This window comes from Capra hircus, chromosome 26 (assembly GCF_001704415.2).
Source record: "Capra hircus breed San Clemente chromosome 26, ASM170441v1, whole genome shotgun sequence".
Lineage (NCBI taxonomy): Eukaryota > Metazoa > Chordata > Mammalia > Artiodactyla > Bovidae > Capra > Capra hircus.
In genome coordinates this window covers 2661507-2732510 of record NC_030833.1, presented here as the reverse complement: position 1 = coordinate 2732510, position 71004 = coordinate 2661507, and the positions used below count along the sequence as shown (strand labels likewise).

The 71004-nt window shown below is 51.8% G+C and overlaps 1 protein-coding gene across 8 annotated transcripts; it reads right to left on the bottom strand.

Moving 5' to 3' along the window:
- On the bottom strand, nt 40159-67709 carry LOC102183566. 8 transcript variants are annotated; one of them, XR_001917322.1, is made up of 6 exons: nt 67559-67709; nt 64797-64987; nt 64069-64340; nt 50594-50767; nt 50435-50497; nt 40159-40687 (listed from the first exon to the last, which is right to left on the bottom strand). XR_001917322.1 is itself a non-coding variant. In XM_018041539.1 (6 exons), exons 1-6 carry the CDS (start codon nt 55757-55759, stop codon nt 40658-40660), a joined length of 717 nt encoding a protein of 238 aa, XP_017897028.1. In that variant the 5' UTR covers nt 55760-56287; the 3' UTR covers nt 40159-40657. The 8 variants fall into 8 exon arrangements, 6 of the variants coding, with proteins under 6 accessions (XP_017897028.1, XP_017897029.1, XP_005698660.2 ...); XR_001917323.1 differs by lacking the exon at nt 67559-67709 and adding an exon at nt 67044-67391; XM_018041539.1 differs by lacking the exons at nt 64069-64340; nt 64797-64987; nt 67559-67709 and adding exons at nt 41120-41284; nt 55271-55388; nt 55593-56287.

The following is a 71004-nucleotide window of genomic DNA, read 5'->3' as shown; positions in this document are numbered from 1 at the left end:
TTGTTTCCTGTAAAAAATGTCTTCGCTTGTTCATGATTTAGCCTTATTCCCCTGGACTTTATAGAGGGTCCATGTGAAAAACGGCCATCCGAAGGGTCGGAAAGCCGCAGTGAGAGACATTCAGGTCCATTACGTCACCTGGCGTCCCTAAACGAGGATTCGTGCCCCACACCTCTCTAGAATGCCTCACCGGAAGAAAGTTTGTCTCAACTAGGGAAAAATATCTATGATAGATACAGAAGACCAAAGAGCTGGCATTTTTAATAAAGAGAAACGTTCTGAAGTTAATACGAAAAATTCCTAAATATCTCAATAGAAAAAAAGAGGATAAAGAATATAAAAAAAGCTTACCAAAGGAGAAATGAAAAACCATCGACTAAAACAGCAAACTAACTTTCTTACCCCTCGGCCAGGAGAACGAAAAAGGAGGAGGGACAAGAAGAGAAGGAGGAGGGAGAGGAGGGGAGACGGGGGAGGGGAGAAGGGGGAGGGGATGGGGGAGGGAGAAAGAGAGACAGGCAGTAATGGGGGGGGGTTGGGGATCTTGCACCATTTTCCGTGGGCCAACTGGAAGAAGTCCAGCAGTTTAACTTCTAAGAACTGAGGCTAAGGAAATACTTGGTTAAGCGTGCAAAACTGTGTATCAGTCCAGCGACAGGTGTTGGAGACTCTGCTGCCCGTGCAGTGTGTGGACAGAGGCAGAGACTGGAGTGATGGAGGAAGACCAGGGGCCGCTTAGAACCACCAGTGACTGGGGAGAGATGGGAAGGATGCTCCCCCAGAGCCTCCAGAGGGAGAATGGTCCTGCCCACACCTTGCTTTTGGACTCTGGCCTCCTGAGCTGTGGGGGGACACATTTCTGTTATTGGGAGCCACCAGCCTATGGCACCTGGTCACATATCCTGGAAGCTAAGTGTGATTCTCGACAGTGGAAGATGGGCCGACAGTCCTGGGCTGGACAAGGGAGCCCAGCGTAGCAGCCGCCTCCCATGGGGGTCCCCCAGCTCGGGTCCACGGCAGCTGCTGCCCATGTCACTGTGTCAGCTGGAGCTCACAGGGTTCTATGCCCAGAGGGAAGACGGACGAAGAACCTGGGGGGAGTCTGGGTCAGTGATTTCTCCCCTCCCCTGTGCAGTCAACAGTGTCCAGGAAGGTGTATCAGGTGAACCAGATGTGGCTTCAGGGGACCACCTGGTGAGTGTCCTCAAGGGATGGGGGGCTTCCCAGGGAGCTGGACCCATGGGACTCGGACAAGTGCGGCAGACAGAGCAATGTTCGAGTGTTCAGCGTATCTTAAACAGTGGGTCCTGCCTCTTTCCTCAAAAATAGGCCATAGAGACTGGGAGGAAACATTTGCAAATGACGCAGCTGAGAAGAGCCTAATTTCCAAAATATACAAAGAGCTCACACAAACCAACAACAACAACGAAAAGAACAACCATGAAAAGTGTACAAACAGCTCTTACACTCAACAGTCATGTAAAAAACCAACTGGAAAGTGGGCAGAAGACTTAAATACACGTCTGCAGAGAATTCACACAGAAAGTTAATAGGGACGTGAAAAGACGCTCAGCATCACTCATCATTAGAGAAATGCAAAGCGACACAATGAGGCAGCGCCTCACGCCAGTCAGAAGGGCTCTCCTCTCAAGAACAGCAAACTGAAAGCTGATTATCTGAAAGGATTACTTCAATAAGCAGACTTTGGACAAGACAGAAAACAGACAAAAGAGGATGTGCAAAGAAAACACAGACAAGGAGGAAATAACTACAGACACCACAAAGTTTAAAAAGCACTGCTATGAACAAGTATATATTAAAATATTTGAAAATAGAGATGAAGTAAATTCCCAGGAAAATATAAAATATTGTAACCGTTATAAGAAGAAATAAAGAGCCTGAATAAGTAATACAGAAATTGAAGTAATAGTCAAAGAGCACCCCTCTGAAAAAACCCCTCTGGGGTTATTTTAACCCCAGGACCAGAAGGCTATGCTGATAGCTTCAAACACTTTTTAAGACATATAGAACTTTATTTCATATAGTTGCATCCAGAAAATATAAAAAGAGCAAAGGCTACCCTCGTTATTTATGAAGCTAATTTTAGCTAACAAGATAAAAGCACACTGCAAAACACAATAGAGCTGCTTGATGAATTTAGTATGGAATAAAAGCAAAAATATGACCTCAAGAAAAAAAATCTTTACATAACAAATGCTGGAGAGGTTGTGGAGAAAAGGGAACAGTCCCACATTGCTGATAGGAAGGTAAGTTTTGCAGCCACTATGGAGAACAGTATGGAGGTTCCTCAGAAAACTAAAAATAGGGTTGCCATGTGGTCCTACAAGCCCATTCCTGGGTGTGTGTGAGTGCATGCTAAGTTGCTTCATCATGTCTGGCTCTGTGTGACCTGATGGACTATAGCCCACCAGGCTCCTCTGTCCGTGGGACTCTCCAGGCAGAGTAATGGAGTGGGTTTCCTTGCCCTCCTCCACGAGATCTTCCCAATCCATGTCTCATGCATTGGGAGGTGGGTTCTTTACCCCTGGTGCCACCCGGGAAGACCACTCCTAGGCATTATCCGGACACAAACTCTAATCTGAAAGGGTATATGTACCCCTATGTTCATAGCAGCACTGTTCATGAAAGCCGAGACGTGAAAACGGGCCACATGTCCATCGAGAGATGAATGGCCGGAGAAGGCACAGTGTGCACACACGGAACACTGTTCAGCGTCTCGAGATGAAGCAGCGCCACTGACGGCCACGTGGATGGACCTGGAGATTACCATATAAGTGAAGTCAGCCAAAGACAAGCATCACGTGGTATCACTGATGTTGCATCCAAAATGCGGCACGAATAGACTCATCTGTGAGACAGAAGCAGACTCGGAGAACAGGGTCGCGGTTGCCAAGGGGACGGGAGGCGGAGGAGGGTGGACTATGGCAGATGCAGGCTGTCACGTACAGAATCGCGCACGACAAGCTCTCACTGCAGAGCGCAGGGAGCTGCATTCAACGTCCTGCGATCAGCCGCAGCGGGAGAGGAGACGAAAGGCAGTGTGTGTGTGTGTGTGTGACTGCAGCATTTTGCTGCACGGCAGACAACCTTGTGAACCAGCTATACTTGGTAAGTACAGTGGGTAAGAAGGAGCTAAAAATACCACAAGCCACGGAATGAAACAAAAAAGAAGCAGGCTCACAGATCTAGAGAATAAACTAGTGGTTAGCAGCTTTATAAAAATAACAATAAGATAGCATTAATATAAGCTATAGGATATATTATACAACGTGGGGAACAACTAATATAAATAACTATATTATATAAATAACATTTGTATAAAAACTATAAATGGAGTATAACCTTTAAAAATGATGAAAGCAATATTGTACACCTGTAAGTTAGATACTATCGTCTAGCGACTATACTTCAATGAAAATGAAAAAGAAAGGCTAAACAGAACGAGCCTGGCTCTGTCTAACCAGCAGCACCAAGCACGCGGGAGCCAGGTGTCAGCTCTGGTTCCTGAGGGGTCCCGGGCACCACTTAGCCAGACTTCCAGGCTCAGATGTGGCACGCCCCTTTGACTCTTGCCGCGGCCCTGTGAAGGTAAGCCACGCATCACTTCCTGGCGGATGTTTCAAGGGCCAAAGTGCTAGCGTCAGTCACCATTCAATTCCCCTTCTGGGTGGCTATGAGCTAGTGTAGGAGGAGACAGGCCGGCCCGGGGCCCTCGCAGCTGTCTGGGTCACCTAGACCCGTACGTGAGCCAGAGATAACTTGGGTTACTTTAAGCTGTCACGGCTGGGGAGTCCTTTGTTATTACTTAGCTTATCCTAACAAACTACAGACACAACCTGAGCATCTATCAGGAGAAGAAGCTAAGTCAAGGCTGTAACCTGTGCAGAGCCCAGTGTCGCGTGGAGAGGGCACACAGAGCGGCCGCCCTCTTGACTGTCCCCAGAGAGCCAGGCTGGTCGCTGAGCGGCAGAGGCGAGGAATACACACAGGAGGGCCAAGCGTGGCGCACAGCCTCAGCTGGGACCTCCATGCCAAAGGCACAGAGGGGCAACACCACAAGGCCAGGAGAAAGCATGGCCCCCCAGGTGTGCTGGCAGCACGGAGCCCAGGGGTTGCAGGAACCTAGGGGCCCGGTGAAATGTACACACACAAGAAGAAATAAGGACATCTGGATAGTCAGAAATAGGCTCACAAAATGGGATACATCTATACAATGGGATATTATTCAGCCATAAAAAGGAATAAAATGAGTTACAAGCTGGAATCAAGATAGGTGGGAGAAACATCAACAACCTCAGACACCCGAATGATACCCCTCTAATGGCAGAAAGAAGAGGAACTAAAGAGCCTCTTGATGAGTGAGGGTGAAGGAGGAGAGTGAAAGAGCCGGCTTAAAACTAAATATTAAAAAAAACTAAGATCACGGCATCCCGCTCCATCACTTCACGGCAAATAGAAGGGGCAAAGGAGGAAGTAGAGACAGATTTCCTCCCCCTGGGCTCTAAGATCACTGCGGATGGTGACTGCAGCCGTGAAATCGGAAGACGATTGCCTCTTGGCAGGAAATTATGACAAACCTAGACAGTGTGTTGAAAAGCAGAGACTGTTGACAAAGGTCCATATAGTCAAGGTTGTGGTCTTCCCAGTGGTCACATACAGTTGTGAGAGCTGGACCGTAAAGAAGGCTGAGCGCCAACGAATTGATGCCTTCAAACTGTGATGCTGGAGAAGGCTCCTGAGAGTCCCTTGGACAGCAAGGAGATCAAACCAGTCAATCTTAAGGGAAATCAACCCTGAATACTCATCGGAAGGACTGATGCTGAAGCTGAAACTCCAGTATTTTGGTCATCGGATGTGAACAGCTGACTCATTGGAAAAGTCCCTGATGCTAGGAAAGATTGAGAGCAGGAGAAGGGGGCTTCAGAGGATGCAATGGCTGGATGGCATCACCAACGCAATGGACATGAATTTGGGCACGCTTCAGGAGATGGTGAGGGACAGGGAGGTCTGGTGTTCCGCAATTCACTGATATTCTCTTCCTGTTTTTAATAAAGCAGGCATCCACGTGGGCTTTGCTGCAGTGACCGTCCTCTGTGTGCCCATCAGGCTGGGAGAGCAAGGTCCCCAGAACCTCAGAAAGTGCTTGTGAGCTTCTAGAAAAATGCACATATGATTTGCTAAATAACCTTGGCCAGCTCATCCCAGTTTCTGGATGGCCTTGCAGTAGTTTATGATGAAGCTGAACTGGGCTCCTTATCAACTTACCAATCCTTTCTTTGTTGAAAGGTTCTGGGTATAAACCACGTCCTTGGAGGGGTAACTAAAAGATGGACTAGACAGGAAGGTCATCCCTTTTTCTTGGTGCAGATAACTCAGATGCAGGCCTGTGGCTGGTGAGAACTCACCCCATCGGTGGGCTGTGGTCCTCATTTCACGTGGGTCCAGGCTGGTGTCTTAGGTAAGAAGACTCATGAGGCTGGAGTGGAAAACAGCACGTGTACTCGTGCGCTGCCCTGGACAGCAGCACAGGGCACAGAGTGACGCCACTGTATACAGTCCCCAGCACGTGGCAGGCATTTTAGATGGGGCTCTTCAGGTTGTCAAAAAGAGATAAATCTACTCTCACTTCTTGGGCTCTAAAATCACTGCAGATGGTGACCGCAGCCATGAAATTAAAATACGCTCACTTCTTGGAAGAAAAGCTATGGACAACCTAGACAGCATATTTCACTTTTGACAAAACAGACTTGGAGTTCCAAAGGTGGCCTGGGTCTAGAATGGCTGTTGGATCCTTAGGTGAGTGAAAGTCAATCAGTCGTGTCTGACTCTTTGTGACCCCATGGGCTATACAGTCCATGGAATTCTCCAGGCCAGGATACTGGAGTGAGTAGCCTTTCCCTTCTCCTGGGGATCTTACCAACCGAGGGATTGAACCCAGGTCTCCCGCATTGAAGGTGGATTCTTCATCAGCTGAGCCACAAGGGAAAGCCAAGAAAACTAGAATCAGTTGCCTATCCCTTCTTCAGGGGATCTTCCTGACCCAGAAATCAAACCAGGGTCTCCTGCATTGCAGGCAGATTCTTTACCAGCTGAGCTATCAAGGATCCTTGGGAGTGGAACCTTATTTCCACGTGCTCACCCTTGACGTGGGCTTTGAGAGAAGTGTGCAGACAGTAGCCAAAGGGGCACCGTGAGCAACAGCAGGACCTCGTCCCTGAGCAGGACGAGCCTGACTCTGCCGCAGGGGTGGGCCCTGCATCTTGCGGGTCCTGCATGGAAGCCTGCCCCTCTGCTGGCAGCTGGTCAGCTCTCCGCTTCGTCGGCTCAGGGGGACGTGCAGCAGCCCTGGGGTCTGTGTTCCCACGTTTGGCTTTGTTCTTGCCATGAGGTTTTGGAGGAAAACGCCAGCCTGGCAGATTTAGCCCTGAATTCCAGCCAAAGTGTAGGCAGGATGTGTTCAGATCTACAGGTCCCGCTTTGTGGAGGCCTCGAGATGCCCATTGGGAAGGCTTGTGGGATGGCGGTGGGCACCCCAAGGACAAAAGCAGGCTGAGGAGAGGAAGACCCACGCTCTGACCTGTGACGTCTTCTCTTGGGCAGTGTCTGCATCTTCAGGACTCAGCGCCCAGGGCATGGGAGCTGGTGAGCGTGGTCAGGCTGCTATGAACGCCCAGTGCTGGGGGCAGGCCGGGGGGCTGGTGCTGCTCCAGGGCCAGGCCTTGTCACTGTCTGTGTCTGTTTGATGCGTCTCTCTCAACTGGGCAGCAGTACAGGCCACAGAGTGACGCCACTGTATACAGTTCCCAGCACATGGCAGGCATTGTAGGTGGGGCTCTTCAGGTTGCAAAAAAAAAAAAAAAAAAAAGATAAATTTACTCTTAACTTTTGGGGCTCCAAAATTACTGCAGATGGTGACTGCAGCCATGAAATTAAAACATGCTTGCTGCTTGGAAGAAAAGCTATGACCAACCTAGACAGCATATTAAAAAGCAGAAACATTACTTGGCTGACAAATGTCCATCTAGTCAAAGCTATGGTTTCTCCAGTGGTCATGTATGGATGTGAGAGTTGGACCATAAAGAAAGCTGAGCACCAAAGAATTGATGCTTCTGAAGTGTGGTATTGGAGAAGGCTCTTGAGAGTCCCTTGGACTGCAAAGAGATCCAAGCAGTCCGTTCTAAAGGAAATCAATCCTGAATGTTCATTGGAAGGACTGATGCCGAAACTGAAACTCCAATACTTTGGCCACCTGATGCGAAGAGCTGACTCATTGGAAAAGACCCTGATGCTGGGAAAGATTGAAGGCAGGAGGAAAAGGGATCGACAGAGGATGAGATGGCTGGATGGCATCACCGACTCAACGGACATGAATTTGAGTGAACCCCGGGAGTTGGTGATGGACAGGGAGGCCTGGTGTGCTGCAGTCCATGGGGTCACAAAGAGTCAGACACGCCTGAGCGCCTGAGCTGACCTGAGCGCCTGAGCTGCACTGACCTGCACTGAGCTCTGACTCAAACCCAGGCGGCACCAGCACTGCTCTCAGGTGAGGCTTGGTTGCAAGACTTTGACAGAGGCCGTTTACTGATGGGACATCAGGAGCTCCTGGAATTGGTGGCAGAAGGGGCACTGGGGATTCTCCAGACATCTCAGGGCAGGAGGCAGATGGTAGTTCAGGTGGCGAGGCCCGAGGGGTCTCCTATCCTGCACGGCTGGGTCCCAAGCGTCTCGGGTCCTGTGAGGGCGCCCCATCCCACACTGAGGATGCTGGGGGCACCACCTAGGCTAAGCGGTGGTCACTGCCCCAGGAGAACTGAAGGCTTGGTGGCCAGGCAAGAACTCCAGGCAGTTCAGGAAACCAGTTCAGCCCCCAGGAAACCAGGTCACAGAGCAGGAGGTGAGCAGCGGGCAAGTGAGTGAAGCTTTGTCTGTGTTACAGCCACTCCCCGTTGCTCACGTCACCACCTGAGCTCCGCCTCCATCAGCTCAGCCAAGGCATTAAATTCTCACAGGAGTGTGAATGCCAGCCCTAAAGTCAGGACACTATATCCTGAGATTGCCCCCAAACAGCAGGGAGGTGCCCTAGAGATGTAATTGCTTGAATCACCCCCAGTCCTGGGAAACTCGTCTTTCACGAAACTGGTCCCTGGTGCCAAAAATGGGGATGGCTGAGACAGATGTACGCAGAGCCTGAGGGCCGTGGTGGCGGCTCTCACAGGCTGTTGGGGCCCAGGGACAGGAATGGATCCCTGCTGCCCAGCGCAGAGGTGGGGCTCAGAGCCGGACGGATAGTGAGGACCGATGTCCCCGTGGTTTCACCCCTAGGCTGGAGGCACAGCCTCATGCAGGCTGAACAGCGGCCCCCGCCGTGGCTGACCAGGAGTCCGGGAGGTTCCCATCCACTCCTCGCCCTGAGGTCCCACCCTGGGCACAGTTTCCTGGGCTGGGACCTCACACAGCAAACAGCTGACCATCACTTTCTTTGGGAAAAGATGCCATCGAGGTTCCTGAGGGACTTCCTTGGTGGCCCTATGGTGAAGACTCCAGCTTCCAGCATAGGGATGCAGGTTCGACCCCTGGTTGGGGAGTTGAGACCCCCACATGTCGTGGGACAGCTAAGCCTGTGGGCCTCAACTAGAGAGCCTGTATGCTGCAGCGAAGACCCAGGGTGGCCAAAAAATTAACAACAGGTTCATGAGAGGAGAGGCTTATCCTGGACTGTCCGGGTGGCCCTAGCTGCCATCATGCCTCCTTCTGGAGGGACCCGGGGGGGTTTGGTTCAGATCACAGCACGGGGGCGAGGCATATGAGGACAGAGGCAGCGACAGGGGTGAAGTGGCCACACGCCAGGGACGCCAGGCACTGCCGGCCCCCCGGAAGCGGGAGGAGGTGGCAAGCACCGCCCCCTCCCCGGAGCCTGCGGAGGAGCATGGCCCTGCAGGACTCCCTGAGCTTGAGCTCCAGCCTCAAGGCTGTGAGACAGTTAAGTTTCTGTTGATTCGAAATACACTTCAGGGCTCCCTTGCTGGCTCGGTAGTGACGAATCCGCTTGCCCGCGCAGGAGGCTCAGGTTTGATCCCTGATCCGGGAAGACTCCACGGGCTGCAGAGCAACTCAGCCTGCACACCACAGCAAGAGAGCCTGAGCTCAGAGCCTGGAGCCCAGCTACCGAGTCCACAGGCTGCAGCGACTGAAGGCTGCGCCCCAGAGCCAGCGCTCAGCCACAGGAGAAGCCTCCGCAGCGAGAAGCCCGCGCGCCGCCGCTCGAGGGCAGCCCCGTTCTCTGCGACTCGAGAGGGCCCTGGCGCAGCAAGGAAGCCCGGCGCAGCAGTAGATACATACAGACATCTTTACAAAACCAAAAGAGCGCTGACAGACGGCGAACGTGCCAGGCAGAAGAGAGGCAGACGGCGCAGCGGGCCCACCCCCGAGAGGGCGTCCGGGCTCACGGCGCCCAGCTCCTTGCCGAGGCCGCGGGGCGGGCCACAGTGCGGGAAGCTCACGCGGGCCTTTCGGAAGCTTTTTGGCTCCAGAGTCGCTCCCGGGCCCCCGTCCAAGGGAGGGTCTCTCCGGCTCCCATCTCCCCTCCTGCGTCCTTCCTTAGACCCAGGGGCCCTCAGGCTTGAGGAAGAGATGGGACTCGGGGGCAGGCGGGAGGCGCTGCTGTGCAGTGACAGGCAAGTTTTTGTTCTCTTCTCGAGCTGCTCCTGGGCCCGTCTAGACGGCCTGACGGAACCCCAGAAACTCAGAGCCTCCAAAGCCCCTCCATCTGGGGGCGGCTTCAGTTGAGATCACCGTGTGAAGAGGGAGACTGGGCGCCCTGGGGCGATCAGACAGCGCCACCTCCTGCCCAGGACCTCAGGACGGGCCAGTGGGAGGCAGCCAACCTCGGGTCGCCAACCAGCCAGCAGTGAGAACCACGGCCGGAACTCACCGCCACACACCGACGGGGAGCCAGGCCCGGCCGCCTGCCCCACGGCCCCTGCGAGGGTGGGACTGTCCTCAATGCAGAGACAAGACCGCGCATGAGCCGGTGCAGGCTGGGGACGCAACACGTGCAGGCCAGGGACATGCCGAGCTCTCAGGGGAGCCAGAGCCGGCCTTAGCCCCGCTCCGCCCTGCCTCCCCGTGGAAAGCTGCTGCTTATCAAAATAAGCAGTTCCTGCAAAGGCTCACAATTTATACCCAGGTCCCTGTGTTCCAATGACGCGGTGAGCCCTTGGATATGGGTGAAGACATCCCTTCAGAGGGAAGCATTACAAGGACACCTTTTCCATTTCCCTGTTGAGTGAGTTGACCGCAGCTGCCGAGTGTGGGCTGCAGCCCTGAGGGCGGGGGGCCAGGGCGGGAAGGCCGCTGGGTCTGGGGGCCTCCTGCCTTTCCTCCCCTCCAGACCCCGCCCCTGTCCTGTCCCTCCACCTCCGGGCCTGCGGGAGTCCCTCTCCCCTCCGTCGGGGCGATTGTTCCCACGCTGGGAGCCACTGTCTCTCATGCTTGTTGACGATCAGACCAGCTGAAATTGAAAGGGCAGGCGGTTGCAGCTCTGATGGATCGGAGGCCCAGAGGGTGGACGTAGGCCTACAGCTGGGCGCTGGGTCCCCGGATGGTGTCACGCCGAGGACACGGGTTGGGAGAGCTCAGCCCCTTGGTGAGGAGGGGGCCCCTTGGAGCCATCTGCCCTCCACCTCATCTTTTCTCCTTTTGAGGGGGTTTCAAGTTGGAACCATGGCTGGTGTCTTGCAGGATTCATTTGGGCCTTCCTGGGGCAGTTTAGGAATGACAGACCAGGAGAGAATTTTGGAACCAGACAGTTCTCGTGAAACAAAATAATGGATTCCTCCCAAGTATGAGATATTGATTTAGCATCACCTAAGAAGTCATCCTAACACTCTGCGAAGAATATGTTTTCAGTTCTAAAATCTTCTAATGGATATGTCAATTTTAACGGATTTTCCCCGTTAGTTCTAAATCTTTCCTTTGGATCGTGCCACGCGGCTGTCATGAGCGCTGATAATATGACAAATGGGGTTAGGATACGCATTTCCATTTTCCAAATGAGCCTTTCCAGTGAGGCTGCAGCTGGCCTGCCTCCTTCCAGGCAAATGAGCCCAAAGGCTTAGGTGGTGACGGGAGTCGGGTGCCCAGTGCGGGCTGGGGCTCCATCTCCGGAGCCGAGACAGGGCGGGCCCACCTCCCCACGTGGTGTCAGCCACTGGTTGGCCTTGCCAGGCAGCTCACGCCTAAGTGTCTGCTGACAACGCTGGTATTATTATGATCACTCTTGTGCAGACGAGGACTCTGTGGCCCAGAGACGGAACGGCTGTCCCAGGACGAGGCTGGCAGCTTCCCCACGGGGTGCTCGGCCCGTGCAGGTGCCCCTCTGGGCGTGTCTCCATGATGAACCCCCTTAACCCTCCCCGCAGGGCGCTGCGGGTCATCTGAGCTTTATAGATGAGGACACCGAGGTGTGAAGGGCTTCAGACGTTCACCTGAGGCCATGCAGCAGGAAAGCGGGTTGCTGGCTCCAGGATCCAGAGATGAGAGGCGCAGAGGGACCCTTTCCAGGCAGAGGGTGGGTTCCAACCCCTCCTGCCCCCTCCCCATGGCAAGCTAGGCTGGTCGGCCGGGCTGGGCGAGGCTCTCTGCCCACCGCCTGACATAATCCCAGCTGAGGCCAGCGGGGAAGGTGGCATCAGTCCCCAGACGTGGCTGGGCCCTGGGCCGCCTTTGGTTTCCACGCGCTGCAGACGGGCATCGGGGGGCGTGGGGGGCGCTGGGGCTGTGCACGCCCCGAGCAGGCTCAGCGGCACGGCAGGGCAGCTCCTCGAGCCCTTCCTTGAGTGCGCTGCGTGTAGCTTCGCTTCTTTATTGATTTTGCTGCCTCGCTTTGCCAGGTTTTCCCCAGGACTTTACCATAATCATGTTTTCTAGCCAGGCTGATGATGTCTCCCTTAAGAGGTATTAATATCGGAATAAATTGTTCTTAAGGTGCATCTACTTATGAAATAAACCATAACAAGCTCACTGCAGTGTTCCACGGAGCACAGGACGCATCAGAATACCTAGGAGGCTCTCAGCGTTCACACTTAGTTTTGACTTCCCCCAGTCAGTCTGTGAGGGGCAGGATGCCTTTCTAGGACAGTCTCTGCCACTCAGAAAAACCCACTGACGCTCTGTCTGAATCAGGTAGGGTGCTCGGCAGGAGCAGCCTGGGTGGCCAGTTGGGCCCTCAGGAGCCCTCTGCACAGGAAGAAGGTGCAGAGCATCTTTGAGATCTTCATCCCCCCGGCCCATTGGAGAGTTCACTGCATAAACCCTGAAACCCCTGCTTCAGGAGGATGTCCCTGCGTGGGAAGCTCTCGTCTTTAATGGTAGGTGTCAAATGCATCGCCATATCTAAATATTCATCATTAAGTATTAAACATTTGTTCTAAATAGCACTGTGAAATGCAAACGAGAGCAGCTGTGTTATATCTTAATACAAAATTTATTGAATCCGTTGCCCCAAACTTTCCAACCTCTCTGCAAAGCTGTGTGCTCACCAACGATGCGTCAGAGCTGGGCCGCCTCTTCTGGAAGTCAAAATGTCGGGGCAGCGGGCACGCAGGAAGGATGGTGGCTGGGGTTGGGGGGACCAGCCACTGTCGCCCGGGATAATGGGAAATGAGGCTTTTCCTGCTTTGTGCCCCCTGCCTTAGAAAAACTATTGCCTCAGTTCAAAGAACCCTCAGGCTTCGCCATCACAGGAAACCCAGGTGCCTCCATGCCAGAGTTCCTGGGGCTCCTGCAGTGTGGGCAGGGCAGTGTGAGCGGCTGGCCAGACCTGCAAGGTCCACGGCTCTGTGCAGAGAGGGCCTGCAGGCAGCTGGGCCCCCACCATCCTGGGCCACTGGGAGAGGCACCGCAAAAGGACCCCAAAGGATGCACCCCAAAGGAAAGAGCACTCAGGGGCTGGTCAGAGCCTCGGAGGCCTTGATTCAGGTACATGGATACTCAGAGCTGTCTCCATGGGACCTCTGCCGACCACAGGGAGCTCGGGACTGGGTGGGTGGGGGGAGCCAGCATGCAGGGCTAGTTACCTGGTGGGTTGGTTGGTTAGCTGAGCCATCAGGTGCTCCCTGCTCCCTCCGCACAGCATTGTCCACACCCGGGCGTCCCCTGGAAAGGATGTCACCCGGCCACGGGGCATCTTAAGCGAGGTCGCCCGCCCCACCCCCATGCCTGCAGGATGTGCGGAAGCCGCCACTGCACCCGGGGCTCCTCCTCCCCCATCCCGATGCTGCTCTCTGCTCCTCGGGGCCCCCTGCACGTGGTGCCTGCTCCATAAGCTTCCTGGACCGCTGAAAGAAGAAGTGGATGTCACAGATGGCTCACGAGAGAACTCGCGAGTGTGGGCCCCACCCCCCCTTCAGCGTTAAACGGGAACACACTGCCGGACACATATCCAACATGATGCGCAGCAGGAAACGCGCTCTACGCTGGGCCAGTCCTCACGTCCTTATATTCCCGTGTGTGCTGTGCTTAGCCACTCAGTCGTGCCCGACTCCTTGCAACCCCATGGACTGTAGCCCGCCAGGCTCCTCTGTCTACAGGGATTCTCCAGGCAAGAATGCTGGAGTGGGTTGCCCTGCCCTCCTCCAGGGGATCTTCCCTAGTCAGGGATTGAACCCACGTCTCCTGCATTGCACTCGAACTCTTTACCATCTGAGCCACATGCTCTCCATTCTAAGACGCGCTTCTCACATTTTCCCATCTCTGACGTGCACTGTCTTACAATCAAAGGCACCGTCTCGCAGTGAAATGCTGCCTGGCACCCTCCTCACTCGAGTTGTCCCTCTTGGTGGCACCACATGGGGTGAATTTTCTTCTTCTTAATAGTGATTCAGCATTTGGATGAAAGGATTTTGAGTACGCAGAAAAGTACCCAAGTAGGGCAGCTGATTTGGATTTGGTACTGAACCCAAAATTCAGTATTAGCAAAGCAAATAGTCATCATTGGGAGAATGATGGGGAAATCCCATGTTTCTTTTGCAAAACAACTACCCAGCACTTTAGGAACCTGAAGGAGGGAAGAGGCCCACAAGGAGACGAGGCTGGGTTGGGTTTGGGGACCAGGACACGTGCTGAAGGATGGACCACACCCCTCCCAGCAATGCAGCCCGAGGCAAGAGGAGTGGCCGAGGCCTCGGAGGCGATGGGGAACTCAGAGCACCAGGAGGCTGTTGGGACTGACGCTGGGGTTTCAAACATCCGTCATTAATGCCTTTCATCACAGTTTAGTCCTGTTTTCTTTCTTGGTTGTTCATAAAATCATCGTAGAGTGGGCCCTCCATTTCCACGGGTTTGGGATCTGTAGATTGAATCAATCACAGGTAGAATTCCATTGTACGTAAGGGCTGTGAGCATCCTTGGATCAGGTACGTACAGGGGTCCTGGAGCCCACCCCCAGAAGATACCCACGTTGTACATCCTATGACTCCTAGCGCTTAGACTGATGAGCAGAAAGACGCTTAACTAACAAAGCTCTTGCAAACCAGTACCTTTAGTGTGTGACTCACTGCTGGACATTCTCTATTTCATCCGACTTCACTGTCTGAAGCTTCTGGCCGTGACCCACTACACTGACCTCCCGGCCCACTGCCGTCTGCAATTTGAGAAGACGACACGGGCAGCCCTCTCCTCCGCTACACGCTGGAAACCCCCCACTCTCTGAGAGGAGGGAGAGAGGTGTGGAGTCTGAACCAATGCCGTCTGTTAAAAACACAACCCGCACAACTGGGGCACAACCGGAGAAGGCACGTCCCTGGTGGCCCAGCAGCTGAGACCCCATGCTCCCAGTGCAGGGCCCCAGCTCGATCCCCGGTCAGGGAGCTGGATCCCACACATCACAGCTAAGAGCTCGAGCGCCACAACTAAAAGGTCCCCTGTGCCCCAACTCAGGTCTGGGGCAGCCAAAATGAGCAAACGGACATTAGGGGAAGGAACGCGACAAGAGCCACAGGCACAGCTGACCACACGAAAAGTGGAAAAGGAAGCAGGTGAAATTATTTTTGATACTATATTTCATTTAACCCAACATATTAAAATATGCCACCTTCGTATGCAAACATATGCAAAAATTCTCAGTGAGCTATTTTACACCCTTGTCTTCATACTGAGTGTGTGAATCTGGTGCGTGGCTGACGCTCACAGCCCGTCTTTGTTCAGACAAGCAGCTTCCAAGTGTCTCCCTATTGGAGGGCACAGCTCTGGAGCTGGGGTGAGCAAAGCTGTCAGGGAAAGGGCCGAGTGACACACGATTTAAATTCTGCCGGTCGACGGTCTTTGGCACAACTCCCCAGCCGGCCTCTATTGAGTGGAAGCAGAGAGCAGACACGGAGGACGCCTGCATGTCTTCATTCGTGCTCCGGTGACAACGCGTTTACAGGAGCAGACTTGTCCCAAGGGCCAGAGTTTGCCGACCGCTGATGTGAGGCACGTCTCACACTCTCCAGCTCGAGCCGAAGAGCCCTCGTTTACTGTTGGCCCACTGAGTGAAAATGAAAATCGATCCGTCATGTCGGACTCTTTGTGACCATACAGTCCATGGAATTCTCCAGGTCAGAATCCTGGAGTGGGTACCCTTTCACTTCTCCAGGGGATCTTCCCAACCCCGGAATCAAACCGGGGTCTCCTGCACTGCAGGCAGATTCTTTACCAGCTGAGCTACTAGGAAAGCCAGGTCATCAAAATTCCCTTTCAGGCTCCACGCACCGAGGCCCCGGGCGGCCCTCTTCTGGGGCAATTCCCTCCCCTTTCTGCTCACCCCTCAGCCTGCGCGGGCCTTGCCCCTTCCCCATCCACGTTCTTCCCGAGATCTCAGCATCACCTCTCCTCCCCTGCTCTCCTCATCTCCCCCTCTCTTCTGGGAGGTCAACAGCTGAGTTCTGCTGCCTTTGAAGAGAGTGTGGGGATGTGAGGTTGACTTCATGAAAGGGCATCGTCTCTGGTTGTCCAGGAACTCTCAGCCCAGGGAGCAGGGAGGGCTGTGGCACTGGCCGAGGGCAAGCTGGCCAGTCAGGTGGGAATGGCCCTCCGAGGGCACGGGCTTTCCGGGTCTACAGAACAGCTGTCACTGTGTCCCCCGTCCTGGACGCCTGCAGGGCCTGGGAGGACCTGCTGGACCCAGCACGGCAGCATCTCTCATGGCTCCACATTGGCCAAACGGCTCCAGCGGCTGGCTTTGGCTCCAGGCCAGGCACTCGCCCAGGCCTGCGCAGAAAGGATTTCCAAGTGACCAGCATCAGCCTGTGCTGTGCCTAGTCGCTCAGTCGTGTCCAACTCTGAGAGCTCCTCTGACCTGGGGATTCTCCAGGCAAGAATACTGGACTGGGTTGCCATGCTCTCCTCCAGGGGATCTTCCCAACCCAGGAATCGAACCCAAGTCTCCCACACTGCAGGCAGATCCTTTACCATCTGAGGCACCGGAGAAGCCCGATCATTAGCTGATGGCTTCTAGATGCCATCCCGGGGTGATGGAGGCAGGAAGCAGACCTTCCAGATTTACCTGCCAGTCCCTCACCTCTCCACGGGCAATTCCTTGTCCTCAACTGCCCTCCGATGACGGGGTTGGGGGTCATGGGAGACCTGGCTGATGAGTCTCTGCCCTGAGGTTTTGGACTTGGAGCGCTGTAGACCCACTCTGGGGCCGCTGGCAGTCACGTGGGGAAGGCTGATGTGACGCGAGGGTGGAGGAAGCCAAGCGCAGGGGGCAGAGCGGCAGCCGGAGGGACCAGAGGCACTGGTGGCCGGGGATGCCCCATCCAGGCCTGGCTCACTCTTGCTCTTCTAGGGCCAAGTGGCTCTGAGAGACGACTCCAGGTCCTAGCGATAAGCGCCTGGCTGCTTAGCCGGCTCCCATTTCGTTCCGCCACTTGCAGTCCTATTAAGCTGCAATTAAACAAGCGCGATCTAACCTGAGTGGTCGAAGACGCAGTAAATGTAGAGGCAAGACAGGGCCAGGAACGGCTGGGGCACCACAGCCTCAGGAGCCTCCCTTCTGATCTGCGGGCCCGCCATCCTGGGCTTGGTTTCGCCGCCCCTGCCCGGGGGAGAAAGCGCCTGCTTGCCTTCTGTCCCTAGGGAAAGAAGCAAGAAAAGAAACACCTTCAGAAAACATGGGACTTCTTATTATCACATGCTGGTTTGGGGTATTTCAGGGGTGAATGGCAGTGAGAAATAAGTGCCCCCCCAAGCTGGGGCAAAGGGGGCTGCTGTTCACAACAAACTTCCTGCACAGGTTGGACAGTGTCTCCCCAAACCTCTCACGTCTACCCAGGACCTTGGAGGTGATGATGTTCAGACATGGATCTCTGCAGGTGTAGTTGGTTAAGATGACGTTATTCTGGATGGGGGGGGGGGCACATCCAGTGACTTGTGTCTTTGTAAGAAGACAGGCACACAAAGGGACAGAACAGACAGGGGAGATGGCCACGTGACAAGGAGGCAGCTGTGATCCGCGGAACCCCGGCAAACACCATGAACCAGGGCCGGCGGGAAGGGCCAGAGCAGCGTCCAGAGGGCCCCGGCCCTGACCACAGCGGGACTTCTGCCCTCCAGACTGCGAGTGAACAGAGATTCTGTTGTTTTAAGGAAGGCGTCTTCCTCTGGATCCCCTTTGCCTTGTGCAGAGGCCACTTCAACGACAGCCTCAGAGGATGTCAGCGCCCGAGTCTACATCTGCGTCCCTTGCCCACTGAGCTCCTGGTGGTAACCCTGGCCCCCGCCACCTCCGCGCCTGGCTGGAGAGGCATCTCCTGAGTGGGTGGCCAAGTCCGCCCATGGGTGGAGCAAACCTCAGACACACTTAAGGAAACAGCAGGTGGGGCTTCGCTGGCAAAGCCGGGATCTGAATTGTTCCTGTTGATCACGTGCTTGACGAACGTCAGCCGTGCTGCAGACTCCTGTTGCCTGATGGATTCATCTCTTCTGCTCTGATCCCCATTTGCTGGGTCAGGTGAAGGAGGCCTGGCAAGTCCATGTGACTCTGGCATCCCTGCCAGGGGCCGGGACCTTCAAGTGGTGACTGAGGTTACAGGAGGTCATGAGGTCATCCGCCAGGATTGGCATCCTTATGCGAAGCGGCATGGGAACACAGAGAAGAGAACTGTGAGGACGCACATGTGAGGACGCAGGGGGAAGGCGGCGTCCACAGGCAGGGACAGAGGCCTCAGGGGAGGCCTTGACCTTCCGGCCGCTTAGACTGTGAGAAGATCCATTTCATGTTGCTTAAGGCTCCAGCCTGTGGCCCTTTGTTACAGCTGCTCTAGCAGACAAATACCCAAGCCTCCCTGATCTTATTTGTCCTTAACATTCAGTTTTTAAAATAGATTCATTGATTTTCTGCCATCTTCCAAGATGGATATAACTGTTTCAAAATCTATGTCGACAGGTCAAGGGACACTGTGGACGTTTTTGGAAGTCCCCCACCCCCACCCCCGGGTGTGAGAACGAGGCTGTCTCTCTCCATCACGTGTCTCTCTCCAGCATGTGTCTCTCCAGCACGTGTCTCTCTCCAGCATGTGTCTCTCTCCAGCATGTGTGTCTCCATCACGTGTCTCTCTCCAGCACATGTGTGTCTCCAGCACGTGTGTCTCCATCATGTGTGTCTCCAGCACGTGTCTCTCTCCAGCACGTGTCTCTCTCCAGCACGTGTCTCTCTCCAGCACATGTGTCTCCATCACGTGTCTCTCTCCAGCACATGTCTCTCTCCATCACGTGTCTCTCTCCATCACGTGTGTCTCCATCACATGTGTCTCCATCACATGTGTCTCCAGCACGTGTCTCTCTCCAGCATGTGGCTCGGGTGCTCAAGTTGTGCACAGCGGTCTCATGGAGAACAGTATCTGTTCGCAGCCTTGATGGTGGGTCACCGGGCAGAAAATGTCATGACCCCACGTGGACAGGTCATGGGTGTCGTGTCCAGGGTGTTGGGAGTGTTGCTTGGGCTTCACACTGCTTGCCTGGTTCACAGCAGAGGGTTCCGACCTCTGAGCGCTTCAAGTCCTTCACCCACAAAATCTAGGAGGCACCCTCATGCCCTTGCAGAGAATTCTCTGTCAGGCAATTCCAAGGGATGTTCGTGAGGGAGATTTTTCCTCTCTCTTTGGAAATGCACTTGGAAAGGGCTGTGTGGATGAGGCTGGGGATTCCAAATGCTCCCAATTACTGGAATATTCCCCTAATTTGAAATATTTTCCCCTCAAGCTCCCGAGGATTCGTGCAAACGTTCCCAGCATTCAGGTTTGGATGCTGGTGGGAAGCGGAGCAAGTAATTCAGTGTTCTATTAAGGTGATAAAGACTTCCCTGTGCACACAGAAATACAGAAATGGAGCAGAGACCCAGGAGTCAGCAGCTGAAACGTTGCCTTGTGGGCCTCTGCGAGAATAGGCCTGCTAGTCCCACAAATGCATGGAGGGGACTCCAGTGAGCCAGGACCACGTGATGGGGTCCTCTAGGCTCAACTCCTCCTCCTGAGCAGGGGGAGGGCTTCCCTGGGGACTTGTCCACACTTGACAGTCGCTGGCCATAAAGGAGGCCCCCGTGAAGCCCCAGACCGAGTGTGAACAAGTGCCTGTGGCAAGGACTCCAGGCCCAAGATGTGCCAGAGACCACTGCTGTCTGCCAGCAGGAGACAGGTTCCCGTGTGACATCAGCTGACCACACAGAACAGTCGGGCACAGTGACTCCCAGCGTCCTGACCACTCACAGGACTAAGCAGTCCTGAGTGCGGGGAGAGCCGCAGGCCCTCACCCCCAATTCCTTCGTACCATCCACCACGCTCACAGCCCTCGGGGCTGAGATGAACGTGGAATGGTGGTCTGGGGGACTGCAGGGTGACGGACAAAGGGGGACTTTATTCGTGGGAACAGTTTTCTTTTGCAAGATAAGCAGTTTTGGAGGCTGACTGCACAGTCATGTGAATACACTCAGGCCTGGTGAATTACACCGGAGACAGTGAGCTTAAGTGTGCCTGTGCGCATGCTCAGTCGTGTCCGACTCTTTGCAACCCCATGGACTGTAGCCCACCAGGCTCCTCTGTCCATGGGATTCTCCAGGCAAGAATACTGGAGTGGGTTGCCGTGCCCTCCTCCAGGATGTTAAGTGTATTTCCCCATAATTAAAAATAAATTTAAAATATCAAGACCCAGCTGTAACAGTCATCTTAAATAGGTTCCTTTAAATTAGTTACTTGAAATATGAAAACTTGGGCTGAGCATAAAGCTATGGAAAAAGACCTACCCTGAAACCAGGAAGCAGAGAGAGCTGGCGTGGTTACGCCAACATCACACAAAGTAGAACTCAAGAGAGCCGTACAAGAGAGAAGGAGGGGCATCCCCAGAACTCTGGGCTCTGGGCTCGTCAGGCACGTGGACTCTGAGCTGGCACCCCGATCACCATCTGTCCATAGGTAGCGTCTCTGCCTGCTTTCCTGCTCTGACCCCCACGCCCCAGGTCAGGCAGAGTGGTGGGCTGACCCCTGCGCCCTCGCAACCTAGGGGACAAGCTCTGGCCGTGTGTTGGGATGGATGCCCAGCGACATCACGAGAGCTGGCCCTGCTCCCAGGCTTACCCCCCAGCCGGCCTGCTTGGGCCCAGCACCCCAGACTCACAGACAGCACCTTAGGTGCAGCCCAGAGCAGAGAGCAGAGGGGCTGGCAGCAGTGGCCAGGCCTGCCCGGGCCCCGGAGCTCCTGGGGGCTGTGCCCAGGGATGCAGTGGGACGCAGGTGAAGGGGAGAGCCCCAGTCCTCAGTCTGGGGTTTTCCTTCCTGTCTTTAGTCAAGGCAGGTCATGGCGCGCGAGAAGCGGACTCAGCGTGACGCGTCTGCCCCTCGGGGCTCTGAGCAGGGTGGAGGGTTGTGCAGGCCCCTCACTCAGCACTCAGGGCTATAATGGAAACAGCATAAGGTCTTCAAGGTTTGTCTGTGTTGTAGGTTGTGTCAAGATTTCCTTTCTTTTTAAAGCTGAATAGTGTTTCCTTTGAAGAAGGCAATGGCACTCCACTCCAGTACTCTTGCCTGGAAAATCCCATGGACAGAGGAGCCTGGTGGGCTGCAGTCCGTGGGGTCGTGAGGAGTTGGACACAACTGAGTAACTTCACTTTCATTTTTCACTTTCCTGCATTGGAGAAGGAAATGGCAACCCACTCCAATGTTCTTGCCTGGAGAATCCCAGGGACGGCGGAGCTTGGTGGGCTGCCGTCTACGGGGTCGCACAGAGTCGGACACGACTGAAGCGACTCAGCAGCAGCAGCGGTGGCAGTGTTTCCCTACGTGTAATGTACCGTGTAATGTACCGTGTACATGTAAAACGCACCATGTCTTGTTTCTCCTTTCCTCCATTGATTGGCAGATGGGCTGCTACCCTCGTTTGGCTACGGTGAATAATGCTGCTACGAATATAGTGCAAGTATCTGTCCATGTCCTTGACTTCCATTCTTTTTGGTATATATGCAGAAGTGGAATTGCTGGATCATACAGTAACTCTATTTTTAAGTTTTGAGTAGTCACCACAGTGTTTTACATTGTAGACAGCTGCCCCCGAACGGTGCACAAGGATTCTAACTTCTTCACATCATTGCAACCTGTCCCTTTCTGGGTTTTTGACTGTAGCACCCTAGTGAGTATGAGGTGTCGGGTCTTGCTTTGAAAAGTCCATTCTGACATCTGGCTTTTAGTTGGCATGATTAGTTCACTAAAATTTAACGTGATTTTTGACATGGTTGGATTTAAGCCTGCTGGTTTATTATTTATTTTCTCTTTGTTGTCTTTGTTTTGTGCGCCTCTGTTCCTCATTTTCTGCCTTCTGGATTACTTGAATATTTTTTTAAAAAATCAATTTCAATTATCTGTGTTTTACCTGTATCTCCGTACCTTACCCTGGTGGCTCAGATAGTTAAAGACTCTGCCTGCAATGCAGGCAGATTTTATCCCTGGGTCAGGAAGATCCCCTGGAGACGGAAATGGCAGCCCACTTCAGTATTCTTGCCTGGAGAATCCCACGGACAGAGGAGCCTGGCAGGCTACAGTCCATGGGGTCACAAAGAGTCAGACAGGACTGAGCAACTAACACTGTACCTTAGACTATTAGTCGTTGCTTAGGGATCGAAATATACACAATACCTCCTTGACTTTCAGTCTAGGTAGAGTTAATACTGTGCCAGCCTACGTAAAATGTAGAGACCCCATAACTTTCTCGGTCCGTATGTACCGCATACCTTTAATCTATGGTTGTCGTGCGCATTACATCCATATACATAATAAACTGCAGAAGACAATGTTAAACAGAGCAAAGCGATTCTTTGCTTTCACATATTTTAAAGAAATGAAGATTTCAAAATTCATTTACATTTACCCACGTATTTCCCAGTTTTGACATTCTTCGTTACTGCCCTAAAATCCAAATTCCTAACTGGCATCATTTCCCTTAAAGAACTTCTTTTAGTATTTCTCATAAGGAGCAACAAATTCTCCAAGTGTTCTTTAATCCGAGAATGCTTTCCCTTGTGAAGGGACGCTGTCCCTGACTCTAGGTTAATGGGTGTGTCTGTCAGCAGCAGACACGTTGTTCCACTGCCTTCTGGCTTCCATAGTTTCCAGTGGGAAGTCTGCAGTCACTCAAATCCTATTTTCCCGAAGTAGGCTGCGGCTGCTGCTGCTAAGTCGCTTCAGTCGTGCCCGACTCTGTGCGACCCCATAGACGGCAGCCCGCCATAGTATACGTACAAACAAATCCCATAGTATATGTACACACACATATACAATGCGGGCAGTTCGGTCTTCCCTAGGGGCTCAGACGGTATCTGTGTATAGTTTTCCTTTGGCTGCTTCAGAGACCTGCTCTTTCTTTTGATTTTTCAGTTTAGACATGATTTTATTTCTGTTTATCCTGTTTGGGGTTCAATGAGCTTTTTGAAACTCAAATTTATGTCTTTCACCCAATTTAGGAAATTTCTTGGCCACTGTAACTTTTAATGTTTTCTCCTAATGTTTTCTCTCCCCTTGGGGCTCAAATTTCATGTGTTACACACTATGCTTTTGTCCTAGAGGTTTCCAGTAATAATTCCTTCATTATCTTCAATCTGTTTTCTCTCTTCTTCAGATTAGATCGCTGATACTCACCTATAGTGAAGCTCACTGACTCTTTAGTCTGTTATCTCCATTCTGGAAATAAGCTAATCTCCTCCATTTTTTATTTCAAATACTGTATTTTTTCATTTCTAGAATTTCTTGTGGTTCTTATTTTTACATTTCTATTCCTTAGTTGAGATTTCTTATCTCGTCTTTCACTGACAGCATATTTTTCTTTACTTAATTGAGTATAGCTGTGATATCTTCTTAAGAGTCATCTCCTAAATCCAACATCTTCGGATCATCTCAGGATTATTCTCAGTTGATTGACTTTATCTTGAGACTGGGTCACATTTTCCTGTGGGTGTGTTTTTTTTTTTTTTTCATATCTCAAGTGATTTTAGATTGTATCCTGAATGCCATGTGTTGGGACTGTTATGTTGCAGAAATCCTGGAGTCTATTCTAATTCTCCAGAGAATGTTGACTTTTTTGATTGTTTGGGTAGACAATTAACATGATTGGATTCAAACTGCAAACTTTGTGTCTTTAGCATCAGCTCAAATCACAGTGCAGATCTTTTATTTTAGCTAAACTGCCTTGAGTCTGCCTACAACCCTGTGTGGGTCAGGGATCAGTCAGAGATTTGGGTAGAGTTTTTTCTTATTTTGCAGAGTTTTTAGTTTTTATGTGCAAGAGGGTTAGGTCCAATAGGAGTTTACTTGGCTATACCTGTATGCTTGTTTCTAAAGCAGAGGTGTTTTGTACACCTGTCACAAAGCTGGGAGGCCTCTGAGCAGGTAACTTAATGATGGGTAGAAACACCTTCAGGAGAGATTAAGGAATAAAATGCCAGCTTTCTAGGCTGAGGGCAGAGCCAGCTGTGGGCAAACCTGCCTTTATTAGTCTGCTCAGGGTGCCAGCACTTTGTGGCTTAAACAACAGAAGATTATGTTCTCACGGTTCTAGAGGCTCAAAGTCCAAAAGTAAGGTGTCAACAGGTTTGTGTTTTTCTGAGGTCTCTCTTCCTTGGCATGTATTGGGTTAGCCAAAAAAGTTGATTGATTTGGGTTTTTCTGTAACACCTAACAGAAAAATCTAAAAGGTTTTTTCGGCCAGCCCAATGGATGGCCATCTTCTCCCTGTGTGTGTCTTTTCCCTCCGTGTATGTCTGTGTCCTAATCTCTTCTTATAAAGACAATGGTTGCATTGGATGGGGACCCACCCTAATAAACCTCATTTAATCCAAGATACTTTTAAAGACTCTTTCTCCAAATAGAGTCTCATTCTGAATTACTGGTAGTTAGGACTTCAGTGTATAAATTTTGAGAAGGAAGGAATTCATCCTGTTACACCGCCCTTCCAAGGCTAAGGACCACCCTCTCCTTAGACTGTAGTTAATTCAGCTGACCCACTCAGTGCTCCCATGCTGCCCCCGTAGCCTGGTAGGGAAGCAGGCTCTGGGAGATGCAGCCATGGCGCTGATGAGTGGCACGTCCGGTGCCCGCTTCCCACGCCAGCCTGTCTGACCAGGAGCCCAGTTTAGGTGTTGGGCTCTGGTCCTCCAAGCCCAGTACGTCACGAATACCACCTGATCTTATAACCTCCCATCACAGATCCAAAAGTACCAAGTGGGACAGTTTCCATGCAGGACAGAGGGGTCCAGATGGCTCTGCGGGCTCTGTCTGTAGCTCAGCACTGCTTCCTGGGAGCCCCAGGAGCCTGACTCAGAGGCAGGCAGCTCTCTCTGAAGCTCTCAGAACCAGGGCTGGAGCCTGTTTAAAAGTCCCGCCTGGCACCTCCCCTGAGAGGAGGGCTCCTTGCTCATCAGCAGCTATCTCCACCCACGTCTCAGTGGTCCATATTTGATGACAAGACAGAGAAGTAGCTGTGGCTCCATGTGGGTGTGAATCACTAGTGTCTGAGTCGCCAGAGCATGGCCCGGCTTCAAGATAGCTAAACAGCTCACTCCCGGGAACAGCCACGGAAATGAAAACTCTGAGAGCTCTGCCATCCATGGAAGGGGTTGGCTCTTCTGAGTTGCAGGTGGAAGGAAGAAGCAACACCTGGAATGAAAAGAACTGGAATGTTTTGGAAAACTTGGCTTCAATGTCGTTTCCTTCTCCAGGGGATCTTCCCCACCCAGGGATCAAACCTGGGTCTCCTGCATTGCAGGCAGATTCTTTAGCATCTGAGCCATTGGAGAGCTTTTAACGCGCAGACAATACTGAAGAGCACGGGCCAGCCCTGAGCCTCCAGAGAGTCCGGGTAGATGGGCGGGAGAGGATGGACAGGCAGAAAGTCTGCTGGCTGTTACAGTTCTCTGCAGCCATGCTGCTGGCTCATTTTAATGTCAAAGAACACTTTCAACCAGGCTTGATTCATGCAACCATATTGATGCAGCATATTTATGCAATTTGCCTCAGTTACACTGTCTAGGGACCAGCTTGACAACCCATTCATCCCCTGGTAAAATATCTGATAAACAAAATCAGAGATGGATCGCTTAAAATCCTGAATTTCAGCAGCTCCCATTTTCTGGAAAAGGAGTCAGAGTGCTTGACCTTCTGGGAGGAGGCGGTCGGCTTCATCCTGTGTCCCCAAAGCCTGGCCTCCCCACAGTCTGCCCGCTGCCAAGTCACCTCTCGCTGAGGAGGGGCCACCCCACGTACACGTGTGTCTTGCCACCAGGTAACTGTAGCCCAGCGTGTTGCCCAGTGTAGGTCACAACAGGAGGATGTGCAATTAAAGGGACAAAAATACCCGAAGGAAATCAACACAGGACTTATTAATATCAGACCCGTAGGTGACAACTGTCAGACAATCGGTCAACAAGGGGCCCGTGTCTGCATGATCCCGGCTAACCCGTCATGATCTTTATGAAGTGTCCTTCTGGGGGGTCTGGATCTGCAGATATGAGGGGGAGCCCCTTCCCTTTTATTAGCAGCTAAGCTCTTTATACTTGGACCATATTGCAGCAGGTTAGAAGTCTAAGCTTTATTGTCTTATGTTATTGAAAATCCAGATTCCGGCAGGCTTCTCCCTCAGGTCACGCTTTGTCTGCGAATACATTCTCATTTTTCCATGTACAGAGACCGTCTGGAGAGAGGCAGAAAAAGATTAGGACTGTAATATACTTAAATCCAATTTATTTGCCAGGCCAGAAACTTCCACCCTCCACAATTGCTTCCAACCCAAGATGCTGTCTTTAATTCTTTCATGACAGAGAGAAACATGGGTGCCAACTCTGCTGGGTCCAGGTGAAGAGGAAGGACCGGGTCCTAAGGTGTCCGGACCAGTGGGGGCTGGGGGGCCTGGAGGGGGTCCAGATTGAAGTTTCTGGTTCAGACCTTCTCATTTGTTTTTGAGAAACAAATCTTCAGTCGCATGTTGTTCATCGGAAGAGAAACTTGCTCACTAGAGAAGAAGGCAGGTCTGGAAAAGCCCGCTGGCCTGTGAGTCCTGTCCCGGCCACTCCTTCATGTCTGGTGGCATCAGGACCACCTGGCCCCTGGCCCCAGCTCCTGCCCAGGTGTCAGCCCAACCAGCAGGGTCCCTATGGCCGCTGCCAAGGTCCATCTTAGCTTGCAGTGACTTTCCCTCCAGACTTTGCCTCTGGCCACAGGCAGGAAGCCTGGGAGGGACACGATCTGTGTGGGTTGTTTTGTTAGCTAGTGTGCTCATTTCGGGGCTTTCCAGGCTTTCCCATGGCTCAGATGATAAAGAATCTGCCTGCAATGTGGGAGACGCAGGTTCAGTCCCCAGGCTGGGAAGGTCTCCTGGAGAAGGGGTTGGCTACCCACTCCAGTATTCTTACCTGGGGAATCCCATGGACAGAGGAGCCTGGCGGGCTACAGTGCTTGAGGTCAGAAAGAGTGGGACACGACTGAGCGACCAACACTTTCAGCTTTTTTGTTTGCTCAGTGTAAATGATAGGATACCAAGGCCCATAGGGCAAGTGGGGAGGGCGAGGGAGTGTCCTGGAGGGCACCCTTCCCACTCCCGCCGGGCTGAACAAAGTTGGGTCCCTGCCTTAGCCCTGGACAGCCCAGTTCGTGAATTTGGCCTGGGCGGCCCCTGATTACTGTCTACTAGCCCTGCCTCAGCAGTCCAGTGTGGCTCAGAGCACACTGACTGTGTGTGTCCTTCCATGCCAGGCTTTGACAAAGGGAGGACGCAGAGGTGGGAGCCCAGAAAGAAGTGATCCACTGGGGGCCTCTGAGCTCAGGGAGGGGGGCGTGGGGACAGTCCTGGCGGCAGGCAGCACCTGGGGAGGAGCTTGGGAACTGCTGCCTGGTGACCAGCTGGGGCCGGTTTGCCTGGAACATCCCTGTAAACTCTGAGAGTCACGGGTCCCAGGAAACCCTCGGTTGAAGACAGATCAGGGCAGTTGGCTGCCCTGGCAGCCAGAACCCAGCTCAGTGCTGCTGTGTCCCATCTGCCCGTCTGGGTGACCCTGGAAGTCAGCTCACGACCTGGGCCTGTTTCCTCATCCAGACACCTCGGACAATAAGGAGGCCTTTTACCTCAAGGAGACCTCTTGGCTTTTCACACACTGTTGTGTCTGGGTCCACGGCCTTCCCCAGTGCACTCTGGATGCCTTTAAGGAAGACAGTGGGCTACCACCAGTTTGCCATCCCCAGAGCGCCATGAGTGCGATTCATTCAGAAACGCAGCGAGCCACATAGCCTTGAGGGTACAGCGCTTGGGACAGACACCAGCCAGCCTGCGGAAGCAGTCCACGGTCAGTGGGAGACAGCCTGGAAGCTCCAGTCTCTTGACCACCCAGCCAGTCAGGGTGCCCAGGATGGCCTCCTCCTCTGCCTCTCTCCCTCTTCATGGGGTGAGGGTGAGAGTGGACATACAGATAAAGGCACGAGCAGCCTGAGCCTGGGTGCCTCCTTTTTTAGGGAATTCTAATATCCAGCAGCATACAAGGCCCGGGTCCCTGCACCTTCAGCCCCTAGTCCCTTTGGAGCTAAAGGGCCGCCCCTGCCAGCCAGCCTGTGCCGGCAGTCCTCAAGGAGCCTTTATGACTGTGTGGCAGCATCTGCTGGTCTCTGCAGTGCAAGGCACATGTGAACACTGGGGTTTCTCCAAGGTGAAGGTCATGACAAGGCTGCTTTTGCAAAACATCTCAGGCAGCGGGTCATTTGGTTCATGGACTTCAAATTCTGTACCAGCATCAAATTCTCCTTACTAGAAATGACAGCAATGGATTCCTCGGTGATTCTCCCTTGGCCTGGCCCACGCCGCCTGCATCCCATGGTAATGGGCCTTCTTCAAAAGAACAGAAGGAGAAAAGACCACGGGAGTGAGCTGGAGACCCGCAGAGAGGGGGCTCTGAGGGCTGTGGGGGACTGGGGCTCACTGCATGGTCTCCTGGTCCAGAGCACCATTCCTGGGCATGGGCTGACATGCAAAGGGATACTTGGGTCTTGGTCAGACCTCCATGGGGCCTCCTGGGGTGGGTGGGGGGTGCTGTGCCCTCCTACGTGCTCGCATCCCTTCCTGCCACCAAATGGCAGAGTTGGGAAAATCTGTTCCACTTGGAAGGAGACAGGCTTCCAGGCTGACATCCTGCCAGGAAGATGCTGTGTTTGAGACAGAGACAGGACATTTCGAGGGGAGGAGGCTTCACAAACTGAAACCTCCAGGGGCCTTGACAGGTGTCATTGTCCCCACGTAGGATATTTGACCCCAGAAGGGAAAGAAGACAGTGGTCCCTTCCAAAGGCTCACAATGCAGCTTTGGGCATAAACCTGCGCACAGAATCAATTTTTTAGGAGGGTGACAAATTGAGCCAAGAGTAGGGGCATTTTGCACATTAAAAGATTTTGCCAATTTGTCTTCCAAAATGAATGCAACTCTTCTGTGCTGTCAACAGGGACTGAATGCCTGTTTTCCAACATCTTCACCAGCACCGAGTGTTTTGCTTTTTAAAACTTCTTGCCAACTTGATAGTAAAGTATCTAATAGATCTGACTTTAATTTTTAAACTTAGAAGACATAGCTATAGCAAAAACCCAAGTGTCTATCAACAGGACACCAGCAACGTGAATTATTGCTCATATAATTGACGTAACATATGTGGGTCTTAAAATAACGAGCCAGATCTGTGCTGATGAGCTATGTTCACTGAAGGGACATCCAGGACATAGTGTTAAATGGAAATGAAAGTCGCAGGAGCTTTGTGTATAATTTTAAGTCTACACACATGTGCACACACACTCATGTGTGTACATAGGCACACTCATACACAAGCCCTAAGCGGAGGCATCAGTGGGCATCGGGTAGGGGGGAAAGATCAGACGGAGCTGGCCCAGCATGAGGGAGGCCATTGCCTCGGATGTCAGGGCTGGACTAGTGGCGGGGTTAAATCAGAGAAAGTGCTCGGAGTCAGCAGAAAGATGCCAAGGCCATTCTGCAGTCGTCAGCCAGGTAGGGCAGTTTGGAAGGAACCAAGGCAACTGACTGAGGAAATACACTAGAAAACGCAAAATCCACCAGTGGGATTGAACGTACATTCTTAGAAGAGTCTGTAAATTGGTAAGTGCCTTCCTCCTGTCACTGGCCGAGGCTCAGCGGGACATGCCGTGTCCCAGCGCCCGCCCCGCAGAGGGCTGGTCAGGCCTGCCGGCCAGACCCCCAAACTAGCATCCTCTGCCGCCTCTTCTCCATGGGCTCCAGGGGTCATTAGACCGTGGGCAGGGCAGGGGGCCTGTCTGGGTGAACAAAGCCCACTCCCTGGAAAAAGTGTCGGACCCCATTCAGAAGCTTTGGCTTTCCTGGAGGGCAGGGGCCAGCTCTGTCAGCCCAGGCCTGGCCCCTGGGGGCTCTGATGGCCTCCTCTGCAGGACAGGCCATGAGGGAGGCATCTTGCCTTGAACTTGCACTAAAGGCATGCCCCTTCCTACTTGTAAGGCTCAGCCCACGTTCCTCAGGAGACGGCCTTCCCAAACCATGACAGCCGGAACTGCTTCCCGTGGGCCAGGCCGTGCCGCCAGCACGTTTGAGAGCAGAAGGGGGGCTCAAGTGTGTCAGATGTCTGGCACTAGTCGGTAATTAAAACAGCACGCCCCCCCACCCCGGTGTGCTGACGACAGGGCCAGCCACAGCCCTCAGGCGCTCCAACACTGGACTTGGCATGTCCGCAGCACCCCGCCCGCCCCGAGCCGGCATCGTTCGCTTAGAATCCACTGCACAGCGCCGATGGGAGCTGCGTGAAGACCTTCATTCCAGAAACGTTTCTCTTTTGGGGAATCTTCATCTGAAGCAGAGGCTTCAAAAAAATGAATGCAGACAAGGAAGTGTGGGGAGGCGGCTCCAGTGTGCCCAGCCACACCCACACGATGGAGCTGAAGTCACGACTCAGAAAGATCTGTCCAAGAGAGGCGGGGGTCACGGATGCAAACACCGGTGTGTCTCGTGTGTGAGGCGACCGTCCGCTAACCCTATCAGATGCGCTCCCCTATTCCCAGGCAGACTGATAAAGTGGTTTGATACAAATCAGTTGCAGATTAGATTCTGCAAAGCACATTTTCCTAGGAAACCCAACTGCACCTGTTTTGGTTTCTGGGGCGGCATCCGTTATCTGGTGATAGTACAGGAATTGCGCTGCGGCTCTTTGAGTGGGAAGGACGCGATCCTTCATCCGACGGGGGTGGGATGAGACTGCTCGAGGGGGTTCGGCAGGGAAGGGGCTGCAGTGGGCGCCCTTGGGTCCCAGGCTGGCTGGGCAACCTTGCCAGGCCCCTCAGCTGGTGCCTCCCCCACCAAGACTAGCCCAAGGGGCCCAGCCTGCAGGCCATACATCTGAAGGCAGGCGTTCGGTGGAGCTCCCCGCAATTTATTTTAATTACGTGTGACATAAAAAGACCACCTACAGATGAGACAATGCTGCCGTAAGAGTCTCAAGGTTACTGTAGGGAATACTTCATAACTGAAGTGTGTTTTCCCCAAGGACTTATACTACCATTTGATTTAATTTTTAATTTTTACATTTTAATCAAAAATAGATCAAATGGTGGTGGTCTCTCCGGGGAAACATACTTCAGATAGGAAGCCGGCCATGCTCCTTTTAAATATGTAAAGCTTCCATCCTCCTATAAGTCATGGACGGTGCCGGCTGCCAGCCGCCCCTGCCACGCGCTGGGCGTGTTTCCCGAGCATCCAGGCCGCTGGCAGCTCCACCTGCTCCAACGCGGCGTGAGCGTTAGAGGACGAGAAGGTCGTTCAGTCCGTCCCCTCCACACCGCGTGGGGCCTCGGGTCTCCGGGGAGAGGCCAGTTAGGTCTCCCACGGGGAGGCCCCTTACCTTTCCAGGGCGGGGCGGTGGGCAGTGTGAATCGCATCTCAGGGGTGTGTGTGTGTGTGTGTGCACGTGCGCACACACTTGTGTTCTGAACGACAGGCAATAAAACTCTGCAACTGCAAGAAAGGCACACGGTCTTATCCAGGTGGGTCTTCCACCCACAAGGGCCACCCTGCTTGTCTCATCGCCACCTTGTGGGTGACCTGCACACCTGCTGATACGCGCCTGGACTCCAAGAGCAGCCACTGACCTACTGCGTGACCTCAGGTGACCCACATATGCACTCTGCAGCCTCTCTGGACTTGACCTTCTCACCTGTAAAGTGGGGACAAAGCTGGTGCGTGCATTGTCGTGCGGCTCTAGCGTCCATCAGGGAACAGGATCTTACCACCGCTGGGGTAATAAAGGTAGCCTGCTCTTTCTCTCTCCTCCTGAGTGTCCCCACAGGACCCTGGAGACTCTTCTCAAGGCTGCGTGCCTGGTGGGGACACAGCCAGGAAAACGGGGGAGACCAGGGCCCCCAGCAGCCCTATGCTTCCCAGGGGCTGCCTCAACCCTGGGCAGTGCCCACAGCTCTGTAAACTGCCTGGATCTCCCGTTTATAAGTAACCCAGACACAGCCTTCCAGGCTTCCAGGCTCCAGCTGCATTGCAAAGCAGACCCCAGGAAGCTGAGGGGACGCGGGGAGGGGAGCGCCCCGCCCACTTCCTCTAACTCCGGTTGCTGAGACTGGCGGCACCCTGGCCACGCTTCCGTGTGTGTGCATCTAACACAGCCCTCTGGTGCCCCAGGTGATGCAGCGGTCAAGAACCTGCCTGCCAATGCTGGAGACACAGGAGGCGTGGGTTCAATCCCTGCGTCAGGAAGATCCCCTGGAAGAGGATCTGGTGGGCTACAGAGAAGCCTGGTGGGCCATAGTCCACGGGGTCACAAAAGAGTCGGACACGACTTAGCGCCTGAGCACACAGGCGCTGGTGCCCCAGGTGGGGATGTTCCCCACCTCCCGTCAACGTCAGTTACATAAACATCCACTGGAGGCGTTTCTTCGGAATTAGCCCCAGGAAAATGACGCAGTTCTTCTGAAGAACGGGCGTGCTTCGCCTCTTCAGACCCTCAGGGCACACAGCAGACCACCTCTGTGCCCTAGAAGCCCAGGGGAAAAGTTCCCGCTCGCGTCAGTGGCCTGGCGCCCCGTCCCGGCTCCTCCGCTCTGGGGCCCGGTTTGTTGTCTGCCTTCATCTCGGAGCTCACCAAGACTGAGGGGGCAGCCTGCCTATCTGGGCACCCCACCCACTGGGCAGGCTGGCAGGTTGACTGGGGGCAGGCAGCCTCTTCCCCCGGCCCCGCCCAAGTCCAGCACCCCTGCACCCCCACCCCGTCACTGCCCTGGCTGGACGGGCTCAGTCTGCTGTGCCCGCTGCTGGGGCCACCGCAGCCTCTTGCATTTCCTCCGGCTGTGGCCCCGGGACAGCTCTCCGGGCCCCCGAATCGAGGTGCAGGGTGAGAGGGTTTGGCTGTTGCTCCAGGTGCGGGGGTCCGGCGAGGCTAAGGCTTGCAGGGAGCTCAGTCAGCTTCAGGCTCTGAGGACCACTGGGATCCACCTAGTCACACAGGTCCCTGAAGTCCACGGGATTTTCTCATGGACATACACAGCCCATGCGTCGTGGAGAGAGCTCACACGTGACACAGGGAGCTGGGACACGCGCTGTTACAGGACTGTGTTACTGACACAGAGGCCCCCGGCTGTACGCCCTGGAACTGGGGCTCCACCCTCATCACGGTCCCAGCTGAGTCCCTGGGGGCAGCCGGGGTGGGGAGGAGGCCCAGCCTGGGCCTGTGCTCTCCTCGCCTGTTTGATCCCAGCCCTCGGGGCAGTGAGGAGCAGGCGTCCGGTTCCCTGGCACGGCCTGGACTTCCGCCTCCAACCACCTGGCCCTGGTCCCCGTGTGCTCTGCTTCTGGCCTCCGCAGTGCGCACGCGCGGCTTTTCTCAGCAGGCCAGGGTCACCCCGGACAGAGGCAGGGAGGGTCTGGGGACGGGAAGCAAGTGGTGGGCTCAGCCGGGAGGTCGGAGCTGTGGAAATAGAACCAGGAGCTGGACCGGCCTCGGTGGGCCCCTCCCAGCAAGCCCCCAGCCCACGCTAGCCGAACACACGGCCGGCCTGGGCTCCTGACTTTCAGAAGCTCATTAGAAATCAGTTCCCAGGGCTCCCCGGCCGGATCAGTGGTAAAGAACCACCTGCCAATGCAGGACAATGAGGGATCAAGCTCTGATCCGCGAAGATCCCTTGGAGCCGCTCAGCCTGTGAGCCGCCGCCTTCGAGGCTGCGCTCTGGGGTCCGGGAGCCACAGCCCGAGAACCCGCAGCCTGTGCTCCGAGCTCTGCACCGGGACGAGGAGCCCCCGCTCGCTGCAACTAGAGAAAAGCCTGCCTGGCAGCGAAGACCCAGCACAGCCAAGAGTAAATTAATAATTTTTTTTAAAAGAAATTGGTGTCAGGTGACCTTGCGGATACTCACTGAAGCGGCCTGGGGCTGGGAGCCCTGCCCACACCATCCTTGCCTCCACTTGGCCCAAGCAAACCCCACCCCTGCCCTCCAAGGCTAGCCTCCCTCAGGGCTCTGCGAGGGGACCGGTAGATAGAGGTGAACAGGCGCCCTGGGACTGGATGGGGCGGGGGGCAAAGGCACCGTGACCTGGCCTCATCCATAACTTATAAACGTCACTGAGTCACAAAGGCCAAAGGAGAGGGGGCGGCAGGGGGTGAGATGGTTAGATAGCATCACCCACTCAACGGGCATGAGTCTGAGCAAACTCTGGGAGACAGTGGACAGGGAAACCTGGCGTCCATGGGGTCAACAACAAGGAGCCACAACATGCAGGCAAGGTGGAGGAGAAAACTCGGTGTCGTCACAGCAAGACGCCAACACACACGGTTTGTAAAAGGAATGGAGAACCCACGTGGTGGCTCCTGCCTCAAAGACGACAGAGCCTTGTGAACTTGCTTCACATAAGCAATCCAAGAAACACCGAGTCTGAGGGCCACGTGGACGGCACCCTGGACCTCTTACACATTTATACGAATTGTCTCAATACATCTTTTTTGTTAAGACCCAAGTTTCTTAAGACAGGCAGAGCTTGAGAGGATGTAAATGAGGCTCAGTGGCCTCGGGGCCTCTGGGAAGTGCTGGGCCTGTCACTATTGTTCACGTGGTCTTGGGGACACACTCAGGTCTTCCAGGGGGAGCCTCTGGCCTTTCCCAGAGCAGGGTTCAGACCGTGATGGCCCTCACTGGGATATGTGCATCTGTTCAGGTTCTGCTGTTGAATGTGAGGTCGGAGGCCCAGCTTGCTGGCCGTGGGACTCTCTGCTGGCTGGGCCGGCACAACGGCCAGCCAGGTGGCTCTGGAGCCTGGACTTGTGGACCAGGGGTCGTGAGCGCCTCTTTCAATTACCCCGGATGCCAGGGAAACCACAGCCTAAGTGGAACCATCTGGGGGGACAAAGAGGCTTTGTGGAAAGTCCCCTCCTGCTCCGGTCGAGGAGAAGCCACTGACCACGCGGAGAGGGTGGAGGGGGCCTTCGGCGGCCACCACGGAATGCAAGGCCCTGTGGGCAAGGGCAGCACCAGGGCTCAGAGCAAAGACCAACAGCGAGGGCAGCCTCCCCCCAAGGGCCCCACACTCTTTCTAATTTTATTGTGGTGAGAACACTTAACACGGGATCCAGCCTCTCCAGGGCGTTTTGTGTGCAACACACACAGCGTGGTGGACACAGACACTCTGTCGTGCAGCAGAGCCCCGGGGCTCGGCCACCTCACGCATCTGAAACTCTACCCGCCCGGCACCCACCGCCCTGCGTCCCTCCCCCAGCCCGGCACCCACCATTCTGTTCCTGGCTGCTATGAGCTTGGTCTCGTTTCCTTGTATCAGTGGGATCAGGCAACATTCATTCTGTGACTGGTGAATTTCCCTTAGGGTCATCCATGTGGTCACACAACGCAGGGTTTCCTTCTTTTTTAAGGCTGAGTAATATCCCACTGTGTGCATGTCCGACATTCTCTTTATCTGTTTATCAGCTGATGGCCATTTAACTGGGCTTCCCCGGAGGCTTAGGTGGTAAAGAAGCCGCCTGCAATGCAGGAGCCTCGGGAGACGTGGGTTTGATTCTTGGGTCTGGAAGATCTTCTGGAGGAGAGAATGGCAAGCCACTCCAGTATTCTTGCCTGGGGAATCTCATGGACAGAGGAGCCTGGAGGGCTGCAGTCCACGGGGTCGCAGAAAGAGTCACATGTGACTTAAGTGAGCGAGCACCTGTGCACGGCCATGCAGCTAGTTCCCAGGCCTCGCTGTTGTGAACAGGGCTGCAGTGATGAGGGGGTGCTCTCATTTCAAGGTCCTGACCTCCATTCCTTTGGCTGTATACCCAGGACTGGCATTGCTGATTCATCTGATGGTTCTATTTTTAATTCTTTTAATTTTGATTTTTTTTGTTCATCACGGATTGTTTTTGCATCAATTAAAAAAAATTTTACATTTATTTTTTTGGCCACACTGTGTGGCATGCATGATCCTAGTTCCCCAGCCAGGAATCAAACTCTTACTCCAGGAGTGGAAGTGTAGAGTCCCAATCACTGGGCTGCCAGAGAAGTCCCTCTATTTCTAACTTTTGGGTGAACCTCCATACTATTTCCACAGCAGCTGCACCATTTTGCACTCTTATCAGCGGTGCGCATTTCTAATTTCTCCACGTCTTTGTGAACACTTAGTATCTATTGCACCCACTCCAGTACTCTTGCCTGGAAAATCCCAGGGACAGAGGAGCCCGGTAGGCTGCAGTCCGTGGGGTCGCAAAGAGTTGGACACGACTGAGCGACTTCACTTTCACTTCTCACTTTCATGCATTGGAGAAGGAAATGGCAACCAATTCCAGTGTTCTTGCTTGGAGAATCCCAGGAATGGGGGAGCCTGGTGGGCTGCTGTCTATGGGGTTGCACAGTCGGACACAACTGACGTGACTTAGCAGCAGCAGCAGCAGCAGCAGCAGCAGCAGCTATTGCTCCATCCCAGCAGGAGCTCAATGCTGTCTCAGTGAGGTTCTGCTTCGCATCTCTGTGGTGATCAGTGATGTTAAGCATCTCTTCATAAGCATCTCTTCATCACACTTTCTGATTTCAAAATATATTACAAAGCTATGTAATCAAAAAAAAATGTACTGGTACTAGGGCAGACATATGTAGCAGAATAGAGAGCTCAGAAGTAAACCCATGCACGTAAAGGTCAAGTGATGTTTTTCACAGGTGCTAAAAATACACAGTGGGGAAAGGACCGTCTCTTTAACAGATGGTGCTGGAAAACTGGATATCCTCACACCAAATAATAAAGCTGGACTCATACCACACACAAATCAACTCAAAATGGATTAAAGATCCAAAACTGTAAAACTTCTAGAAGAAAACATGGGGCAAAAGCTTCATGATGTTGATCTTGGCAATGACATGGTGTGGCATGCAGTGACGTGAAAGCCGCTCAGTCACGTCTGACTCTTTGCGACCCCGTGGACCGTACAGTCCATGAATTCTCCAGGCCAGAATCCTGGAGTGGGTAGCCTTTCCCTTCTCCAGGGGATCTTCCCAACCCAGGGATCAAACCCAGGTCTCCCACATTGCAGGTGGATTCCTTACCAGCTGAGCCACAGGGAAGCCCCATAAGGCGTGTGATATGCCACCAAAAGCACGGGCGACAGGGGCAGAGCTAGGCGAGCTGGGCCAAAAAAAAAAAAAAAAGGAAAAGAAATAATAGCATTTGCAGCAACACGTGTGGACCGAGAGAGGATACAGAGTGAAGCCAATGACATCACCTATTACGTGGAATCTAAAAAAAGTGACGCAAATGGACTTCTGTATCTGTGAGAAAGACTTACAGATATAGAAAACAAATGTATGTCTACGGCAGAAAAAGAGGAAAGGTGGGGGGGAGGTAGGATAAATTGATAAGAGTTTGGGGCTAACATATACACACTGCTATACATAAAGTAAATAAACAAGGACCTACTATTCAGCACAGCAACGATCCTCTATATTCCGTCTGTTGCGTTGACACGGACTGTACGAAGGAACTAGCGTCTTGAAAATTCACTGCAGAGGAGAAAAGGCGGAGGAAGACCCTCGATGGAGACCCAGGACGGATCAGCCAGCCTGGGACAGGGACCCCGCATGCTCCCAACTCAAACACGTCGTGAAAAACCAAACAAAATCAAAACGATCATCTATGAAGTTGAAGAGGCAGAGGGATTTGATCGAAGACCAGAGACTTCATAAATAAGGAATTATCGTAAATTTTGTTTGAGGGCTGACTATTGTACTGTGGTTATGCTTTTTATGCCGCTTCTTTGGGAGGACAGATGGAAATAATTATAGCGGAACTAGCATTATGGCTAGAATCTGCTCCCAGGGCACAGGGAGGCGGAGGAGGTGGGCAGGACTGGCCACGGCGACCTTTGTTGCCGAAGGTCAAAGGCTACAGGGTCTTTTACTATTGGTTCTGCCTACTTTCCTCTGTGTTCAAGATGTTCCAAGTTAATAATAACAATAAAAAGAGTGGGTTCTATTTGGTGTTGGTGGATGGGAAGGGACATGGGACCACCTTTCCAGATGGCAGAAAATCTGAGTAGACTCATTGACCCAGCAGCACAACTTCCAGAATCTTCTTACGAATATAATTGAAAGACCTTATAAAACTGTATGTGTAAGACTATTTATCCCGCAATTTTTGTAACAGGTAGATGGAAAAAGGAACAAACGAATGAAAAGAACATAAACTCACATCAGGGAGCAAGTGGGGAAACACACCGCGCTTCCAGTCAGTGGGATTAACACCGTGCAGCGTCCTAACCCAACACTTTTTTCCTTTTTTGCCTCGATGCATGGCCTACAGGATCTCAGTTCCCTGACCAGGGACAGGCCACGGCAGTCAGAGCACCAAATCCTAACTCCAGAACCACCAGGGAAGTAAGTCCCTGTGCTGACCCGTAGAATGACAACTTAAACACGCACTGACTTGAGAAGACGTGCGTGACGGTAACATACCAAGGACAGGCTTGTAGATGTGTGCGCACACACAGAAGAAGTTTTGTGAAGATACACAATGAAATGTGAGCATGTTATCTTTGTGTCATAGGGTTATAAATTACTTCTATATTCATCTTTCATTTCTACTTACCTATGGACTAATTTGTGCCTTTTTTTTTTTTGGCTGAGCTGCATGGCATGTGGGATCTCAGTTCCTAGACCAGGAATCAAACCCACACCCCCTGCACCAGCAGTGCGGAATGTTAGCCTCTGGGCTGCCAGGTAAGTCCCATGGTAACATTTTTGGAAGATGTGTAAGAAACAAATTTGAAGATTAAACTACATTTTAATAGGAGGCAAAACATTTCAGGTGATGCTAATATGTCTGTGATAACCATTCGCCATGCTTCTGAATTTTCTGAGAGTTTTGTACGTTGTTTCAAGCTTTAGAAACCAATATAAACTTATTCTATGAAATGATAAAAAGGTATGTATTGATATTTTTGTCTCTGCACAAAAAGCAAGGACAGATCATGTTTAAAGAACGAGTGGAAAATTGAATGGGTATCAACTTATGTGCAAGTGTATTAAATACACACACAGAATGCCTTGGGGTGTTCCTCTTTTTGGCAAGAACACAGAGATGGAGCACTTCAAAGGTATAATCATAGTTCATGCTTGTCCCACGTGTGTCAAAACCCAGTTTCACAGAATCGGTGCAGGCTTTGCGTGTTGCCTAATCTGTTTCGGTTCCTGTGGGGCTGACAGATTGAGGTGCCGGGAGAGTGGGTCTGCCTCCTGCCTCTCGTAGCTCCTCACATCCAGGCAGGACAGAGTGGCTCCCCGACGCTTACCTGCATCCTTAGAGCCAGCCCTTCCTGACCGAAGGCAGTTAGTGTCAGAGCCGTGAGGATGACGGCCGCTTGTCCAGAGGTGGGGTGCCCCACCACTTTTTTAAATAACATTTTTTACAAGGTTTACTTATTTTTAAACATTTGTTGCCTGCACCCTTCAGCACGTGGAAACCTTGTTCCCCAACCAGGGACCAAATCCACACCCACTGCCTTGGAAGCGGGGAGACTTCACCACTGGACCACCAGGGAGGTTCCCCGTCACCTTTTAAAACGATGCTTTCCCACAAAGATGGGGGAGCCTGTTCGCTCGGTAACATTTGGCTGGTAATAAAGAAGCCTGTATCTGTGAGCTTATTTAGGGTTTGCTGTCTAGTGGCTTCAAAAATGCTGGGGGCAGAAAATGCTTTCCGTCCTGCAGCCTGGCAGCGCCCTCTGACTGCGGGTAATCCGTCCTACAGATGGTGCTTGCTCATCTCCTTTCTGCAGCCTGTCTTCTGGCCTTGTCTGTCCAGCCTCGTCTTGCCCATGACTGCACACCATGATCGCCTACAGATCAGGCTCTTCTGAACATGGGTGCTGCAGGCCGGCTGCTGGCAGAGGACACGGCCACGTGGATGGCCTAGGAAACAAGGAGAGCTGGCTGGGAGGGGAGAAGACCTGTGAACAAGCTGTCACCCAGGGTTTCACTGGGACCTCTCTCGAGGTGACAAGGGCAGCCTGGAGGAGCCTGCAGACGCTGGGGAGCACACCAGTCTCCACAGTCAGACCAGACACTGAAAACCCGAGGGAAGATGAGAAACTCCTATTTTAATATAAAAGTGGTCCCACACCTGGTAACTTCAGTTGGGGAAATCACACGGAACAGACTGGCTGCTAACATTTAGGAGAATTCAGTGTAAGATTACAGAGCATTTTCAATATAAAAATAAGACTTTTAATTAAAAAAGAGCACATAAGCAGCGCTGGATACACCCTTGAAACAACAGAAAAGTATGGAGCGGGGCTTTCCATCTGGACGCGGACTCCCAAACCGCATATGACGCTGGATGCCGGATACTTTCAACTCTCAGATAAAGCCGTGACCGTCCCCAGCAGGCTGTGCTGGAAAGGCAGCTTCGGGAGGAGTGAGGTCCGCAGGCTCTCTGGCTCTGGAGTGAGGAGGCGGGACCTCCCAACGGGAGCACGGCGGCTGCTGTGGGGACAAGAGGCGCCAGGTCCATCCAGGGGAGCACATCCGCCGCTGCACGAGGGCTCGAAACCATGGCTGTGACCTTCTTCTCCCGGCGCGGTCTCCTACCGACCCTCCGTGTGGTTAAAGTGCCCCTACAACGAGAAAGCAGTACGTCGTGGGAATGAACCTACCTTGGCTTCAGGTGCATAGCAGAGCTCTGCCTTTCAAACGGCTGGGCTAACACACACTCTGAGCTAAGCACGTATTTACAGAACATATATATAATATTATAATTGAGATATTTAAAATGCTTCCTACAGTGCTTGGCACATAGAATGTTCTCGATAAATGTTACTTCTCTTCTCTCCTATGGTTCTATGAGAGGGGAAAAAAGAGAATGAAAGTATCATTTATAAATTCATAGCTTTTTTTTAGTGATGTCTGAATACTGAATATGGGTTCAGCACGAGTGCACTGCAGCAGGCTCCTCGCAGGGGGGCCGGGGCTGGAAGTGACCCAGCTTCGCGAGGGTCCCACTCGGGCCTGGCCTCCCTGCCCCCGGAGCAGAGCTCCTGTCTCCTCACCTTCATGCAGAAGCGACTGAGATGTCTCGTCATGCCACCCCACGCTGCCTGGATGGGGTTTGTCTGGAGACACACCGGAGGCAGAACAAACAGGACAGGCAACAACTCGACACACGGACACGTCAAAAAGAGGACCTGAACCTCGAATCTTCCACACGACAGGACCTGCAGGAATCACTCCCTTCAACCTCTCACCCAGTCTCTACTCCCTGGTACGACGTCAGGTTCCCAATCATCGCGTTTTTCTCCCCAGGGTCCAGTTTGCCGATGTCCCTCTCAAAGCTTAGACCCCTGTCCCTGGTGCAGAAGTGAGGTCTCACGTCCTCAGACTCGGAGGCGGCCACTGGCAGGGACCAGCCCCTGGAGCCACGTCTGATGGGGGGTCTGGGCACTGAGCCTGATTTGATAAAGGCACGAGGGAAGAGGACAGATGTGCCTTAAACGTTAGTCTCACTGTTGACAATTCGTACGTCCACTGCCCGTCTGAGAAGGCTTGAAAAGTGGTATTAAAAGCAATAGTGGGAAACACAACACTTGATAAAACACAATTTCAGTATTTTTCCACCAGGCAAGAGAAGAGTGTTTTTTTTTTTTTTGAAGAGAGTTGTGTTTTGCTTCTAACACTGGGATCAAAAGAGAGTAAGGTCCAAAAAGACACCTAGGTTCTTCAGAATAACACTGTCAAAACCCAGTCTTGAAAGCAGAAAGAAAGAAATGCCACACCAAGTTGAAGGGATCCTCAGCAAGATTGACAGCTGATTTCTCAGCCCAATTCAGAGTGCTGAAGGTCAACCAAGAATTTTGTATCCAACAAAACTATCCTTCAAAAATGAGAAATTAAGACACTCCCAGATAAACAAAAACAAAAAATCTGTCGTTAGCAGACCTACCCTACAAGAAATACTGATGAGGCTCTTTCAGGTTAAAACTAAAGGACCTTAGACCGTAACTCAAGTCCACAAGAATCCATGAAAATGGCATTTGCTCCCTAATTACCACCTATGAGGCCCCCCTCCACTGAAGCGGTCTCATTTCAACAGCACTCTCTCTGCCTTGGGTCGAAGCTTCTGAAGGACCTCCTCTGGCTGCACCTCTCTATGGACGCCCCCAATAGGTCCTGTCCCCTCCGGAGCCTGTCCCCTGGCTGGGAGAGCCTCCCCACCAGAGGCCTTCTCCTGAGATCAGAGCCCGTCCCTGACATGCTTGCTGCAGGCTGAAAGGTCCACCATGGGGAGGTGGGAGTGGGAATGTGGATGGGAAAGGACGCGTCTGTGTGCTTAAGGCCTCCTGTCAGTCAGGACTGGGCCTGGGCTGGGAACAGGGGTGGGCCAGGGGCCAGCTTTCCCTCATTGCACCAGATCCCAGCATGGAGCTCCAAGAAGTCCACGATTCCCTATTTGAACCTCGCTTTCCACCTTGTTGTGAAGGCTTGTTTGTCAGTGTAAGTCCGCAGCAGTTGGAGGAGGGCAGAGCACACACCAGGGAAAAAGACGACCGATTCCTGAGGCCAGGTTCTGCCTCCGTCCCGGACTGTCCTGATGCTCCCAGGCACTGGAACCTGTCCCAGCCCAGTCCAGAGAGCCTTCTAGGGCAGAAGTGGATGGTGGGGACAAGGCTTAGTACTTATGGGTACCCAGCAGCAGCTTCTGGCAAGCAGCTCAGAACAGCAGCCAGCACGCTGTTCTGAGTCTCCTACCAAGTATGTCCAAAGCGATCAAGCCTGGGAAGCGACACATCTTGACCAGGGGAAGGACACGTGGGTGGCATGGGAATCAGGGGGAGGTGAGCTGGAGCAAGGGGACACCCCATGACCGTCTCTGCTCCTCGGAGGCTGAGTCAGGGGCTCAGGCTGGGAGGGAAAACGCAGGCATGAGCCCAGCCCTGGGCTTCTGAGGGGCCGGGCCCTCCTGCCACAGTGCTGTGATGGGCAACGCTCCTGCCTCAGACATGCAAGGATCAGGAGCTTCACGGAGGAGCTTGGGCAAACAGGTAGCTCTAAAAATAGGGTGTAAGGATGCATGTATTTTCCAGGAACAGCCTTGCGTTTAAAACTAAAAAAAAATTGTATGCACAGCTTTCCTGGACTTCCAAAGCAGGCATGGAGGACACTCTCCAAAATCCACTCAGGCTGTTCTCGTACATAAATTCGTGTTATCTCAAACTCACTATGGTGGGCTGGAAGGGAGGGACAGCCTGGCTCCTCACCAGAGACATTGACCCTTAAGAGGTCTGAGGAACCTGCTCTGCAAAGAGTCTGAGGAGCTTAAAGGGCCCATTTACCCGCTGCTGCTGCTGCTTTTAAAACAGATTCTTGTTGCTGTTTCATTTTAACCTTTTGACTCCCTCACCAATTTCTCCCACCCCTCATGCACCATCTCTGGCAATCACCAATCTGTTCTATGAGCTTTTTTTTGTTGCTGTTTTTGAGGTTCCATGTATAAGACAGAATCTGTCTTTCTCTGTCTGACTCATTTCATTTAGGACAATGCTCCCAGATGCCATCCACGTTGCTGGAAACGGCAGTATCTCCCTCTTTCAAGGCTGAGTAATATTCCACTGGATAAAGGGCACAATTTCTTTATCTCCTCCTCCATCCTATTTTTGCAAGCTCATCTTAGGGTCAACAATCCTGATGAATATTAGTTTTAATACTTTATCTGCAGATTTGCTTGGATTTTCTATGTAGATGATATCAGGAAATAACAACTTCGTTTTCTTCCTCTTCTAACTCTTACAGCCATTGTTTCTTCTTCCTTGTTTAACTGTCTGAGTTAGAAACCCTGCTAAGCAGAAGTGGTGATGGCAAACAAATTTGCTTCTCTCTTCATCCAAAGAAATGCTCCCTCTAAGTGCAGAGACCTTTCAACCTCACCAGGAGAAACCCCCTACTTCTGGTTTTATCTTGAGTGGGATTTGGAATAACTGGGCAGTTTCTGTCTCTATTAAGATGACAGTTTGATTTGTCTTTTTTCCTCCTTTGATCAAATAATGTACTTCCTTTTCTAAAGCAAGTCATCTGTTTGTTCCTTTATGTAGAATTTCTTTTAACCTATAAAACCATCTGGGATGGTAGCTTTTGAGAACTTTCCCAAATTATTCCATTGGGATTCTCTCTTCTGGAGTTAGTTCTGGCAACTGAATTACTGTGAGGGCAAGGGAATTCCCACTGCACTGGTCTCCCCAGCTCTGAGCATGTTACAGACACACGTTCACAGGACAGTCCCCTTAGCATTGCAGAGCGTTATTCCAAGGTCCTTGGTGTCTGTAACCAATGGGGGTCTGCTGTCACTCAAAGCACTGTTCCTTCACGGCTATCAGTTTCTCTGATAGCTGGTTTCTCTCCAGCAGCTCTCCAGAATTCTCTTTCACCATGATACATCAGACGTGCAGATATACCAGGTCCAAGACTCACCAGGACTTTTCAGGAATACAAAAAAGTATAGACAGCAACATAATGAACATACACGAACCATTATGTGGCTTACAAGATGAGATGCCGCAGGCAAAGTGTCATCCACCCTCACTGAAGTATGTGTTTACTGAATGAATACATGCCAGTCCACTTACGCTGGCTCAGCTGGGAAAGAATCTGCCTGCAATGCAGGAGACCCAGGTTTGATTGCTGGGTGGGGAAGAGCCCCTGGAGAAGGAAATGGCAACCCATTCCAGTATTCTTGCCTGGGGAATCCCATGGACAGAGGAGCCTGGTAGGCTGCAGTCCGTGGGGTCACAGAGTCAGACAGGACTGAGCAACTGAGCCACTTACCCATTCCCCTCCTGATGGGCGTGGATGTGATTTCTGGCTTTCTGCTAAGCAAACAGCGCCACAGGTGTTTTGTGCACATCTCTGCAGGCCCACTCCAGGACCAAACCCGACAGAAGCCAAGTCCTGATGACAGCCGCAGGGGAGTATGTCTGTATCTACTGCCCTGCTTCTCTCCTATGATTAACAACGCACTTAATGTCTTTATCCGTAGCATACGCTGGTTAGTCCAACATGCTTGTAGGAAATCTAAACTCCATTCTTTAAAAAACACGAGCTTTTCTGTGAAGATCCGTTTCACTGTCTCCTCACATATAACATTTTATCCCCAGAGAAAGAAGTTTTAGTTTTGTTCTTTAGTCACCTGAAGGTTCTCTATTCCTTCAGAACCTGAAATAATCTCAACCACCCAGTAAAAAAAATTTTTTTAACCAATTTTCTGGCATCCATATTCAAAGGAAACGTTTACTGTCAGAGATTCTATCTGAGGATTCTGTCAGCAAGTCTATGCAAACTCATCTATGGCTACACCAGCACAGCCAGACTCCTCCTTGGCCCGCTGCCTCTCCCACCGTCTGGGGGACTCAGCCCTGTCTTGGCCACAAAGCCCTCACGGGTCTGGGAAGGACGTCCATGAAGCCCTGTGGCCTCACGGCTGTGCTTCTGAGCATGTCAGAGCGGGCCACTGCCATGCCCGGTGCGGGGGTGATGGGGCCACAGACCAGCCAGGACAGCGGGCACAGGAGAGGCCTACCCTGCGGGCTTGGAGCCCGGCCTCCCCACTGACCACGGCGCAGGGCGGGCCGGTCACCTAGACCCACGGACTGCGTTCCTTATCGGCAACCTGACTGATGACCTCTGGGGTCCCTGCCGAACCCCGGGGAAGTGCACAGGGCAGCCTGATTCCTAACGACCAGTGAAATTCCAGTGACCCCTCTGTGACTGTTGTCTTCTCTCAGGACGCATGGATAAAGGGCCGATAAGATCTAGCTGCTGCTGAAACACAGAGAGTGACCCACTGCCCACGTGTCTGTGTTACTCCATGTCAGAGTCTGCTGTGCCCACCCCGGCCCTGGCTCTGGGCCTGACCCCCAGGCCAGGTGGCACTGCCCCCATCACCGCAGGCAGGGCACAGAGACTCCTGTCTGCACCGGCTTCCCCCCGGCCCTGGGTCAGGGCAGTATTTATAGATGCCGCAGATGCAGGGAGCAGTTGCTAATGAGACAGACAGGTAAATAAGACAGAGCAAATACTTTAAAGGTCACCTGTTTGGAGATAAGAAGCAGTACAGGGGAAACATGCATCCATCTAGAATCAGAATGACCATCCTGGGGCACCTCCCTCCGCCCTACAGGGAAAGCCAAACCCCGACAGCAGGCTGGGGACCCCTCCCCGGGACCACCCCTCCCGCCCCCCGCCCTCCACTTCTGTCCCCACATCGCCCACCTCTCTTCTCCCAGCCTCCCATGCTGTTGTCAGGCCATGGGTTTCAATGTCAAAAAGGGAATAACGTAGAAGCTTGTTAAGATGCTCCCCTAGTTTTTGCCCTCAACACTAATGAACAGGCTGTTAACCAAGTCAGTTTGTTGGGGATTGGGAGCAGTGGGGTCCCCAAAACCAAAAACACCATTCTGCATGTTGGCTCTTAAGTAGTAACTCACTATCAGCTTGGGTAAAAACTCAGTAACCTGAGATAAACCCCAGCAGAGGGGACTGGCTCCCAAATGCTGAGCCTGCTGGGCAACCAAGACTCCAGGCCTAGTTAAAGACTGCAGGCTTTCTGTTCTCAGGAGGATCTGTCCACTCCTTAGCTGGTTAGCCCAGGTGGGGTCCAGACAGAACAGAGACTCAGGTGAGGAATGTGGGCTTCACAAGAGGAATGTGGGCTTCAAGGTCACAGGTGACGGAAGAGAAGAACACCCACAGGAGGAAGGGAGGCACCTGTTCCCCAGGAGGGGCTCCCCCCTCAGGCGGGGGGCAGCTGGGAGGATAAAGGGAAGAGATGGGGTGACCGCAGAGCCCGAGGGCTGCCACCCAGCAGAAGCTGGGAGCGAGGGGGCCAAGTCCTCAGGAGCTAGGACCCTGGAAGTTGGGGGGGGAGGCCAGCTGGGGTGGGGGGAGACGAGGGGAGGGAACGGTGCCGAGGGGGACTGCCACGCTGACCCGTGGCGTCTGGAGGGCCCCTCCCTGAGGAGCTGCAGCACACCAGCAGCAGGTGCCACTCAGAACAAGGGGCGCTGACGAGGCAGCACCGCCCCCCCGGGCCAGCATCCTGAGCCCGCTCTTCCTGTGGCTTCCGGCCTGGTGATGCCCCCTTCATGCACCTTCATGTGGCTATCCTGGAGACCTCTCACAGCCTCGCGAGGGTCCATTTAATGGGAAGAGTTTCTAAGAAGAGCATGATTTCATGGCACACTTGGCTACCATGATCCCACACTGGACAAAGACAGCTGAGCTGAGTAAGGGAGGGAGCCGGCTGCATGGCAGGCCCAGCCTTGGGAGCACTCGAGGAAAGGAGCCTCCTGCAGGCGGAGACCATCGCCCTGGCCCTGCAGCCCGGGTGGTGCACAGCAGAGGGCCACCCACCCGGGGGCAGAGCAGACACCCTGAATGACAGAACACCACGGCCCAAGAATCAGGGATGGCTTCACCCCGGCTGTCAGTACCATGAGCGGGGTGGCGAGGAGCTGCTTCTTAATAATAACGTGTATTAGGAGCTGAACCTGAACACTGATCACCCTAAGACGTCATCAATGAGCTGCAATGGGCCAAAGGGGAGGCTCGGGTGTCAGCCTGGGGGGTGAGTTTGAGAAGGTCTACAGGGAAAGTCCTTGCGTGCATGAGCAGGACTCACGGTGACCATCAGGAAGAGCCTCGTGGGGGAGAGCCAACAGACCCAAGCGGTGAGCTGAGACAGCCACGTGAGAATTCCGAGCAGAACCAACCGGGTCAGCTGACACCTGCTGAGGTTAGAGACACGGCAGACACGGGGGACCCGAGGAGGTTCTCAGGGAAAAGCGTCCAGCTCGCTGAGGCACCAAGGCAAGCTTCCCGCCAGCGACTCCCCGTGCCTCTCCTAGGGGCGCCGTGGTGAAGACTCTGCCTGCCAATGCGGGAGGCGTGGGTTCAGTCTCTGGGTCGGGAAGACCCCCTGGAGAAGGAAACGGCAAGCCACTCCAGTATTTCTGCCTGGAGAATTCCATGGACAGGGGAGCCTGGTGGGCTACACTCGCTGGGGTCACAGAGGCGGATGTGACTGAGCACGCACGCACACGGGGCTCCCACCCAAGCCCCAGCGTGACCCCTGCTGCTCTCTGAGCCAAGCTCGCCACCGGGGGCAGCCTCGGGAACGGCGGGCCTGGACAGGCAGGTTTCCGTGCGAACCGGGCGCACCGTGAGCGGAGCCCCGCGTTTAATGAAGTCTTCTGAAATTTGGAATTGCTGCCCATAGGTGATTTACTGTTAAGCGCTTCTCCCTGGGATCTTGCATTTCTAAAAATACTATTTGCTTTTTATTTAACACTGAGCCTCTTGATGTTCTGGAATACAAAAATAGTGTCTTATTATTTTAAAAGCTTAAGAGAGAAACTAGCCATATTATTAGAAAAAGAAGATATATGCAGCTATAGTCTGTTCAAATATCAAGAGGTGTGACTTTTCAAATTCACATTTCAATCTTTATTTACATAAGACTTTTAGAAATAGTGGGTGTAAATATTAAATCACCCAAGCCTGGGTGAAATTTTATTGAGAATAACTACAAATAAAGGGAAACTGATTTTTTAAAGTCACTTTCTGAAAATTTAGATGGAAAGAATATCGAGCATTAGTGAAAAAAATGATATATTTACATATCAATATAGGCTTTCCACGCACAGACTCGTCTCCTAGGAAACACACAGAGGCAAGCTTGGGGAATCACAAGGGAAGGAAACCCTAATCAAACAGGTGCTGCTGTTCAAACAGAACATCAGCTTGAACGATCCAATCAGCTGTTCGAGCCAAATTTTTTTTTCCTTTAAGCTGTTCATGCCAGAAGACGACCTCTTGGAGCATTAAGAATCCGTACTACATTCCAACTGTCTGCCCAACAGATGGGGGATTAGAAAGGCACATTCCATGGAAATGGGACGAGAACAAGGAAGGTTTCGAGTTAGTCACCAGCAATAATGCACTCTACCCACAGTGCGGTCATAATATTAGTTATCAGAATCCAGGGCACATTTGGCAGTTACATGAATCAACCGAAATACAGGAAGTTGCTGGATCTCTAGTTTCAACATTATTCAGGATTACTGGAGGCAAAAGAATCACCTGCAATGTAGGAGACCTGGGTTCGATCCCTGGGTCGGGAAGATTCCCCTGGAGGAGGGCATGGCAACCCACTCCAGTCTTCTTGCCTGGAGAAGCCCATGGACAGAGAAGCCTGGTGGGCTACAGTCCACAGGGTCTCAAAGAGTCAGACACAACTTAGCAACTAAACCACCACCACCTCCACACCACAAAATGCAACACGACTACGGAGGTTTTCCTGATGATGGAGTACGAAAGCAGGCAGGCACATCTCCACGGGCAGGCCCACCTGGCCCTGGTCTTCCTACTTGTCTAAGGACTTCAGAGGCCCCCTGGTGACTGGCCTTTGTTTAAAACAAAATCACCGCCTCCTCCTACAAAACAGTTGCCCACAATGCACCACGTGAAGACTCTGCAATTTACTGACTCAAACATTTGCTGATCAAAAGCAGCACTGTGTTGCCTCTAAAGATCTTTAGGGGGAAATCCTGAAAACACTCACACACACACACATGCTCCTGGTTTCGATGTGGAAATTAAACACAATTCTGTTTTATTGCAATATGAAGACTGCAAGCTAAAAATTAAAAAAAAAATTATAGAGGCTTCAAAGCTTTTAGAACAAGCCCAAATTTAGGAACAAAGGTATCATGATGCTAACATGAATGAAGGACAGGGAAGCTTGGCGGGCTTGGGGTTCACGGGGTTGCAGAGTCGGACATGACTTAGCGACTGAACAGCAACAACGTACACTTCCTGATTTTCTGCCCAGCACAGGGGACCGAGAATCTGACTCTAGTGACACTAAGACGTCCCATTCCTTTGAATTAATGTTGTGAATGCTATTTCTCCTTCTGAAATTTGGGATTTATGTGAAGTGTATGCAAATAGGAAAAAGCTTAAGGAGGGAAAAGAAAAAGCAACACTGATTCCCATTTGGGTAAGTATATGAGTTAAGGACATTTCTCTAAGAGGTCCTCAAATTAGCTCTATTTTAACCATTTCCAGGACCTGTTCCCTTCTCTAAACCCTGTTTTTAGAAAGAATTTTAAATATATATTCAATTTGTAGTCTCAGTCTGAAGCTGGAAGCAAATTAGTTTGCAGCCGAGCAGAATGCTCAGAAAATCAACCTGCACCTTTTAATTTACCCCCCTCGTTCCTTAGGAGCGAAACGGCCGTCTCTACCGCCCTTGTTCTACGGATCCAGGGTTTAAGGTCAGGCCTTTCAGGTCACAGCGAGCAGGGGGATGTACTTACAGACTCTCCCGCGATGCACCGCGGGCAAGGCTGGGCCCGGCTCCTTCCGCCGTCCGGAGGACCCTGTCCAACAAACCACAGCCGCGGATGAGCCAGGGCAGCGCTTATTCACACTTTCACCGAACGGGTAAAGGCTGGTCTGCCGGAGCAGGAACCTACCCCCATGCCTGGTCGGCGCTGGCCGCTGTCGGGCCGTGGTGAGGGCAGGCGGCCTCTGCGCTGGGCATCCAGGGACTCGGGCTCCTCGCTGCCCCCGGACGCTGGGATGCGCACCCTCACCTGGGGGCAGTCCCGCTCTGGCGCCGCGGCGTCCAGCCTCCTGCACGCCCGCTTCTGCAACGACACAGTCTCACTTTAGATGGCCTCGGAAAGCACACGGCGCTCTGACTGAAGCTGCCTCTGAGAACCTGGCTGCAAACACAGATCCTCGAGGAGCTTGGAAAGTTTATAGGACGTTGGAGAGACAACTTCCAACTTTATCTTCCGAGAATAACCACCATCACTTAACCTCATTACTTCCAGCACAGTCTGATATTTATTTAGCTTTACAAGTTCAAAATAGTCATTTGAAACAATTTTGGTCAAAATTCTTATAATAAACTGTTGTGCCTGGTTTATCGATATCGAGAATGTACAAGACCTATAAATTTTTGTTCAAGAAACTAGTTTTGCGCTTCGATACTTTTGCCAGGTTGGCTGATTTTATTTCACGAGCTGCACACACAGCCCGCACGGGATAACCTTCGGGAAAGGCACTTGACTTTGGCATTCCCGTGAATTGAAGATGAATTACAAAAGCAGTCTTCCAAAGCTGAAGGAAACGGCTGACTCTCCAAGTTCCAAGTCTGTGCTCCGTGGGGTAAGGATGTGTTCAGCGACACAGAGCAGATGGGCAGGAGGCCTCTGCAGGGGACACAAGGTCCACCCTGTCCTGGGTCCCCGCTGCTGGACGGTGCCCGCCAGAGTCAGGAAACACCTCCGGTTCACAGGTGGTCCCACACTCTCCTCAGTCACCGGCAAACCATCGTCATGATTTGTGCCAAATCTGTTCACGATCCATTCTATTATTTATTCATTATTTTCTAAATGGACTTTTTATTTTATGGACTTATTTAATGTAGAAACCTGGTATCAAGTGCTAGTTTTACTCTTCCTTAACTAACATGTCTTAAAATAGATAGCTGAGGGGGAAAATGGCAAATGCTGGCCTCTGAGCCCCTAAACCAGAGAATAACGCCCTGCGGCAAATACAGCACAGGCTCCAGGAGCCTGAGGCAAGGACGGAGGTAGCCAGCCCCCCATCACCCACGCCACCGTCCTTCCTGAACACAAGTCCAGAAAGGTCAGTCACTGCTGCAGAACCACACCCGGGCACAACCTGAACCGGAGAAGGCAGACATCTGGGAATACGGCCCGGGGGACAGAAAAGCCACCAGACCCCAGCGCGGGTCCGCTCTGCTCCAGCCCACAGCCTCCAACGTGGCCCTGCCCTGACAAGGGCAGGAGGAGACGCCGTGAGCGGGACAGGACAGGGTCGCCAGCGAGGGCAAGGCGCCCGGACGCGCAGCGAGGAGGAGCCCGAGCCCCAGAGCCCAGAGGCGGGCAGGGGCTCAAGTCCGCACGGCGGCCACGGACACAGCACTCAGCTCCCGGGAGGGGCACGGCAGAGGGGCGGGCCGGCGCCCCCGGGGCCGGGTGGTGGCAAGGAGGAGGAGAGAGAGGGTGAGTCTGGGGTCCAGCAAGTGAGGATGCCCATCATACGAGGGGGCTCACCGCCACCCCGTCCACCAGCAGACAGACAGACACCTGCTCCACCTGCGCTCAGCCACACCAACAGCAGAGATGCCTAGCGGCAATCTTTAAAAAAAAACCCAGAACATAAGAATTCCTCCTGAAAAGACATGGGTCAAAAGGAGACTGTAAGTCTAACACTCTTAAAAACATAAACACTCAAACAAACAGTTGAGGATACGAAAACCCATCCTGAGTTAGCAATGTAAAAACAGAAAGGACAAAAATGGGGAGGAGCCAAGAGGGACTTGAATGAGTTCAGAAAAGTAGTGGAGGGAAGTGAGGGAAAAATTATACAATGCACCAAAGAGGATAAATTCAAGTGGAGATTAACAGAGGACACCAAAGAGGGGCAGGAGCATAATCAAGAGGAGAAAACGACGCAAAGAAGCACGGGCGGCTAGAAACGCACGGCAGCAGGGAGGGGAGACAAAGCCGCAAGGAACGGCGCTGAGCCAGAGTCCTGCAAAGAGGAGAGCAAAGTAACAGAGCAGAGCTGAGACTGAAAACTGCGGCCCGAGAAAACTTCACGGAAAGAGGAGACTGGCTGACGCTCAAAATGAGGAGGCTCACGGGGCACCTGGGAAAAGTAACCCAGAATGACCAACACGGAGACACCCTAAGAAAGCCGGGGGACTGCAAAGAAGAGACGAGACCCTCAGGGCCCCTGGGCGCGCGGGTCAGCGCCAGTGCAAAGGAACTGGCCAGGCACTGGGCTTCTCAAGGCCAACACGTGAGTGAGACAGCAGAGAAGCATGCTTTCAGAGCTCAGTGAAAGAAAACACAAGCCAAGAATTTAGAGTCGGCCACGCTGTCCCTCAAATGTCAAGATTACAGAAACAGAATTTCAGCATGCCTGAATTTAGAGACCACTACAGCCATGAGCCCTTCTAGAGGATTCTATGTGAGGGTAAGCTGCATCTAACTAACCAGTGACGACTGGGGAAATTCCAGCGTAAGGATTTTTCGTAAGCATCTGAAGGTATTAAAATGTACATCTCAGACTAAATTTAAAATAAAGGTGGAATCAGGCTGACAGACAAATGTGCAAATATTACATCCTCTGACATGGTGGAAATAATTCCACTAAAACACGAGAGATGAAGCGAGAGGGAAAGTGGAAAAATTCTGTAGTGCAGGTCAGTACTGTACCAGTGACAGTCGTGTATCAAAGGGACCAGGAAAAAGATTAGAAAGTGTTAAACGAATGAGGGAAACACAAAACCATCATGAAGGAAACACACAGCGGAAAATATTTTAGGCAAGATTTACTAACAGAGGCTAACTCAGAAGGCAAAGGCGTAAGAAGAAATATGCTTTCTCCCCCAAGGTATTTATTAATTTATAAAGTTTCCGTTTTGTACATAAAACTGTTTTACATATAGTTTCAACATATATTTTCATGTTTCAACATATCTCCCCCAAGGTATTTATTAATTATAATTATAATAGTTATAATTTAATTTATAAATTAAATATAATTTAAGTGCAGTTTCAACACATCTCCCCCAAGGTATTTATTAATTATAAAGAAAAGACTGGTAACTTCACAGTTGAAACCATCTTCATCCAGAGACAAGGTCAGCATCACGGTACTGAGACATCTTGACATCACAGTCCCCATAAGATGCACTAAGAAAGCATAACATCACCTTGTGATACTCGTGCCAGAAAGGGCGTGGTCTTAACCTCATCACAGAAGATGCTGGACAACCCACATGGACTGACAGTCTTCTGCCAGATAGCTGACCGCTGCTCCATAGACGTGCCAGGGTCAGGAAACCAAGGACACGTCAGTGACTAGAGGGGTGAGCAGGACTCGGCGCAGTGTGGGGTCCTGGAAGGACGTGTCAGTGACTAGAGGGGTGAGCAGGACTCAGCGCCAATGTGGGGTCCTGGAAGGACGTGTCAGTGACTAGAGGGGTGAGCAGGACTCAGCGCCAATGTGGGGTCCTGGAAGGACGTGTCAGTGACTAGAGGGATGAGAAGACTCAGCGCAGTGTGGGGTCCTGGAAGGATGCGTCAGTGACTAGAGGGATGAGAAGACTCAGCGCAGTGTGGGGTCCTGGAAGGATGCGTCAGTGACTAGAGGGATGAGAAGACTCAGCGCAGTGTGGGGTCCTGGAAGGATGCGTCAGTGACTAGAGGGGTGAGCAGGACTCAGCGCAGTGTGGGGTCCTGGAAGAGATCCAGGACAGAAAAAGGGTGCTAGCGGGGAATCAAGTGAGGCTGAAGTGAGGCTGGAGCCCGGGCGACGGCCGTGCATGGGGTGAGCCTGGCCATCTGCCGATCGTACTGTGCCCACGCGCATTGTCCAGGTGATTTCTCTATATTACAGTTGCTTTTCCCCAACCTTTCTGTAAATCTAAAACTGCTTGGAAATGGAAGTTTTAAAAATGAAGATAAAATCTCCTGCACCTGCTCTGGTGTATACCACACATCTAGAAATACAGATATAAGCCAAGTCACCTTCCCACGATCCTAATTTTTCCTCTTGAGCGACATAAAGAGTGACGTGTGTAAGTCCTTTCCCACGTGTGAAGACAGCTCTCGGACACCTCCGAGGCTGCTTCTCTCCAACCAAGCATTCCTGCTCTCTCTCACTCTCCCATATCTGAGAGGCTTTCCAGAATCTTCCTCTTCTAGACACCATGTCCTAGAGTTTCTAGATCGTCATTATTCCTCCTGAAATGCACCAAGTAAAATACTCCCAACATGCTGTCACCACTGCGGAGGAGAGCAGAGCTCCCCCGCCCCCACCTCCAAGATGTAGTCCCAAGTCCACAGGGAAAAAAGCCTGGCTGAGGGGCCCCAGTGACCTGCCACCCAGGTCCACACGAGGCCGGCAACCCCCCAGCTCACGGCTGTCTCCCCCACAGGACGCACAGCCCGTTCCTGGGGACTATTGAGGGTCCTTCTGCTTTAAATTTAACCCCAGGCTCTGCTACATAACCCTTAAGTTTAGTTTCCAAGTCTAATCTGATTTCCTTGCTATTTTCCAGTGTCTCAAAGTAGTGCCAAATACCGCCACCATCATACGATCACCTTCGTGACTGGAAGTGGTGCCGCCTTCCGTGTTCCGCCTGAGTCGGATGGAAGGGCTGAGGAAGAAAAGACCAAGGACCGCGATCTCCGGTTACGCAGGATCTGCTCAGCCTTCACACTGCAGAAAGAGGCATGCTGTGTAAAGGGGTTTCCTGCCAACCCCCAACTATCTGGGTGGGACTTGCCTGGTGGCCCAGCGCGTAAGCCCCTGTGTGACCACCGCAGGGGGCCTGAGTACCATCTTGGGTCGGGGAATAAAGATCGTGCATGCCAGGCAGTACGGCCAAAAAAAATCCAGGCAAAGAGAAGTGGGGATACTGACCGTGCCCCACGTCGTCCACACGCAGGATGTGACCTTCCTCCTGCAGCCACACCCCAGCCCCGTGCTCCTTTCTGAGGAACATCACTTGCCAAAAAGGAGAGCAGAGGGGCGTGGACGGGTGACTGTGAGCCGGAAGCGTGCTTCTCGATGAGGTCTACACACTCCATGTTTCTCGATGAGTTAGAAGGATTCTAATTTCTTCTCTGTGGGATCAAACAAGGCCTGGCACAGCGGGTCAGCAGACCTGTGGCCACCCACGGTGGACACTCCTCGAGAGGCTCCGCTGGCGGGGGCTGGGTCCCCAGTGGCGGGGGAAGGGGAGCCACGCTAACCCCAAGTCAGTCATCGAGGGCTGGGCTCCTCCAGGGAGCATGGTGGCCCTCGGCTAGCCGAGGGGATTAAATCATTCATGGTTTCTGCTTTAAACAGGGATTAGTGAAAGCTGGGTGTATATGACACTGGTCGCATATTTACTCGGCAAATATTCCAATTACCATGGATTATGAGGGCTGAGAGGCGCTGAAGTCCAGGATGCATGTGTCATGTGCCCCGCTCTCTCCACTCCCTTCTGGAGAGGCTTCAGTCAGCCTTCATCAGGGCACGTGAAGGTTTACCATTTAGCTGCAGACAACGACTGCAGCCATGAAATTAAAAGATGCTTGCTCCTTGGAAGAAAAGCTATTTAGACAGCGTATTAAAAAAGCATAGATATCACTTTGCCGACAAACACCCATCTAGTCAAAGCTATGATCTTTCCAGTGGTCATGCAAGGATGCGAGAGTTGGACCATAAAGAAGGCTGAGCGCCGAAAAATTGATGCTTTCGAACTGTGGTGCTGGAGAAGACTCTTGAGAGTCCCTTGGACTGCAAGGAGATCAAACCAGTCAATCCTAAAGGAAATCAACCCTGAATATTCATTGGAAGGACTGATGCTGAAGCTCCAATACTTTGGCCACCTGATGCGAAGAGGCAACTCACTGGAAAAGACCCTGATGCTGGGAAAGACTGAGGACAGGAGGAGAAGGGGACAACAGGATGAGATTGTTGGATGGTATTATCAACCCTATGGACATGAGTTTGCACAAACTCTGGGAGACGGTGAACGACAGGGAAGCCCAACCTGCTGCAGTCCGTGGGGTCGCAGAGTCAGACATGACTGAACAGCAACAACTGACTCTGGCACTGTGTAAACAAAATTCAAATCCTGAATAAACACAAAGACCCCGTTACTTAGTAACTACAGAAGACCTATCAAGCAGCAATCTCACCAGAGAAGAGTTGAAAAAGAAACACAGTTGAGTAAGAGAAGACACTTGATAGGATGCCCCCTCTGGAAACCCATTTCTCGACTCTGCACGCAAAGAGAATGTGGAGGGTAAAGAAAGAAGATGCCAACTTCCTTGAATGCTTTGACAGAAACACCTTGTGAATTATCTTCAATCAGCACAGCAAGAAAAGTGGCAGGTTTTTGAAAAGCCTCAAGTCAAGCACATGTAATATATATGCTAATATATGTTAAGCACATATACTCTAAGTTAGAATTCCAATGTAAATTGACAGAAGTTGGTAATGCAATTAAAGGTAACTCTCCAACTACACACATACATGCACAATAATCTCATCTTTCATTTGAAGGTATTTTAAGGATTTTTATTGACCAGTGGAATTTATTCTAAAGATCACTTGTATCATGAATGTGTGATGCTGACTGAGTCCCAGTTTTATCAGAAAGTTGCTGAGTGAGGTATTCTAGGCCCCAGTAAAGAAAGCTCACTTTGGCTGGAGCAGCTGACGCGGACATCCACCAGCTCTGAGACAGAACCGCTAGCGCCGGGGAGCAGGACTGCGGAGGTCTGCAGACTGTTGCTGAGAAAAGCGTGCAGAGATCCCCCCTTGGGGACAGTCACTTGGAAATGACCTTGCACTCCTGGGGGTGTTGCTTTCTGCAGCACAGACTCAACTACAGAAACCAGTGGAAGCAAGGATGCCTACTCTCAACCCCGTGTGGCCAGGTGCCCTGGGACTTCAGCCATGGGGACCATAACGTCGGGATGCTGCGCGTCATCAGCTGCCCTTTCCGGAAGACTCCTCCCCGTCCCGGGCACGGACTTGCGTCCACACCCCAGACCAAGTCCTGCTCAGGAAAGAGAAAGCAACCGATGAGGAGACAAGCGAGGTAAGCCACGGGCCCCACCGTGATTCCATGAAAGCTGGCTCCCCAGAGGAAGGTGGTGGAGGAGAGCAAAGAAAAACCACTCTTTTACTTCCAATGAAAATGAAAAGACGTAAACACACTCTACACTGAGCACTAATTTTGTTTGCATGATTTACCAAGGACAGTATAAACCTAAATTATAAAAAAATCTGCTTACCACAGGTGGGACCTAGTAACTGTCCTTGCAATGATTTAAAAAACAACTACAGCGCGCAGTGTTTCTATAGTTGTTATTTCAGTAGCAAACCAGAGCCCGTGCTGCCAGAAAAGCAGGGCATTTTACTTCTGTTCTGCACGTGAAGAAGATGAAGTCCACCAACCCCAGCTAACTTGCCTGAAGTCCAGTGACCGGAAATGCCAGACCTGGGGCTCAGCATGCGTTCAGACAAGACTGAGACATATACTAAAGCAGCACTAAAAACTGAACAATGTATGAAAAATGTATGAAAGCTTAACATAAGGCTGCAGGAATCAAGGCAGCGCAGTAACGGCACGGGATACACACAGAGATCACTGGGGCAGAACCCAGAGTCCAGGGGAAACCCTTCCCTTCACGGCAAACTAACTTTTGACAAGGGTGCGGAGACAACTCAGCGGAGAAAGAAGAGCCTTCATAAGAAGTGGTGCTGGCGGAACTCTCTATCCACATGCAGAAAGAGGAATTCAGGGCCCTAACACATACCACACACAGAGATGAACTTGGGATGATCAGAGAGCTAAATGTAAGGGCAGAGAACATTAAATTTTTAGAGGAGAACATAAGAGAAAATCTCTGTGATCTTGGGCTTGGCAAAGATTTTTTAGATACGACACCAAAAGCATGACTCGTAAAAAAAACAAATTCATAAACTGGATTTCATCAATATTCAAAACTGCTTACCATATGCAAGCTAATGGACTTGTCTCCAGAATATATAAAGAAGTCTTTCAACTCAACAAGATGGCACGATTTTTTAAACAGGCAAAGGATGTGAATAGGAATTCTGCTGACAAAGATATACATATGGTCAGTAAGTACATGAAAAGATGTTCAACATCATTAGTCATTACAAAAATGCAAATCAAAACCACAACGGGGTACCATGTCCCACCCACTGGAATGGTTATAATCCAAACAAGTGTTGGCAAGGATGTGGAGAAAACAGAACCCCCATTTGTTGCTGGTGGGAATTTAAATAGTGCAGCTGTTTTGCAGAAGAGTTTGGTGATTCCTCAAAATGCTAAGCACAGAGTTACCTAATAACTCAGCAATTCCACAGCGAGGCACCTACCCAAGGGAGATGAAAACACACGTCCACACAAAAAACCTGTACCTGAACGTTCACAGCAGCATTCCTCAGAAAATCCCCGAAGAGCAAACAACCCGAATGCCCATCCACGGAGAAATGCTTAAATAAAATGTGGCGTTATTCATATAATGTAATATTTAGCGGCAAGAATAAATAAAATACTGATATGTATTTCAATACGGATGAACCGCTTACAGTAAGTGAAAGAAGCCAGTCACAAGAGACCAAATATTCTGCGACTCCATTTATATGGAATGGCCAGGACAGCCAAGTCAGCAGAAGACAGGAAGCAGACTGGTGGCTGCTCAGAGGGCGGAGGGCCGCGGCACAGGGGACCAGGCTTCTTTCAGGGGGGATGAAAATGTCCTGAAATCAGGCTGTGACGGTGTTTACACAACTCCGCACTACACTGAAACCACTGACCTGTGCAGTTTCAGAGTGAACCTCACTAGGATACAAATCTGCAGAGCTCTCCTTTATCATAGATTTATTATTTATTTATATAGGTATATATGTCTAGTCAAGGCTATGGTTTTTCCTGTGGTCATGTATGGATGTGAGAGTTGGACTGTGAAGAAAGCTGAGCGCCGAAGAACTGATGGTTTTGAACTGTGGTGTTGGAGAAGACTCTTGAGGGTCCCTTGGACTGCAAGTCCATTCTAAAGGAGATCAGTCCTGGGCGTTCATTGGAAGGACTGATGCTGAAGCTGAAACTCCAGTACTTTGGCCACCTCATGCGAAGAATTGACTCATTGGAAAAGACTCTGATGCTGGGAGGGATTGGGGGCAGGAGGAGACGGGGACGACAGAGGATGAGATGGCTGGATGGCATCACCAACTCGATGGACATGAGTCTGAGTGAACTCCAGGAGCTGGTGATGGATAGGGAGGCCTGGCGTGCTGCAATTCACGGAGTCGCAAAGAGTCAGACATGACTGAGTGACTGAACTGAACTGAACTGATATGTATATAATAAATATATACGTTATACACAGACACACACACACATATATATAGTCATTCAGGTGACCAAAATGTATTTTTAAGATACATCTGGTTCCTGGACTACAGCTCCCAAAACCCCTGGAATTTCTAAGCGACCAGAGCAATGGGCGTATTTTCTGTCACAACACGTGGGCCCTAGTCCTCAGTTCCTGAGGTCACTTCAGAGCGAAAAAGGAGAAATGGGTGTCCTGTTACTCACGCGAACAAAGTGACTTTTGGAAGGCACCTGAGGGGCTTGGGGGGACTGGCTGCCTGAGGAACCAACCAAGAGGAGCTGCTTGGGACTTTCAGTCCCACCCTCTGATTTCTGGGGAGTGCGGAGGGGATAGAAGCTGCGTCACAGAGGCCGCCGTGCAACCCAAGAGGAAGGGTTCCTCGCGCTTTCAGGACGGGAGCCTCGAGCTGGTGTGGCATGCGGCCGGGGCCCCAGGGGGACAGAGCTCCTCTGGGCCGGGCCTTGTCTTCTGTGTGCTTCCTACGGCTGCGGACTCACGTCTTTCGATATCCTTTACAATCAGTCATCTGGTGAGTCAAGGGCTGCCGCAGTTCTATGAGCGGCTCCAGAGATCCCTGGATCTAAGGAGGGGGTGGTGGGGACCTCTGACTTACAGCCGGTGGTAACAACCTGAGCTTTGGTGTCTGGAGTGGAGGGTGGCCTTGGGGGCCTGGGCCCTCTACCCGTGGGCTCTGAGGCCGTCTCTGGGTAGTCAGTGTCAGGACTGAGTTGAAGTCTAAGACATCCTGCTAGGGTCCAAGAACTGCTGGGGGAAGCCTCCACCACACACTGGAACTAAGTTCAGAAACCCATTTAAAATTACACATAAATGAAGCTATTTTTTTATCTGGGAAAGATTAAAGGCAAGAGAAGGGGATGACAGAGGATGAGATGGGTGGATGGATGTGAGTTTGAGCAAACTCCGGGAGTTGGTGATGGACAGGGAAGCCTGGGGTGCGGCAGTCCATGAGGTCACACAGAGTCAGATATGACTGAGCGACTGAACTGAAAGCTATTTTTTTAATGAGCAAAAAAATCTGAATAGACAGTTCACCAAAAAGATGTGAATGATTAATAAGCACGTAAAAAGATGTTCAATATCAGATATTCATCATTAGGGAAATAAAAATTCAGATTGCTGTGAACACCTAACTTCACATCTACTAGAATGACTACAGTCAAAACAACACGTGTGAGGAAGATACGGACAAACCAGAACCATCTTAGGATGCCAGCAGGGGTGCAAACTTGGACCACAAAGAAGACTGAGCACCAAAGAACAGATGCTTTCAAATTGTGGTGCTGGAGAAGACTCTTATGGGTTCCTTGGAGAGCAAGGAGATCAAACCAGCCAATCCTAAAGGAAATCAACCCTGAATATTCACTGGAAGGACTGATGCTGAAGCTGAAGCTCCAGCTCTAATACTCTGGCCACCTAATGTGAAGAGCCAACTCATTGGAAAAGATCCTGATGTTGGGAAAGATTGAAGGCAGGAAGGAGACAACAGAGAATGAGATGGTTGGACATCATCACCAATTCATTAAATGTGAGTTTGAGCAAACTCTGGGAGATGGTGAACAACAGGGAAGCCTGGTGTGCTGCCGTCCACGGGGTCAAAGAGCCAGATGCTGATGAGCAACTGAACAAGGGGTGCAAAAAGCTGCCACCACTTTAAAAAACAGTTTGGCAGTTTTTAGGAAGTTAAACATAAATTTAACATTGGAACCAGTCATTCTAGCCTCGGGGACTATTTAGCAGGAAAGAAAACTTACGTCTACACAACGACCTCCATGCGATCCTTCCGAGTTTTTAGCACTATTTGTGACAGCCAGAAAGGAAAAAACAGCACCAATGCCCATCCACTGATGAATGAGTAAACAAAATGTGGTGCATCTATACAATGGAGTAATATTTAGCAGTAAAGAAACAAGCTACTAATATATGCTTCATTGTGGACGAACCTCAAAACCATTATAAAAGTGAGAGAGGTCAGCGGCAAAACCGTACATTCTATGATTCTGTTCGCATGAAACATCTAGAAAAGGCAAATCTAGAGAAACAGAAAGCAAATCAGTGACGGATGAGACCCGGGGCGTGAATGGGAGTGCAAATGGGCACAAGAGAGCTTCCTGAAGAAAGCAGTCTGATTATGGTGATGGCTGCACAGCTAAATTCACGAAAAATCACTTCACTGTACACTTAAAATTTTTAAAACTGTAATCCATGTGGTCTTGATGGTAAGCGTGAAAGGGAAATCTGAGAAGTCATAGCCACAGGACCATTCGGAAGGGGCACACTACACCAGGCGATTTATAATTTTCCCTAAATAAATGATACACATTTCGAAGATAACCACCACTTGATGCATCAGTGTAAGTCTCCCGTCATTTCTTTTCAGTTAAACATACACACACTCTTCGTGGGAAGCAATTACAAAGTGGGTGTGAATGCCCTCTGGTGTGCCTCGCTTGGTCTTGGTCCTCCACGTGTCACTGCTGAGCACAAGAGACACCCAAAAGGGCCCAAACCATCCAAAACTGCCTCCTGACTGACCCAACCTCATTTTGACTCTTCTGAGTTATGTATAAAGAAATCCGCTGAAAACCAAATGATTGAGGCTGCGTGTAGCTGGCAGCATGAGTATCTGATTCGAGGTACAACTGAAGATGAAATCACTGATAAATTTCCTTTTTCTAGATGGGAGGATTGTTGTTGTTCAGTCACTCAGTCACGTTTGACTCTTTGTGATCCCAAGGACTGTAGCACGCCAGGCCTCCCTGTCCATCACCATCTCCCAGAGCTTGCTCAAACTCAAGTCCATTGAGTTGGTGATGCCATCCAACCATCTCATCCTCTGTCGTCCCCTTTCTCCTCCTGACTTCAGTCTTTCCAGCATCAGGGTCTTTTCCAGTGAGTCCACTCTTCTCATCAGGTGGCCAAAACACTGGAGCTTCAGCTTCAGCATCAGTCCTTCCCATGAATATTCAGGACTGATTTCCTTTAGGATGGACTGGTTGGATCTCCTTGCAGTCCAAGGGATGCTCAAGATTCTTCTCCAATACCACAGTTCAAAAGCATCAATTCTTCGGTGCTCAGCTTTCTTTATAGTCCAACTCTCACATCCATACATGACTACTGGAAAAACCATAGCCTGGACTAGATGGGCCTTTGTTGGCAAAGTAATGACTCTGCTTTTGATAGCTGAGTACAATTAAACTGAGTAGACCAGACAATACAGAGTAGCTCAGTGGATAATTTCTAAAAAAAAACAAACAGGTGAGAGAAGTAGACAGTTTCTTGAGGAGTGGGCTGCAATTATTTAGAACGAAAAGAGTGGCCACTGAAAGGCAGAGCCAAACGGTTTTGTCAGGGATCCACACCATCAGCTACTATTCACTGGGTTTTCACAGTGGGGATCTCATTCAGCAGATGAGGAAGAAAACCTATGTCCTACGGAGCAGAACAAGCAAATTTAATTCTGAATTTCTCAGTTTGTAAGTTAGACCCCATAAGGTTACTTGGATGGAGGTAGAGACATCAATACATCTGAGTGGTTTTGCTGACAAGAACACCCAGCTTTACTGGACAACCTTTCAAGTGTTAGCAAAAGTAGATCTATCAAGTTATCCAGAGAAATATCATCAGCCCTCAAATTTAGGGGCAGCTATTCATAACATCCAGGACTGGTGAAAATGGCAGGAATTTTACAATTTACTCACGTCTAAATTTCAACAGCTGAATCAAAAACATTCCAGACCGCAACTCACTTACATGCCCTCCCACAAAGCTCAAGTGTGCTCACCCTGGGACTGAAGGCATGGCCTGTGTACAGGTGTACCCGGAAGGAAAAACATGTCTGCCGATAGGATGTGCACCTAACCGGTTCCAGACTTGCAGAAGAGCCTACAGAGCAGAGCTAAACAGAGCCACGCAAGGGCTGGCGAGTTAAAGCCTGTGTTGGAAACACTAACCTGTTAGTGGCTTTAGTCAGCAGTGACATTGCTGCTGCAGCGCAGAACCTACACGAACTCTGACAGTGTTAGCTGCTCACGCGTGTCTGACTCCGCAGTCCCATGAACTGTAGCCTGCCAGGCTCCTCCATCCAGGGAATTCTCCAGGCAAGAGTACTGGAGTGGGCTCTCATTCTCTTCTCCAGGGGAACTTCCCAACACAGGGATCAAACTCAGGTCTCCTGCACTGCAGGCAGGTCTGAGCCACCAGGGAACGTGTGTTAAAGGAATTCCTTCAGGAAGAAAACCCAAAATTAAACCAGATGGAAATAAAAATACACAAAAGACTGAGGCGCACTGGAAATGGGAACTCTGTGGGCAAACAGGAAGTTTTTGTTGTTGTTACTGAAACCTCTGTACTCTGCCCAGAGAGCCTGCTCTTCACAGAGCTTTTTTGGAAAAAGAGTCTTCAGGGAGATAAAAGGCTGAGGCGTAGACATGAATTTTTGGCATCTGGGTTGACACTTCCATTCTGAAAGGTGTGGTGAATGAGGTGGTTAGGGACTGCAAGGAGCAGGGCACTGGATGCCCAGCCACGGGCTCAACCTAACCAAGGCCTCCCTTCTCTTCTTCCAGAGCCTAGAACAGTGCTGGTACACAACAGGTGCACAGAAAAATAATTTTTAAAAAGTCTGTGCGACAGAAACGATGAGCACTACTGCTATTTAACCGCCACCGCATTCACTAACCTTGCCGTGATCGAGACACTCCCAAGAGGACAGGAGAGACTCCTGACCCTGGCTCATGAGGATCCTCATTCCAGAGACGGTCCTGGTGGCTGCAGCTCCTAATCTCTTCTGCTGGCTTTAACACACGGGGTGCAGAGCCACTGGCTATCACAGAGGTACAAAGGGACTCACGCTTCCCGAGTAACCAAACTCTGAATGGGTGTGTGTGAGAGAGACAAAGAACAAGAAAGTGGAAAACGGAAGGAAGAACTTGGCTACTTCATGAAGCTCAATCCAGATTATCAGATCAAAAACTAGGGCATGATACAACATAAACAAGAACTCTATCAGATCAGGAGACAGGACACCCCCCAGCACTACACACCCTCACCCTTGTCTGGCAACAGTCTGGATGTACTGGAGCCTCAGCCTGGGCACCTCATCCCACCAACTGTAACCTGAAAGACCACTCAAGGTTTCTTCTACTAAGCCTCTCCCGTTTCCTCTGATCAACAATGACCTACGGCTCCCCATCCCCGACAGTCCGGCGCATCACACTTTTCATCAGTTTATGGCCAACTTTGGACTTCGTCTTCAAGTCTCATGTTTTAGTTCCACAAGCCCCCCGGAGGAAGCTGTATAGCCCAGTGGTTAAGAACACAAGCCCTGGAGGGCGTTGGCAGGGTTTAGGACCTACGGCCACCACTTGCTAGTTGATTAATCCCTCTGTACCTCGGTCTCCTCGTTGGTCACATGGACATCCTAACAGGCCGCTGTGAAACTGATAACCCGCATGGCGGCCACCTGAGGACTGGCAGCATCGGCCACACCTCAGCTAAATGTCTCCGAGATGTCCTCTCCTGCGGTGCCAGCACTGCTGCACACCCAGGAGCTCAAGTCACAACCCTGGGGGTCATCTGGACTCCTCCCTTCACGCTCCCTTGCACGCCCACTCCACCAGCAAGACCTGCCAGCTCTTCCTCCAAAATCCACAGCCACGTCGGTGTGCTGCCATTACACGCCCCTCAGGCTGGGCCTCTGACACCTCTCACCATCTGTACATTGTGCCTCCCCCCGACCACCATCCCTTTCATTTCCCACAAAGCTGCTCTGGGGAAAGGGTGGCCCTTCAAATGTCAGGATGATTGTGCCACTTTCCTATTTACTTCCCACTGTCTGGACGATGGGGCTTCCCAGGTGGCTCAGTGGTAAAGAATCCACCAGCCAATGTAGGAGACACAGGAGACATGGGTTTAATCCCTGGGTCAGGAAGATCCCGTGAAGCCAACAACCTACTCCAGTGTTCTTGCCTGGGAAGTCCCATGGACAGAGGAGCCTGGCAGGCCACAGTGCACAGGGTTGCAAAGAATGAGACATGACTGAAAGGTTGGACACACACATGCCTGGAGGACAAGGGCTGCTGAAGCCACGGGCAGAATGAGACTGGGTGCATGGATGTCTTTGATCTGGGTACCACTAGAACGCATGAGGAGAAGGGGGTGACAGAGGATGAGATGACTGGCTGGCATCATCGACTCGATGGATATGAGTTTGAGTAAACTCCGGGAGTTGGTGATGGACAGGGTGGCCTGGCCTGTTGCAGTCCATGGGGTCGCAAAGTCGGACGCAACTGAGCAACTGAACTGGACTGAACTGTTCCACTGCCCTGGGCTCACCTCCATACTGCTATGCACAGAGCCAAACCTCCCTCAGGTTTGAGCCAGGATGGTCTGAAGTCTCCCTGTTACAGAAGCTTAGCCTATGCCCTGTGAGGTGGCACCAGGGAGAGGGGTGCTGCACCAAGAACATAAGCAACACTAGCTCATGGTCAGGCAGCGGGCAGAGAAGAAAGAGGCTTCAGGGGAGAAAGCGCCTCACTCCTGACAGGCTGTGCAAAACACTGGAGAAAAAGGCTGCCTGCACTAACTGGGAAGGCACAGGCCATGCTTATGGAGCCGGGAGTAGTCGAGGAAGCATGTAAATAATTCTGTCACTCCGTAAGGCGGTAGATGGCTGCTGCTCTTAGAGGGATCCATGAAGTAAACAAGATGAAATGAGAACCGGCGATTCGCAGGCAGAGGTGTTGGATAAGGGCGCAGCTCAGAGGCTCTGCCCTCCTTGTCACAATCCTACAGGGCTTCTGTCGATTCCCTGAAAGCCTACGCACTTCCTGCCCACACTAATTTTCCCTTCAAGCCTCGCATAGACTCGACGACGCACCCACCCCGAGCTGGATTAGGGACCCTGCCATTACCCATCACCTCTTACCCTGCTTTCTCGCAGCAAACGACTGGAGTGTCCGCTGGCCTGGCACCCATACCACACCCAGCCCAGCGCCTGCACGTGGCGGTTTGACTCAGGAACAGCTGCGCGCAGAAGGCGAGAGGGCCCTTGACTTTGGACACAGAACCTCCGAGGCCTCCGCAGCAACCCTGAGCACATGTAACCAGCCCTGGGTTTCCGGGACCCCGAGGTGCACGGGTCTGCATCTCTGCGCAGGCGCGGTCTGAGGGGCGACCCGCCCCACCCAGGCCCCGCCCGCTGTGCTCCACCCACGCGGGCGCACAACGCCCGCCCGGGCCCGCATCTCTGCGCAGGCGCGGTCTGAGGGGCGGTCTGCCCCACTGAGGCCGCGCCCACTACGCTCCGCCCAAGCGGGAGCGCACCGCCCGCCTGCGCCCGGCCTCTTCCCGCTGCTGGCGCCAGGAGTCGCCAGACCCGGTGGGCGTTCGCCCAGCGATCCCGCCTTCCCCTTCGCAAGGCCCGGGCCCCGGGGGACTCACCGCGTCCCCCGGGACCTGCAGATCCTCGGGCCTTCGTCGTCGCCATCGGCCCAGCGCCAGGGTGTCCATGCGACCCCAGGCCCCAAGCGGCCGGGCCTGTCAGCCCCCGATAGCGGCCAGGTGCCGCCCTCCTGGCCCAGCCCCGGCTGCCGAGGCCACGCCCTCTGCGCTCACGTGCCCCAAGGGAGCCAATAAGGTGCTGGGGGCGGGGTGCCGCCAGGAACTCGCGAGCTCTGGCTGGCGCGGCGACAGGCTGGAGTAGCGGAGGCCAGAACCTGAGGAAATGAGGGAATTTCCTCCCTAGGTCGTTGGTTCTGTCACTTCTCTAGTCACTGTCACTCCCCAAGGTCACTGATTCTGTCACTTCGCCGGTCACCGTCACTGCCCTAGGTCGTTGATTCTGTCACTTCGGTCACAGTGTCGGCCTTGGGGCTCTAGAGAACCTGTTTAGGGTTTCTCCATGATTCGACTTGGGGCCTGTGGTTGAGGGGAGCGCCCGCCTCCCCTCTTGTGATAGGTCGCTGAGCCCCGTCTGCCGTCGCTGGTTGGCTGATAGGTGGCGCAGCGGGCCTATCAGAGGGGAGGAGCGCTGGCGTCTCTGGGAGTTGTAGTCCTTGGGAGTCCATCTCGCTTCCGGGCGGGATCCACGCTCCGGGGCGTAGTGTCCTCCAGTCAGGTATTGCCCGGTGCACTGTGGCTTCTCGTCCAGAGGCGATGGGAACACCCCCGGTTCTCTGAAGCCGCAGTTCTGAGCTGCCTGGGCCCTCGGGCCGTGCGGAAAGGGCATGCGAGGTTGTGCTGCCAGCGGCCGTCGTGTGGTGTGGGATTCGGGTCGTGTGCAGTCCCACCCGCGGAACCCTGGGCCTAGCTGCGCCTCCCGCTTCTCAGGGAGCAGAGGCTCAGGAGTCCGCCAGTCTATCCAGGCTGGACAGTGCACCCCGCCGCGGAGCCCCCGCTCAGTTCTGCAGCAAACCGTCGAGCCCGAGATCCTTTCTGCTTAATTAAAGTTGGTGTAAGCTAATCCTTTGACAGTGATGGGCTGATGGGTTTGTTGGGGCACGTCTGTCTCTGGGACAGATGTTCTTTCCTGTTTAAAGAGGGATGTGCCCCCAAGGTGCCCCACAGTCGTATGTACTGAGCTCTAACTGACTTTTACTGTTCTGTTAGTTTACTGTGTACAATGCAATGATCTGATATATGTATATACTGCAGAATGATCACTAGAATGAGGTGCAGTTAACATATCCAACCCCTCACATAGTTACATTGTGTGTGTGCGCGTGTGCGTGTGTGTGTGTGTGTGTGTGGTATGAATGGTTTAGAACCTACTTTCAAGCGTCTTTCAAATACACACTACAGCAATGTTAACTATAATCACCTACTGTATATTACAAGGCCAGAACTTAATCACCTTGTAAGGACTGTCAGCTGAGTGTGGCACAGATCATGAACTCCTTATTGCCAAATTCAGACTCAAATTGACGAAAGTAGGGAAAACTGCTAGACCATTCAGGTGTGACTTTAAAAAATCCCTTACAATTATACAGTGGAAGTGAGAAATAGATTCAAGGGATTAGATCTGATAGACAGAGTGCCTGAAGAACTATGGACAGAGGTTTGTGACATTGTATAGGAGGCAGGGATCAAGACCATCCCCAAGAAAAAGAAATGCAAAAAGGCAAAATGGTTGTCTCTTACACATAGCTGTGAAGAGAAGCGAAAGGCAAAGGAGTAAAGGAAAGATATACCCGTATGAATGCAGAGTTCCAAAGAATAGCAAAGAGAGATAAGAAAGCCTTCTGTGATCAATGCAAAGAAAGAGAGGAAAACAATGGAATGGGAAAGACTAGAGATCTCTTCAAGAAAATCAGAGATACCAAGGGAACATTTCATGCAAAGATGGGCACAATAAAGGACAGAAAAGGCATGGACCTAACAGAAGCAGAAGATATTAAGGAGAGGTGGCAAGAATACACAAAAGAACACACAGAAGAACTGTACAAAAATGATCTTCACGACCCAGATAATCACAATGGTGTGATCACTCACTAGACATTCTGGAATGTGAAGTCAAGTGGGCCTTAGGAAGCATCACTATGAACAAAGCTAGTGGAGGTGATGGAATTCCAGTTGAGCTATTTCAAATCCTGAAAGATGATGTGAAAGTGCTGCACTCAATATGTCAGCAAATTTGGAAAACTTAGCAGTGGCCACAGGACTGGAAAAGGTCAGTTTTCATTCCAATCCCAAAGAAAGGCAATGCCAAAGAATGCTCAAACTACCGCACAATTGGTTTCATCTCACACACTAGCAAAGTAATGCCCCAAATTCTCCAAGCAAGGCTTCAACAGTACGTGGATCGTGAACTTCCAGATGTTTAAGCTGGATTTAGAAAAGGAAGAGGAATCAGAGATCAAATAGCCAGCATCCATTGGATCATCAAAAAAGCAAAAGAGTTCTAGAAAAACATCTACTTCTGCCTTATTGACTATGCCAAAGCCTTTGACTGTGTGGGTCACAATGAAGTGTGGAGAATTCTGAAAGAGATGGGAATACAAGACCACCTGACTTGCCTCTCGAGAAACCTATATGCAGGTCAGGAAGCAACAGTTAGAACTGGACATGGAACAACAGACTGGTTCCAAATCGGGAAATGAGTACGTCAAGGCTGTGTATTGTCACCCTGCTTATTTAACTTATATGCAGAGTACATCATGAGAAACGCTGGGCTGGAAGAAGCACAAGCTGGAATCAAGATTACCAGGAGAAATATCAATAACCTCAGATATGCAGATGACACCACCCTTATGGCAGAAAGTGAAGAGGAACTAAAAAGCCTCTTGATGAAAGTGAAAGAGGAGAGTGAAAAAGTTGGCTTAAAGCTCAACATTCAGAAAACGAAGATCATGGCATCTGGTCTCATCACTTCATGGGAAATAGATGGGGAAACAGTGTCAGACTTTATTTGGGGGGGGCTCCAAAATCACTGCAGATGGTGACTGCAGCCTTGAAATTAAAAGACGCTTACTCCTTGGAAGGAAAGTTATGAACAACCTAGACAGCATATTCAAAAGCAGAGACATTACTTTGCCAACAAAGGTCCGTCTAGTCAAGGATACGGTTTTTCCAGTGGTCATGTATGGATGTGAGAGTTGGACTGTGAAGACTGCTGAGCACCGAAGAATTGATGCCTTTGAACTGTGGTGTTGGAGAATGCCAGGGTCCAGCCCTGGTGGATCCAGGGAATTCGAAGCATGGATGGTGTTGGCGAGGAAAACTTATTTATTTATTAATATAGAAATATAAGATTAGATTAGGAAGAAATAGTGTATTAGGAAAATTAAGTGGAGAAAGAAGGCTGAATAACTTGGATTACGTGGAAGACCAATAAAATTCCAGACAAGGAATTTGCACCATCTACTTTGGGCCACCGGTGTTCGCTTGAA

Excerpts from the sequence above, each read along its gene's own strand:
- LOC102183566 (XM_018041537.1), bottom strand. The coding sequence starts at position 55,759 with ATGGAGTGTGTAGACCTCATCGAGAAGCACGCTTCCGGCTCACAGTCA. Across the intron at positions 50,498-50,593 it reads AGCGCCGACCAGGCATGGGG|GGTCCTCCGGACGGCGGAAG; the intron begins GTAGGTTCCTGC and ends TTTGTTGGACAG. Across the intron at positions 40,688-41,119 it reads TCAGTCGCTTCTGCATGAAG|GGGCACTTTAACCACACGGA; the intron begins GTGAGGAGACAG and ends TTCTCGTTGTAG.